This window comes from Ovis aries, chromosome 2, assembly GCF_016772045.2.
Source record: "Ovis aries strain OAR_USU_Benz2616 breed Rambouillet chromosome 2, ARS-UI_Ramb_v3.0, whole genome shotgun sequence".
Classification (NCBI taxonomy): Eukaryota; Metazoa; Chordata; class Mammalia; order Artiodactyla; family Bovidae; genus Ovis; species Ovis aries.
This window is the reverse complement of record NC_056055.1, coordinates 1,602,117-1,671,789: the sequence shown is the minus strand read 5'-3', so window position 1 is coordinate 1,671,789 and position 69,673 is coordinate 1,602,117. Positions and strand designations below refer to the sequence as shown.

At 57.7% G+C, this 69,673-nt stretch overlaps 2 long non-coding RNA genes across 2 annotated transcripts; one reads left to right on the top strand and one right to left on the bottom strand.

Moving 5' to 3' along the window:
* Positions 1–24,270: 24,270 nt before the first annotated feature.
* LOC121818570 (uncharacterized) lies at positions 24,271–41,224 on the top strand. Its single transcript, XR_006058539.2, has 4 exons — positions 24,271–24,316; positions 24,843–24,943; positions 32,052–32,158; positions 34,736–41,224. It is a non-coding gene; the product is annotated as an uncharacterized LOC121818570 (long non-coding RNA).
* A 15,750-nt stretch (positions 41,225–56,974) lies between these two features.
* Positions 56,975–60,466, bottom strand: LOC121818569 (uncharacterized). Its single transcript, XR_006058538.2, has 2 exons — positions 60,301–60,466; positions 56,975–58,688 (listed from the first exon to the last, which is right to left on the bottom strand). It is a non-coding gene; the product is annotated as an uncharacterized LOC121818569 (long non-coding RNA).
* Positions 60,467–69,673: the final 9,207 nt, after the last annotated feature.

Below are 69,673 nucleotides of genomic sequence, written 5' to 3'. Positions count from 1 at the left end.
TTGCTTTCTTCGTTTGCCTGCTGATGATAAAAGAAGGTGTAGCCCCCTGATTTAAAGAGATACTAATTTGGGCTTCACAAAAGAATAGCTGATGAGAGCAAGCTTCTCAAACACACAGCTCTGGCCTTCCAGCCAGAATAATTTATCTCAAAGTAGGTGATTAATGACTGCATTATCTTTCTCCTAATATCTCTTGAATCCACCCGTTTTCCTCCAGCGCACAGCCATCGCCCCATCTGGGGCCCCCACCCTCTCTTCCCTGGATGACCGAGACTCTGGTCTCTGATCCGCGCTCCCCCCCGAAGTGGGAGTGAGCGTTAAAAAGCGCACATTCTACCGCACTCCGGTACTGCTGGGCCTGCGATAGCCGCATCGCCTGCAGGGGGACGCCACCCCGGCCTAGCACTCAAGGCGCCTGTGCGCGAGCTCAGCCCACCTCCCCAGCTCCATGGAGCTGCTGACGGGTGTTTCCAAGGCCCCGTGGCCCCCAGCCTCCCTCCCACGTCGGCTCCCTCCGAGTCCAGAAGAGCTCAGCCCACCCGCGTCTCCTTTACCTCCTGGCCCCCAAGCCGTGCACGCATGGCGTCACCCCTCCCTCTGCCGCCCCGGCCCCCACTGCTCACGCTGCGCTCTAAGCCCCACGCTGCGCTCTAAGCCCCACGCTGCGCTTTAAGTACCCGTTTTACCTGGCTGGTCTGGACGAGAGATGCAGCTTCTCTGCTTTGAAAATTCAGGTATCTGCGTATTTTCTTTTGGAGGTGCCAGGTTTCATCACTGCCTGCAGGCTTTCTCCAGCTGCGGCCAGTGGGGGCTACTCTCTCCTGTGGTCACGGGCGTGTCATTGTGGGGGCATCTCTTGGTGTGGAGAACAGGCTTCAGCAGTCGTGGTGCCCAGGCTCAGCTGCCCCAAGACCCACGGGATCCTCCCCGACCAGCGATCGAAGCCGTGTACCCTGCCCTGGGAGGTGGATCCTTAGCCCCTGGCCGCCAGGGAAGTCCTGTTGCGTCTTAACTCCCCTGCTCAGTATACTGTTTGGTGCAAAGTAGCTTCATTGTCAGTTTGTGGATCAAGCAGCTTGTTAAGCTGTTTGTTGGACCTATTTTATGCCATCTCTTGCCGTCCTTCATCAGACGCTCACGGGGCAGCTACGGCGTGTCAGGCAACAGGTTGCTGAGATTGCAGGTGCCAGGTTACAACCACAGTGTGGATAAGACCGTGGGGGCTCCTGGGAGACGAGCAGGGAGCACCCCCAGCTTCATTCTTAAGATCTCTAACTCAGGTGCCTCTAAGGTGCGCAGGGTAGGGTGCCCAGAACTGGCCAAGTAGTGGACCGTTAACCCCGCAGCCTTGGAAGGGTCTTAGGACTGTCTGGTCTGTACTTTCAATTATTGTTTTAGCAGTAGTGTCCCACATGGAGCTTTATAAAAGAGCTAAAATACTGAGCTAACCTGGCCGGCGTTGCCCTGGCATCTTGCCACCTCCCATCTCCAGGTGCCCTGGCAGATGCTGTGGAAAATGCAGGCCCGGCCTCGCTCAGACGGCAGAGTCTGCCTGCAATGCAAGACACCCAGGCTCAATCCCTGGGTTGGGGAGATCCCCTGGAGAAGAGCATTGGGAGCCCACTCCAGTGTTCTTGCCTGGAGAATCCCATGGACAGAGGAGCCTGGCTGGCTGCAGTCCATGGGGTCGCAGAGTCTCCCATGACTGAGCGACCAACGCTTCACTCTGCCTCTTAGATGTGGGGAGGGAGCCCAGCCTCTGGGAGGGAGATGACTCGTCTGAGCCCACGCAGCGGGTGGGGCCAGGGCAGCCCCAGGATGTGAGGGTCTCTGCGCTTACCTCCATGTCCATCTGTTTGGTCCTGCATCTCACAGATCCTGACCTGTTATCTCTGGATTCTTCTTAACGACTTTGGTGGTGTCTGCCTTAAAAAAAAGAGGTGTCCTTGAAGGCTGTCTCCTCAGGGTCTGGGCTGGCCCTGCTCTGACCTCAGGTTCGATCCCTGGGTCGGAAAGATCCCCTGGAGAAGAGCATTGGGAACCCACTCCAGTGTTCTTGCCTGGAGAAGCCCACGGACCGAGGAGCCTGGCAGGCTGCAGTGCATGGGGTCGCAAAGAGTCGGGAGGGGCCTCCATCCATTCACTACGCAGTCTCTTCTGCCGGTTCCTCCTGCCCACACGGCCCCTGTTTCCTGCAGATTGCTTTGCTTCTGTCTGACGGTTCTGGTCGCTGACTTCCTTGTTAGAAGCATTCCTCAGCCGTCTGGTACTCCTTGACCGTCTGCTTGTGATAGAGGCTGGCAGGCTGATGGTTGCTGGGCAGCTGGGCGCGTGGGCAGAGCTGGTTGAGCGTGGGCCTCCCTGCAGAGTGGGGGGTGTTGGCAGACCCCTCGCTGTCAGTTTCTGCTCTTCCCAGTTTAGTGATTGGGTTCTCCAGCCGAGGTTCTCCCGCTGCCCATGTGGACAAAATCGGTCTGGTGTGTCTTGGCCACTGAGTGTCCCTGTTCCAGAGTGCTCTGTGCAGACATACAGGGACATTATGACTGCCTTTCTGGAATCCTCATCCTCTTTCCTTATTCCTCCCTCCCCAGTGCTGCAGATGTCAGCGCTTGTCTCAGACACCTCTGCAGACACAGAAGGGTAATAACTCTGCCCTGTGGCCTGGCCCCTCTGTCCCCATCGCCTCCAGGAGCAGACGCGAGACTCTGGCGCTCAGGGTGCGGCTCTGCGCTGCTCCGTGGGGACCGTGGGTGGTGGCAGGCCTGCCTGGCTCAAGCTGATTGAGGAGCCACAGTAAAGGGGCCACCTTGCCTGCCCTGAGCAGGGAGGACCCCGCTTCACCTTGCATGGGCCCAGGCTCTCCTATGCAGGCGGGGGCTTCCATCCGGGGGGCCCAGGGGCCTCATGCACCCACACAGCCGACCACTCGCGGTTGAGGGGCTGGACCCCAGTGCTGGAGAGACGCAGGCCGTGGCCTCATGGAGTGTCCCCACATCCACCGTCTGCGTTGGGGTCGCGTCCTGCCTGGCCCTTGCCCCCATGTCTCTGGTATCCTCTCAGTCTTGTGGGGATCTCCGTGCCCGTGGTGGACAGGTGGGCACTTGGAGGCCGGAGGGTTGAAGGGCCGTGCTGGGGAGCCAGGTTGCCGTGTGACCTGCCCTCTCCTGAGTTAACCCCTGCAAGTCAGGGCCCCGCGGGCTTGGCTGGGATGAAGCTGAGTGACCGGAACGCAGTCCCCGTAGCCCGCAGGTGTGAACTTGGGGCGGCTGAGCACCATCAGCAGATGTCACCTTCCACCGTGCCGCTCCCCTGGACGCCCCTGACTCTGCAGTGCCTGCGGGCAGTGGGCGCCGTGGCCTCTGAGGTGCCTGTTCTCCGGCTAGCTCGTCTGCACTGCAGGAGACTTGCTCTCACACGCCGGTGGACGTAAACGCTGGCCCAGCGCCGTGGGTGAGTGCATGGGGGTTGTGAATGCGCTGAGAGGCTTGGCCGTGGCATGTAAGGCCTGCGGGGGCCTCTGATGGGACCTCCCAGGCCGTGCTCTCGGTGTGGGGCATGGGGAGCTGGGACCGTGGGCTCCGGGAGCCTCTGGGCCTCCAGGCCGTGCCGCACTCACAGTCTGTGCAGACACGTCCCGGCTCTGCCCGCCTCGTCCATAGCGCCTGCTTTTTAGTGAAGCCGCACATTACTCTCTGGGCCACACAGACTACAGTTTTGACCGCCCCGATTAGACTATTCACCGGAGCCTCTTAGCAGCGTCTGGATGCAGCTCTTAGCATTCCGCAGGGCCATCCACGTTAATGTGTCAGAGGATGTGGGTGCCGCTCGTGTGCAGAGAGCTTGAAGAATGGCCAGACAGAGGCAAGCTCGCGCTGCGTGCTGTCAGCCGCGCCAGCAGGATAATAAATCAACCTGTCTCCTGTCAGGGGTCAGTTGGGTTGATGTGGAGCGCGTCTGGGCCAATCTAATCAGGCCGCCCAGCCGTCTGTCTGGAGCCGCCAGCGGCCCCCTCCAGGACCGGGTGGTGCTGGGCTCCCCTGGGACCTGGGCCTCCGAGCTGGGGGGTGGGGGTGCTGAGAACAGTGGTCTGGAGTCCAGAGTGGGACCCCCCTGCTGGGCCCGTGTGCGTGGCCGTCGAGGGGAGGGCTGCTGTTAGCCGAGGGTGGGGCGGTAGCGCTGAAGGGCTCGCCCTGGTGGCTCCTGGGTGGGGAGCCGGGGGCCGGCCTCGCAGTTCACAGGTTTCTCTGCAAGATGAAGCCGCGGCCATCGTTCCGAAAGCTGGACCGAGCGCACTGGAGCTTGGAAGGAGCAGATCTTCCCTTTCCTTCCGCGGTTTCTCCCGACCTGCCACGTTGCCTTTATGGATGCTTGATGCAGTAACGAGCTCACTCCTCGTGAGTATAGTGGTGAGTGTCCCCCGCCCCCCCACCGTCACGCGGGAGACGGGGGTTTGATTCCCCAGCGGGGAGGAGTGCAAAGCCTGTTGGACTTCCCTGGTGGCTCAGATGGTAAAGCATTTACCCACAATGTGGGAGAGCCGGCTTCGATCCCTGGGTCAGGAAGATCTCCCAGAGAAGGAAACGGCAACCCACTCCAGTATTCTTGTCTGGAAAATCCCATGGACGGAGGAGCCTGGTGGGCTACCGTCCATGGGGTCACAAAGAGTCCAACACAACTGAGCGACTTCACTTTCTTTTCTTTCTTTCTTTCTTTTAATGCAGTTTTAAGTAAAACAAAACAAAACAAAACAAAATTTGAATTATTAGCATGCCTTTTACCTTTCATCTCTGTGCTGTGCTATGCCAGTCTTCAGTGAAAATAGAGGGACGTGAACTCAGGTGTAGAGTCATGCAGTCCCTTGATCCATGCCTGCGGCTTGCCCCAGGTGGGTGCTGCCAGCCAGCCAGATGAGACCTGAGCAGAGGAACTCAGAACGGTTGAAAGATGACGACGGTCCCCTGAGAATGGAGCTGGTGAGGGCACTGCCCCAGGCTCGGGGCTGTTTTCAGGCCCCAACAGGTGCCCGGGGTCCACCCTGACTCCTAGACCTGGGGGAGCCAGTACCTGGAGATGTTTGGAAGGCGCTTCCCCTTCCGTGCCTACCTCTCCAAACTGCTGCAGACAGGGGTCTGGAGAAGAATCCTTAGACTTGGGGTGAGGATGCTCTGGATACTGCTCTGTGGGAACAGGCTGGGCACCCTCAGCGCGGGTGGGGGTGGTGCTGTACCTCCGGGGGTGAGGCTGTTCCCCCTCACCGTGCAGGCCCTGCAGAGGTGGGGCAGCTGTGGTTGCCAGCATGCTGGGATCAGGGGCAGCAAGGCCCAGGATGCCCAGGTGGGAAGCCAGGAGCTGTCCAGGGAAGCTGGGGGACGGTGCCAGGCGGTCTGAGCCTCCCGGTCTCCTTGTCTCTCTGATTTCACTTAAAAGACACAAGTTCAGAAGCAAGGTCAAGCATGTAAGGCTGTGACCGCAGAGCAGCCTTCTGAGCGGGCAATGGGGTGAGGTCAGCTCTGCTCAGCAGCGTCTGACCCCCAGGGAGCTGCCGTCCAGAGCTACCATGACTTCAGGTGTGTGTCAGGAGGATGGAGGGTCGCTCTATGCAGTTGGGTCTGAAGATTCACCCATGAGTCCAGGGAAACCACATGTCCAATTCAAATCCACATGCATGAATTTGAGAAGAGCTTGGCCAAGCTCAGCGAGCCTGGGCTGGGAGGTCAGCCCAGGCGGCACGTGGGTTCCTTGCCCCGAGGTGGTGAGCCCAGCACCCCCACCTGGAGGCAGGGAAGACGTCTGGTCCGCGGCAGCACCAGGCCGGTGCCAAGTCATCCGCATGTGGTGCGGTGGGGTGGGGGTCCTTCCTAACGCCGAACGTGGCCCTTGGCCCTCCCTTCACTCCCAGACGGACTCTGGGGGAGGTCTGCGGGACCCAGAGGGGGTCGCAAGAGGACAGAGAAGGGGGAGGCACAGGTGAAGAGACCAGCAGAGACGAGGAGAAGAGATGAAGCACTCCTGGAAGGGATGGAGGTCAGAACCCCAAGTGCAGCCTGCTTTCTGTTGGAGGGGTCGTCCAGGCCCTGGGAGTCGGTTCACCAAGCAGCCGGCCACCGACATGGACGCTGGCCAGCTGGAAGTCTCTTGGGTGCGGATGCGGAGTCCAGGTGGAAAGAGAGAGTATGGGGAGGCGTCTGCCTGCTGCCCTCCTGTGAGATCCAGCGGGGACTGCTGGTGAGGGAAGGAGCTGAAGGGACCCCCATCCTGGACACTTGCCGACGTCCCCAGGAGGCTTCAGAGTCTGTGCGCCCAGGACTGGAGCTCAGCATGTGGTCAGTGGGACAGAACCATGTTCCTGGCCTGTTTGCCTCTTCAGGCACGAGGAAAGGGAACTCGCTGCTGAAGGCGAGGCTGCTGGGAGGCCAAGGAGGGCAGGTCTCAGACCCAGGGGCCACTCAGTGTGGTAAGCTGCAGACTGCAAGGCAGTGCCCTCCTCCAGGGAGAGTCCAGGTCCGGCTGGAGGCCCCAGAGGAGCTTGGCGTCTCCTCCAGGTGCCATTAGCCCCCGCCGCCCTGGTGGGACGCAGCCAGCGGGAGGTCCCACAGAGAGGGACTCAGTAGAGGCGGAGGACTGGTGCTTCCGGGCCCTGAGGGCTGGGTATGTGCGGATCGGATCACATGTCCAATGCTGGAAATTTTGCTTTCTGTGAGTCAGATGGTGATTTAATGTCAGGCTCTATTATATACGATTTTTGTGTTGTTTTAGCCGATGGTTTCCTTTCCTGAATGTTCTTGTTTCCAGTGGGCCAAAGTTCAGAAATGAACTTTTAGGTTCAAGAAAATGTTTCAAAGGGTAATATTGCGTATGCTCATCTTAGTAGCGTGACGTCATCATGTTTGCGGAAGAAGGCAGGTCTGAAGGCAGGTCTGACGAAGCGCAGGGCTTAGGGCCAGAGTCAACGGCAGCTCCGCGGCGGTGGGGGTGCGGTGGCCTCGGGGCTGGGGGGTCAGGTGCCGCTGGGGGCTCATCCGGCCGTGATGCTGCCCCGACCGACGTTGCTGTTTGTGGTTTCAGCGTTCCGAACACGTGACTGCTAGAGCTGCCGTAGGGGTGAGTCACAGACACGCGGGCGCGTGGACACGCCCCCGTGTGAGAGTGCGGAACGCCGGTGCTCTGATTCGGCTGCTTCTGAGGTGGGTCTGTGTGGAGCCCTCCGCGACTGGGTTTGGGAAGGTGACCTGGAGCATGTGGACGCGGGGAAGACGGTGATCCTGTTGGGGTGATGCGGGGAGGGACTTCTCTATGGCAAATGGAGCCCCAGGCACCAGCCCCGGCTTCGCCAGGACAGGCATGAGAACCAGGTCGCACACCTTCCTCCGCGTCCCCTGCAGCAGCCACCTGCCTCTCGTTGGCACGTTGATGCCGTCTGACAACATCTGCTGATTTTCTGGGGATTGTGGTCAACCCGGGGGACCCCTGGATCACTAGGGTGCAGTTGGTGAGTCACTCCAGCCTAGCAGCCCCATGCTGGGGGCCTGGCGGTGCAGAGCACCCTGGGAACAGAGATGCTCCTCCCGGGCTGTCGACCGGCAGCCAAGGCTGAGAGCAATCGGGGCCCCTGTCCATGGACCTGGGAGTGGATTCTCTGCACTCCTGGCCCGATCACGCGTTGCTGTTTTCTCTTTCAGGTGGTGCGATGTGAGCCGGGGGAGGGTTCATACCCGTGGAAAGGATGGCAGCAACACTATCCCCCAGATCCTGCCTCACCCGTGCCCATGTCACCGTCACCACGCTTCCGCACTTGCCCCGCGCTCCGAGAGCAGCTCATCTCTGCCTCAGCTTTAAGGTCTCCATAGAAACCTCCCTGGCGACTTGGAGGCCACCATCTCGTCACACTGGGGTTTTCCTTCCGAGACAGCTGTTGGCTCTGCTTGCTTTCTTCTTGCACGGCCCCTCCAGGCCCCTTGAAATGGAGTCGTAGGCGGGAGCTCGACCTCCCGGGGCCGGGCCCTGCGTGAGATGCTCACTGATCAGCACTCAGGCAGCAGGGCCTCCCCCGCCAGGAAATGGGGCTCCTCCAGTGCTGGGTCACGCCCTCCCGACACTTGTGGGGATGGAAAGGTAGTGAGGGGAGCCCTCAGGGCTTCCTGGTGGCTCAGCCATAAAGAATCTGCCTGCACTGCAGGAGAGGCAGGAGACAGCGGTTTGACCCCTGGGTCAGGAAGACCCCCTGGAGAAGGAAATGGCACCCCGCTCCAGTATTCGTGCCTGGAAAAATCCCATGGACAGAGGAGTCTGGCAGGCTACAGTTCATGGGGTCCCAAGAGTCAGACACAACTTAGCAACGGAGGACTTGTTATGCCAGGAAAGCTTCACACCTCAGGGAGATGCAGCTTCACGTTCAATTAGAACAAAAATTGTCCAAACTGTATTTTGTGGGTACAAAGATGGATAGATTGACACTATATTTGAAAACATTTTCTTCAGTCTAAAGTGAATTTTTATCTTCTGATTTGAAAAGTGTTGTGGGCCTGTGTCTTTCATCTTATTTAGTGCTGGGGTACAGTTATTAACAATGTTGCGTCAGTCTCAGGAGTTAGCAGAGAGCTTCAGGGGCGCATGTACCTGTTCCTGCTCTGCCCCCACGTCCTGTGTTGCCTCTGTCTAGGAATGAGGCCCTGGCCAGCCAGGCCCCTGGGGAGACATGGCCACTGAGGAAATGGGCAATGAGCAAGTGACTTTTAATAACGTGTCCATTTCCCATAATGTCAGAAGAGGAGTTCTCACACACTAAGAAATAAATCGCTCTGTCTGCCAATAAGATTGATGGTATCTTTGCCAAGAAAATTTCCCCATGTTTAAAATAGAAATGGTTGGAGATGAGTTATATGGTGCCATCTGGGTATTTAACAACACGGAATGACTTCTCTTCTTTCCTGACCCAAAAAAATGCATCACAGTGGGAGAAACAGACTGCCCAATTATCTACTGGGTTCCCAAACTGGGTCATGTTGGAGGAAAAAAGTGTGAGGCTGAGGCCCACCTGGCATTCTAAGTAGTGCATTTCCTTGGATGAAGCCCAAAGTGAACCAAATTCCTCTTGCACAGAGTTAGCATGATTCACGTGACAGTCTGTGCAGTGGGAATTTGGACCCCAGAATCCTGACCTCTAGCCCCCTCATTGCTGCTCAGTGACCTTGGGCAAACCTTCACTCTCAAACCTCAGCTTCTTAGGAACCTGTAAGTTTATGACAATCCTGGTTCTCGTGCTGCGGCGCTCTGATGCTCACCTGAGATAAGGCGTGAGCAACCCATTTGTGAGGAATAGAGTACGTTGTTCAGTTGCTCAGTCACATCTGACTCTTTGTGACCCCATGGACTACAGCACGCCAGGTTTCCCTTGCCTTCAATATCTCCTGGAACTTGCTCAAACTCATGTCCATTGAGTCGGTGATGCCATCCAACCATCTCATCCTCTGTCATCCCCTTCTCTTCCTGCCTTCAATCTTTCCCAACATCAGGGTCTTTTCAAATGAGTCAGCTCTTCACATCAGGTGGCCAAAGTATTGGAGCTTCAGCTTCAGCATCAGTCCTTCCAATGAATATTCAGGACTGATTTCCTTTAGGATGGACTGGTTGGATCTCCTTGCAGTCCAAGGGACTCTCAAGAGTCTTCTCCAACACCACAGTTCAAAAGCATCAATTCCTCGGTGCTTTGCCTTCTTTATGGTCCAACTCTCACATCCACACATGACTACTGGAAAAACCATAGCTTTGACTAGACGGACCTTTGTTGGCAAAGTCATGTCTCTGCTTCTTAATACGCTGTCTAGGTTGGTCATAACTTTCCTTCCAAGGAGCAAGAATCCTTTAATTTTGTCACTGCAGTCACCATCTGCAGGGATTTTGGAGCCCAAGAAAACAAAGTCTCTCACTGTTTCCATTGTTTCCCCATCTATTTGCCATGAAGTGATGGGACTGGATGCTGTGATCTTAGTTTTTGAATGCTGAGTTTTAAGTGGGCATGTATAGAGCATGTTCAGATCTTATTATGGGATTTCCATTTAGTAGCAACCTGATAGGTAGCTTCTCTGGACCTTGGCTACACCAGGCAGGTTCACAGAGATACAGGGATGGAAGTTGGGGACTGAGTTTGGGTTCCCCCACCCAGTTTCATGATGTAACTTTTATTGTGTAGAATGGGATTCTCCAGGCCAGAATCCTGGAGTGGGTTGCCATTCCCTTCTCCAGGGGATCTTCCAACCCAGGGATCGAGCCCAGGTCTCCTGCATTGCAGGCAGATTCTTTACCAACTGAGCTATCAGGGAAGCCCCCCGGTGGCTCAGTTGGCAAAGAATCCACCTGCAATGCTGGAGACCCCAATCTGATTCCTGGGTGGGGAAGATCTGCTGGAGAGGGAACAGCTACCCACTCCAGGATTCTTGGGCTTCCTTGGTGGTTCAGCTGGTAAAGAATCCGCCTGCAATGCAGGAGACCTGGGCTCGATCCATGGGTTGGGAAGATCCCTGGAGAAGGGAAAGGCTACCCGCTCCAGTATTCTGGCCTGGAGACTTCCATGGACGGATAGTCTACGGGGTTGCAAAGAGTCAGATGTGACTGAGCGACCCTCATCCAGTTTCATACACTGAAGTCTAAACCCAGGTGATGGTGTTGGGAAGTGTGGCCTTTCGTGTGGTTGGGTCATGAGGGTGGAGCCCTCGGGGTGGGATTGGGCCCTTATATCAGAGGCCAGAGTGCTGTGCCCCCCGTCACCCCAGAGCGGGGCTGTCAGTAAACCCCACTTGGTGGCAGGCTGGCATTCCTGCTGACCAGCTTCCCTGGCTCCTCTTGGAAACACACGGCTTCCAAACAATGATTAGAAAATTTCACCAGACATCCCTTCAAAAGTTCTGCAAATGAAAGAGTGGAGTGAAGTACTTAAGGAGCTGAAAAAAGGCTCATCAACCTAAAGTTATGGTCCAATAAATTAATTATTCAAGAGCAAAAGAATTGCTCAGATAAACAAAAATTGAGGGAATTTGTCTCCAACAGATCAGCCTTATAAGAAAAAATTTTTTAAAAAGTACTTTGGAGAAAAGGAAAATAGGTCATAAACCTGCATCTACAAAGATTACAAATGCAATCCCCCAAATTGCCAGCAAGCTGGGCTCGACAGTGTTTAAAGGGAGTTACATACCATGATCAACCTGGATTTATTCCAGGTATGCTGGGCTAGTTGAACACTCAGAAATCAACTAATATAATTCATCACATTGATAAATTAAGGTAGAAAAATCACATGATCACATCAATAGATGTGAAAAGGCATTTTGACAAAAAATGCTTTTGACAAAAAGCAGAAAAAGCATTTGACAAAATTCAACACCTGCTTGTGATAAAAACTGTCAGCAAACTAGGGTCAGAGGTCACCATAATACAGTATCTCAAACTGAGGATTAGACGACAGAACGTCTCGTAATTCTGGAGGCTGCATGTCTGGGATCAGAGAGATGGCAGGGCTTGTTTCTCCCCGAAACTCTCCTTGGCTGATAGGTCTTTTCTCTGCATGTGGCTACATCCATATAACCTCTTCTTACAAGGACAGCAGTCATGTTAGACTAGGGTCCATCCTAATGACCTCATTTTAACTTAATTCCCTCTTTAAAGAGTCTGTCTTCAGATACAGTCACATCCTAAGATAGTAGGGCTTAGGACCTCAACATATAATTTAGGGAGACACATTTGGTCAGAAGCAGAGGGAACCTCCTCAGCTTGATCAAGAGCATCTACAAAAACCTGACCACTAGCATCATATTTCATAGTGAGAAACTAGACACTTTCTCCCTAAAACTGCGAACAAGGCAGGCGCTACCTTCTTCACCATTCCTGTTAGACATTGTACTCGAATTCCCAGCTAATGCTATAGGACAAAAGAGAATGAAAGCGTTCAGATTAGGAGGGAAGAAATCAAATTGTCTGTTATTTTTAGATAACATGATTGTCTTCATAGAAAATCCCAAAGAATCAGCAACAAAAAGCCCTGGAATTAGTAAGCGATTGCAACAAGGTTGTGGGGTGCAAAGTTAATACACATATGTTTATTGCTTTCAAATATATTCTCAGTGAATAATTAGAATTCAATATAAAAGACATCATTTGCATTCATACCAAAAAAGAAAGTCTTATGTATGTACAACGTCTAGATGAGAAAACCTATAAAACGCTGATGAAATAAATCAAAGAGCTTTTAATACATAAATGGAGAGAAAAGCCATGGTGTCGTGTAGGAAGATGCAACATTATTGCGATGCCTTTTCTTGATTTACAAGTGCAGTGGAGATGTCTTGTCTCTGTGGCAGATAAGGCGTGCGGCCATGGGCGGCGGGGCATGTAGGGAGGTCAGATGGGGGCAAGAGTGGATAAAAGACGTGGGGGCTCCAGATGAGGTGGGGAGGGACCAGCCCTGAGTCCATGGGATGTGGAATCCCTAATTTGGAGATTAATCAGGGGCTGCACTTTTCCAGTTGCTGAGCAAGTCTGTCTTCACTCACACTGCTCTCCTCGCGTGAGGCAGGGGCTGGAGCTAAAGCAGCGAGTGGAGCGGAGCCTGCTTCTTTTCGTTTGCTGGGCGCCTGCCATACACTTTCACGTCTTGTAATCCGCGTTGTTCACAGGAAGTGATATGCCAGACGTAAATCTTAATATTTTTACAGAATGACTTTCAGGTGTTCACTGCGTCTTCCTTTGGAGGCTGCTCTTTTCCTTGGAGCTCCTGGCAGGTACTTTTGCTTGCTTTCTTCAATTCAGCCCTGATGCTGTTGGGGCAGCGTGACCTCTATTCCAATGAGCCCACTTTGCTTAAGTCTTTAAAAGATGAGGAATTGATGATGACCTTTGAGTTAATATTTCTTGATTCTAACATGCATATTTTCACCTCTGTTTCTGAAATTGAATGTGGCCGATAATTGATAGTTGTTTTTGTTATAACAGAGCCTCTTTGTTTCCTGAAAAGCTGCTCATGAGTAGATGGTGCATCCTATAACTGATGGCATCTCAGTATCAGGAAATGTAATTCTCTGCCAGTGGCGCTATAGAATGGAGTGGTGCCATCCTGACCAGCACCAGGAATTCCACCCCTCAGAGGGTTTGGCCAAGGAAAGCTGCAACAGGAAACCTCACCAAATGTTATACAACTTCCTTGTTTTACCCCTGTATTTGGTGGTTTGAGATTACTTTCTGGTTTCTATTAAAAAGGCGTTTTCTCCTCCCATTCAGTCACAGAACTGGACGCACGAGACCAAGGCCCCCGATTCACAGCTCCTGTTGAGAGCAGGGTAGCTGCACCAGCTGCACCCCGTCGCCCTTCGACGCACCCCAACCCCCTTCCTAGTTGGGGGTTTCTTTTCTACACGAGAAATTTTAGGCTCCAAGCCTGCTACTGGACTATCCTTGGGGAAGGCGTCTATTTTACCGACAACGTAAAAGCCAATGCTTAAAATATGAGGACATTTCACCTGGCAAGAAACACTCTCCTTGCAGATAATGGCAAGATAATTGATTAAGCTTGTTATTTATGAAAGAAATAAAAAGGGCAATGCTTTCAAAAGGGGAAGGGGGAAGTTTTTAGATATTTTTCCCCCCCGAAATGGATGGCTCTTTTCTTCCTTAATGGACAGGTTAGCGATTATTTAAAAGCCACGGCAGATTTGGAGCCATAAGACGTCAGTATTGCCCTAGTCTGGCCGTCCGGACCGCCCTGCTGTGACAGGGATGGGGGTTGGCGGGCGGTCGCTGCCCTGGGTGGTGGTGGGGGCAGGGGGGGTGAGGGGGTCGGGAAGACGCTGCCCTGGGCTACAGGACAGTTGGGTGGGTGCTGGCAGGGTGCTGTGGGGCCCAAGGCAGGGGGCAGGCAGACGCTGCCCTGGGCTGCAGGGCGGTGGTGGGGGGCTGGGTGGGGGCTGAGGGGCGGGCATAGGCTGCGCTGGGCAATGGTGGGGGCTTGGGGTGCTGCGGGGGTTGGGTAGATGCTGCCCTGGGCTGCAGGGCGGTGGTGGGGGGCTGGGTAGGGGCTGGGAGGGGCGGGAGGAGGGGGGCGGGCAGACGCTGCCCTGGGCAGTGGTGGGGGCTGGGGGGGCTGCTGGGGTCGGGTAGCCGCTGCGCTTGGCTGCAGGGTGGTGACGGGGCGGGGGTGGGCTGGGGCGGGGGCTGGCGGGGTGGGAGGAGGGGGCAGGCAAACGCTGCTCTGGGCTGTAGCCGCTCCTTCTGGTTCAGAGGATGCTCAGGCCGTGCTGCCGGCGCTGAGCGCGGGGACCGGCGCTTTTGAAAAATAGATGCTCGGGAGTCCATCTGGACCCAGAAGGCTGCCAAGAGGAAGGGAGGCTGCGCTTCTCTCTTCCTTGCTCTCTTCCCCCCGGATCATGGCAGGCGGTTCCGTGGGTTTCTTATATTTTTAGAGCACTTGAAAGCAGGATTTCTTGTGCTTTAAGGACAGAAACCATGCCGTGTCAAGTCCAGCGCCGTCAGAGGGCGCTGAGCGCAGGGACCCAGGCGAAGCCTCTGGGAGCGCGCGCCCTCCCCGCCCGCCCAGGAGGAGGGGCGGCCTCAGCGCCTGGCGGCTTCTGCGGGTGCAAGGGACACCCTCGGGCGGGCGAGCGCGTGGCTCGCGCACTTCCAGCAGCAGCCTGCAGTCTGCCCACCTTGCTCTCGTCTTCCGTACCCCTCCTCGGGTTCCCGCTGGGGTCTCAGCACCAGCGCCAGCCCCGCCGGCCCCACCCAGATGAGCTGCTGTGACCAGGCGCCCGCGTGGCTCTGCTCAGAAGTCTCCCCAGAGCCCCGCGGTTCCCGCCGCCCTCCTCCCGGGCATCGCAGACCCTCCGCCGCAGGCCCCCGTGGGAGCCGAGGCCCCCCTGTCACAGCCCGCGTCCACCTCCCCTCGGGTCCTCGGCGCCCGCCGCTGTCTGATCATGAACTGTTGCTTGTTGAGAGAAAAGAGGCCTCGGAAACAGGCGGGTGGGCGCCTCGCTCACCCGGGCGTTGCCCCGCCGGCCCGTGGCTGTTGCCGCCTCTCCTTACGGTCCCGAGGCCCCGGCCCCTCGTGTCTGCGTCCGCTTCCCGCGCCCGCCTGGCGGCTCAGCACAGGGCCGGCTCCTTGCGGCTTCCTTTCCAGACCCTGCTCTCCTCCCCTCCTCCTGGCTTGGCTCCGCGGTTTGGTGTTCCCCCGCCGGGGCCACCTGAGCTGTAAGAGCCTGAGTCTCCTTATAATACGCTGTTTATAATAACGCATCAGTGGGTGCTGAGCGGGGTATTTCTTGACTTCGGGTTTCCTGCGTCTCCGTTGGCATCTGTTCCAAGACACCGATTCAGGACTCCCGCCATGCCGGCAGAGCGTAAGCCGTGCGGGCAGCCGGGCCCACCTCCCTCCGCTCATGGAAAGTGCTGGAAATAGCCATAGACACGTCCAGCAGATTGCCTCAATTTACAAGTGAGAGAACTGGGATCCTGGGAGGGAAAGCTATTTGTCCAAAGTTCCCACAGCCCAGGGCCGTGGACGCGCAGCCCTGTGTCTGCCCTTAGAAAGGAAGGTAGTTTGCGGGTGGTGGTTTCTGATACGGCCCAGTAAGAGACAGTGTCCTTAAGCTTTCAGTATTTTCATTATCCCTGTAACCACGGGGTATAAAGAAAGAGCAAGAACCAGGTTCCAGAATACCAAGGAAGAGTTCTACCATCCAATTATCCGTCAGTGTACTCTTGACTGAGTAATCTAATCCTCGCGGCACGGATGACATACAGTATTTTAGAGTATGCCTGCTTTCTATGAAAAAGAAGAAAGCATTGCCTTTTATTTAAGAGTCACGTGGGTTGTTAAGGTGAAGAAGCAAACCCTTGTCTGTAAATGTCAATGAGCGTGCTCCAAAGGTGCAGAAGGGAGGCGTGGGAGACGATGCGTCTCTGCTCAGCACCCCACGGGCAGATAAAGCACCAGCCCCCCGCGCCGCTGTGGGTCGGGGTCTCACATGGGGATGCCCCCAGCCCTACCCTGCTTTGCTGTGATCTGCAGCTGTGGGTGGCAACGGAAAGTGCAAAGAAAAAGAAATTAATACTTCCAGGCCAGACTTGGAGCAAGAAGACAAGTAAACCTCTGGAGGAGAGGCTCCGGCGGCAGAATGTGGGGAGGCAGGAGTGGGGGCTGACTTGGGGTGCCCGGGGTCCCCGGAGGCCCGAACAGGGCACCCCGCGCAGGATCTGCCGTGAGCTGAGCGGAGCTCCCGACCACGGAAGTGAGCGAATGGCTGTCGCCGTGCTTTTCGCTTCTGTTTCCTCTTCTGGTTTCTCCTTTGTGATAACAGAACCGTCACAATAAAAATACCAGCATGGTGGATCTCAGGGGCAGAGAAGACGGATGTTTATGAGACAAAGGAGGCTTTTCCCTGGCGAGGTGGGGACAAAGTTTTTTCCAGGTGTCACCTGCCGAGAGGCCCATGCGGGCTGCTCTTTGCCCTGGTCCCCGAGCTCCAGCCCCCAGTCCATGGGGAGGGAGACCCCTCGTGCCCAGGGGCTGTGTCTGCTGTGCGTTACTCAGGCGGAGGCACTCCAGGTGAGCAATAGTGTGGACGCCAACCAGTTGCCTCACTGAGTCATCAGATAAAATTCATGAGCGTCTATCAGGTAGCTTTCGTGTGTAAATCAGCATGTCAGGAACTAAGACAGACACACGTTCCCTGACCGCAAGGAGCCGAACTTTAGTAGGGGAGGTAAAATTAAACGTGGCTGAAGATTGCACGAAATTGGAACATGGCTGCACGTGACTTACACAACTAGTTACACAGACCTTCTCATGACACGGTTTTATTAATAACTGCTTATTGCCTCGTGTCCTCCCTATCGGGTTTCCCTGGTGGCTCAGTGGTAAAGAGTCCGCCTGCTAACGCAGGAGACGTGGGCTCAGTCTCTGCACGGGGAAGATCCCCTGGCGTGGAACATGGCAACCCACTCCAGTGTTCTCGCCTGGAGAATCCCGTGGACAGAGGAGCCTGGTGGGCTGTAACCCATGGCGTCTCAGAGAGTCGGACACGACTGAGCGACTGAATAACAACCACCTTCCTGTCACCACACCGTAAGCTCGGGTAGCAGAAGAGGGTCTGCTGTTAGGCTTGCCTTCCCAGGGCCAGAGAGTGGGGAGGGTTTGGGACACACTCCTTCAGAGAGGAAATAAATCAATGGACGGATGCAGCCACTGGCTCAGGGCAGGATGGTGTGGAAGAAGCACCAGCGGAAAGGTTTGCGAGCTGAGTCTTAAAGGCAGAGACCCCCCCACCCCAGGGGGCTAGCTTGTGGGACCTCAGCCTGGGGGGCCCACTAACAGACGGGACCCTGCAGCCTCCCTGGAGCCCAGGTCAGCGGGCGCCTGCACTTCCCCTGCAGACGCCTCAGGCCAGGCTTCCAGGGTCAGTCCCGAAAGGGGAGTTACAGATATAATGGGGGTATTACACGGAGAGGTGCCCGGTTAAACCCCAGCTGTCACTGGAGGTTGTGTTTGCAGGGCTTCAGGGGGAAAGGTTACAGGTCGGCTTGGTGCCAGGCGGGAAGCGGGGCCTTTGTCTTGAGCCGCTGGCTGGACGACGCCCCTCTCTGGATGCTCAGAGTGAGGAGGGCTGATCCCTGGGCCCCTGTTAGGATGGCGCCCCTCTCTGGATGCTCAGAGTGAGGAGGGCAGATCCCTGGGCCTGTGTTAGGATGGTGCCTGGCGTGCTGCCCACAGGAGCTCGGGTCAGCACCCGTGGTGGCCAGGACACAGGCCTGCACACCCGGGAGTGGCCTGAAGTCTGTCCCGTGACGTCACAGGGACCACAGCCCCGCCCGTTTGGGGGCAGAGCGCCCGCTGCCTGGTAGACGGTTGTGCCCACGGACTTCGCTCAAGCCAGGTGGGCCGACTGTCAGCCCCTCCCTTCCTGCTGTGAGATGTAGTTCTTGGAGACTCGCTTTCGCCTGTGTGTGACTGTTGGATAGTTACAGGGGTCAGAACCAGAGGAAGTGTGGCCTCCGGTTGTGCCCCGGGAGTGATGGCCTGGCCGCGGCACGTGGCTCACTCTGCACTTAGGCGTTCCGGACACCTGCCCGGGCCGAGGCCACAAAATCAGCGGAGACGGCGTTTCCAACCGCAAAGTGCTTTCTCACGTTGAGTTTAAAAATTTATAGACATGCGACTTCCGGACCTGCAGTGTCCGATTTTGCATCATCTACAACAATTCAAGACAGAGGTGTGTTTCCCAGGGTAGTTCCCCTTCCATCTAGTTCTTTAGGAGACTGCGATGAGAGCTTAGCAGAGGACCCTCTGACTTCTGCGTTGATGCCTCGCTGTGAGGAGTGTCTTTGCTGTGGCAGCCGCCCTCGGAGGCTCTTCCCCTTTTCTGACCTGTGACGTTCGGGCTGTGGCTTTTCTGCCTCCTCCAGGGGGTGGGCGATGCTCGTTGGCAGGTGACCAGGACCCTGGTGATCAGCTGGGACCCTGAGCTGTGTCCTTAGCCTTGCCCAGGCTCCGGAACTTTACATTTTTGCCCCTGGAATCTCTTCTGAGGCTCCTGATGCTTCGGCAATCCATTCTGAGTCTTGCCATGAGGACAGATCTTCCTAAGTGGTCTTGTTCATTTCACACTCTTGCAAGGACCTTCAGGAGAGAATGGTGGGCCTGCCATTCGAACAAACCGGCCCCCACCCTTTCCAGACGTGCTGCCCACTCACTTGCTCTTCCTTGGGGCCTCAGACACACAGAACCCACCCCAGCTTGCCTGTTTCGGCCTCGTCCGTGGCTTGTGGCTCCGCTCACCCCTGCTTTCTGGACTCCTGTCCAGCGGGTGCCCTTTGAACCCCTCCTGTTCTCTAAGGCCTGATTTTCCTGATGGATGGCATTTTGGTGTGTGTGTGGGTATGTGTGTGAATCATTTGGTCACGTCTGACTCTTTGTGACCCCATGGACTGCAGCATGCCAGGCTCCTCTGTCCATGGGATTCTCCAGGGAAGCACCCTGGAGTGGGCTGCCAGAGCCTTCTCCAGGGGTGTCTTGGAACATGTGGTAAATGTGAGCTTTGGAGATTTGCTCAGGGAATCCCAGTAAGAGCTGCTTCTGTGCTCTGTCAGGAGTGGCCTTCTGGCCAGCATCTCTCAGAGGCTCTGGAGTCTTCTGTGAGGGTGCTGGGAGGATCCGGCAGGAAGGCCTGGGACTCAGCCTGGCAGCCGCCCGAGGTGCTGACCGTGACCTTGTGGAGGCGATGGGCCTGGACTTTCTCTTGGGGGCAGATAGGGCAATCAGGAGGCTGCGCGTTCGGCTCCTGGAGTGGCCCTGGAGGTCATGGCTGGGGGTGCCATGGGTCTTTTCAGGCATGTTCCCAAGGCCATGGTCTCCATTTCACATGGGTCGAGGCTGCGGGTTTGAACCTGTGATTTCTCTACGTGCCCCGGTGATTGGATGAACCTGTGCCATAGACGGCTTTGCTGCTGCTGCTGCTGCTAAGTCGCTTTAGTCATGTCTGACTCTGCGACCCCATAGATGGCAGCCCACCAGGCTCCCCTGTCCCTGGGATTCTCCAGGCAAGAACACCGGAGTGGGTTGCCATTTCCTTCTCCAATGCATGAAAGTGAAAAGTGAAAGTGAAGTCGCTCAGTCGTGTCCGACTCTTAGCGACCCCATGGACTACAGCCTACCAGGCTCCTCTGTCCATGGGATTTTCCAGGCAAGAGTATTGGGGTGGGGTGCCATCGCTTTCTCCGAGAGACGGCTTTACGTTTGGCAAAACTGCAGACTCAGGTGAGACTCGCACACATGGTCACTTGGAGGGAGTTCGTTGGTGGGAAAGCACCTCTAAGCAGCCTAGGGGTCAGCGAGGCGGGCAGAGGAAGCTGCTGGGCGGCCGAGGGCTGAGTGGAGAGGGACCCGCAGGGTTTGCATGGATGAGCCCGGGGAGTGAGGCAGGGTCTAGACCAGGGGGTGCAGGCTGCAGCTGCTGGGAGGGGGCCTACAGCACTCAGTGAGACCGGGAGCGGAGGCTGGGACCGTGTGTCTACCTGTGGGCCTTCACGAGTGAACAGGGAGACACTCAAAACACTCCTCAGGATACAGTTCTTGGAACAAATCCGTTGTGAGAGTGAAGTTCCACCGTGTTATCCTGTACCTCGTATTTTTCTCACTCAGAACAGGGGTTCACACCTGTCCAGGACGTGCGGCGTTGAGGTCACGGTGTCCCCGAGGGGTTGAGGTCACGGTGTCCCCGAGGGAAGGCATGCCTCGAAGCAGTGTGGTCTGTGTGTTATGTTAGATCAGCCAGCGTGGTCTATATACTGCATTAGATCAGACACTGCCTCATAGCAGCTTGGAGCAAGGAAAGCTGGTGGAGGCGTTCAAGAAAATTCACAGGGTAAGAGCCTAAAGCTAGAAACTTGCCATTTATTATAACCTGCTGTGTTAATGATAAAGACATCATTATGAAATTCAGGATAACGCCGTAATTCAGAAGTGAGATTATGTTGTGTGCATGTGTGTGCTTAGCCATGTCCAGCTCTTTGCAACCCCGGGGACTATGGCTGCCCAGGCTCCTCTGTCCATGGGATTCTCCAGGCAGGAATTCTGGAGTGGGCTGCCATGTCCTCCTCCAGCCGACCATCCTGACCTGGGGACTGAACCCACGTCTCCTGCACTGCCAGGCAGACTCTTAACCACTGAGCCACTTGAAGTCCACTTGAAGTCCATTAAGCATCTACTTTGTTCTAGGAAACTGATAAGTGTTTCACTTCGTCATGACTGATCCTTCCCATGGCTCTGAGAGGTGATTTGTTCTCGCTTTCCAAAAGAGAAATCTGAGGCTTTGAGAGGCTGATTACCTTGCCCTGAAGTCAGAGGTGGAGCACGGACTCAAGCCCAGATCTTTCTGACTCCACACCTCTGTTCTTTCCACTTTGCGGTGGCCCAGGCCAGCCCTGGTGCCAGGGGGCACAGGTTAAGAAAACGCTCTGACGTCCAGGGATGACAGCGCCTTCCCACGCGTGGGAGAAGCATCGAGCCTTTGGCTCATCCCCTTCCTCACACGCTGCCGATGGCCTGGGGCCAGAGCTCTTCTCCAACCCCAGTGGACACGCCTTTGCCGCCTGGTCCTCACTCTAATGACAAATGGGGCACAGCCTTCAGAGGCTGGGGGATGGGGCTCCACGGCAGCAGGAGCTGGGTGGGATGCTGAGCCCAGCCGGGTCCAGCCACTGAGTAACGAAGGGCCGGGGAGCTGGAGGAGCTGCTGAGGGCGGAGGGTGGACGCTGCTGCCTTCGCCCTCTCCCCGGAAGCCCCAGATGCAGTCCACGCGATGCATTCTGGCCTGAGGGTAGCTTGCAGCGCCCACAGCTGAAGTGGCTGCTTGTTGAAGACTTGTGGGGGAGCTGAATGAGGATCTCTTCTTGCAGACGGAGGTGAACTAGGAGAAAGAGCTGAGTTTAGCTCAGAATTCCTCTGTCTGGAGGCAGCTGGTGCTTCCCCGCAAAGCCCCTCTTTCCAATCTCTTCGCCTCCGGACAAGCCTCCCACCACCGATGAGAACAGCCTTCATGGACGCTGGAGTTGTCCCGCATCTGCGAACTCTAAGGAGGCTCCTCCTCCTCCACTGGCCTCCGCTGGTCACCCCCACGGCCCCTGGGGAGAGTGGGTACCAGCCCAGTGCTGGCTTCTGCACCCTGGCCTCTGGTATCTGGACTCCATCTTCAGCCACGTGCCCGGGAGTCTTCCGACGGGGTCTTCCCCACACAGTGGTCTCTACACAGGCCAGCCTGCCCTCATTCTGAAAAAACCCAAACTCATCCGTCAAGACTTGGCTCGAGGGTCATCACCTCCACCTGGAAGCCTGCCCTGACCACCCCCGTGCCATGCCCCCTACCCCCCCCACCCCCCTTTCCCCCCCGCCACCCCTGGCCTTGCAGGGTTTCTAGTGTTTTATGTCCTGAGATGTTTCTGTCTTTCCTGCCGACTCGTCCCCTGGCCCCCCTCCCAGCCCACTGATGCTGCCGGTTTTGGAGCAGGAAAGCTTCAGGCTGCTTACTTCCACATTAGCAGATTCTTGACAGAGAGCAGGTGGATACTCAGTATACATTGGACGGATGAAGTAAGTGATCTCCTTGTGACTTTAGATAAGGGAAAGGCTTTTGTTGAGAAGATAAATTCACTGTAAAGGAATTCGCTGCGAGCATGCATTGATTTCTCAGCAAATATTTAACGAACACATTTTACGTGTTTATCATAAAGCGGCCTAGGATGCCGAGCAGGCTGTGCTTTTTGTGAAAGCTTGGAGGAAAGGGGTGTTTGTGGGGCTTTGTGAAAATTACTGTATCTGCAGTTTCTCAGTCAGAACCTGCCATGTCCTGAGCACCTGATACACATTCAGAATGAACATGAATGAATGAAGGGCTCTGGGGCTTATAATGACTTTTCACATGTGCGGTCATTTCATAATTCAGGCAAACCTCCCCAGACGAAAGGTACATTGATAATTACAACCCTAAGCTGGGAAAACTCAGACTGGGAGTCGCCAAGTGACCAGCCCAGGCTGTCTGCACCCAGGGGCATCTGGACCAACCCGGCCTGGTCTCTGACCTCTGCACCCTCTGACCCCTGGTCTGGAAGCTAGGAGCTCATGGACATGATTCCTTGTTCACTCACCAGACTCTCCCGGGCCCCTCCAGCGAGCAAGCACTGACCTGATGGCTGAATCACAGGGAAGGGAGCGGGGCAGGGAGGCTGCCCCGGGGCGTGTGTGTCTCTCACCCCGTGGGTCTGCGTGTCCTGGCTGTGCAGGCAGCCCTGGGCGCTGGGGGTGGAAGGTGCTCCTGGGGGCCAGGCTGCCTTGGGTGGGGGGTCCCCGTGCAGGGGGCAGAAGAAGCCAGTGGGGATCAGCTTGGGCTGCGGCCCTGCATGGCTGGGGCATGGGCTGTAGCCCCTGAGAGCTGATCACGCACGGCAGGCAGGCCTCGGACGAGGTCTGTTGGGGACACAGACGGAAACTGCCCCTAGAGGAGTCCCAGCTGGTGGGGAATACGGATGCAAGCTGAGAGGTGTGCAGGGTTAGGGTGGGCACAGGAGGGGGGTATCAGGCCCCAGTGCGGGACCGGGGGCAAGTTCCAGGAGGAGGGATGAGCCCAGCCGGATTCGGGGGTGGCGGGGGGGAGGACTGGGCTTTCTGTGTGAGGCCTGGGAGCACTCAGGGGGAGGACGCAGCACGCGTTCCGGGCTGGTGGGAGACGAGCTGGAGGCCGGGCAGGGGGCCCGGGGCAGCACACGGCAGCGGCTCTGGGCCCGGGAGGCCGTGGGCAGGACTGGAGCGCGGGCGGAGCCCCGGTGAGTCCGTGAAGGCTGGGCTCATCTGTGCGGAGCACGCGGGGGAGGCGGGCAGCACTGGAGCGCGGCGGACCCCGGATGAGTGCGTGAAGGCTGGGCTCGCACGTGCACGAGCACGCAGGGGAGGCCGTCAGGGGCGCTCGCAGCTCCCCGCGGGCCAGAGGCAGCTCCGCCAGCACGTGCTCCTCCCGGAGGGGCTGGCTCTGACCCCGAGACCCTGCCTGGCGCTCCTCCAGGGCCAGGCTGCACTTAGCGGCCACCCTCGAGGCACGGCGGGGCGACGAGGGCCCCGCGGGAGGAGTGTGCCTGCCTCTTTGCCCAGCCCTGGGCATGCCCGGCTCACCCGGGGAGGCAGAACCCGCCTCATCAAACTTGCCTCTCTTCCCCCGCTCCCGGTGCCCCAAGTCCTCCGAGTCGTGGTCCTGCCCCCCCCCTTCTCCTGTTTGATTGTAGTGACCTGTCGAGACAACTCAGCGTAAGTTTGGTTCTTGAATCTCTATGTGTCGAATAAACATTGAGCCCAGGCGATGCCTTTGATCTCCCATCTCTGACTTGGCCAGATGCTTCCACAGCCTTGATCTTCTGGGAACCTCCCCCACCCCCAAGGGAGGCCTGCTTCTTCCTCCTCACCGGAGGACTCCCTTGCTGTTGCTGAGTCACATCCTGGAGTCTGGCTCAGGCCTCGTCTCGGCGTCAGGACGGTGAGAACCCTCAGGAGGATGTGCAGGGTCTCTGTGCCCTGTGTGTCTCTGGCAGTTGGTGTCTCCCCACCCACCCCGAGCGCAAGGGTGTGATTGCTGCCTCTCCAGCTGCGGAGCCGACCGTGGTCTCCATGGAGACACACATCCTGAGTGAGCACCCACCAAGGCTGCTCTGGAAGTCTGACTTTCCTTTTCCCTTTCAAGGATTCTCTTTTCATAATCACTTTCAAAGCCCTTGAGGGGGAGACGTCAGGCGAAAGCTGTGAGTACAATTCCTCTTTAGCTGAGGGGACTTCCTGGAGCCACTTGACAGGCGCCCCGACTGCTGGCCCCACCCTGGAGAGTAAACCACCCTTTGCAATCCAGTCAGATTTAAAAACAAGCTCGGGGGTGCGCTTCAGTACTGGCTTCTCCGGGGTTACGACAGAGAAGGGGCGTCTTCCCCGCAGCGCAGCCAGGACGGAACCCACGTGCTTCTGGGGGAGGCGGACACGTGTCCCCGCCTCCGCCGCCCCTCTGTGGCGCTGGGATCAAGTTTGGGGTGACGTGCGGGCACTCCTGCCATCGAGTTGTGTTCAGTGATGGGCGGGGGGATAACGAGGGGTCTTCACGTTAGTAAAAGCCGCACTTCCCCGCTCTCCTTTTCAGTTACACAGGGAAGAAGTCATTTCCTGTAGAGCCGGGGTCCTGAGCTGAGTCTGGTGGTGGAGATGCTGACCCCCATTCTGTCCAGAGCTCTGAGTGGGCCTCGCGAGTCCCTTGCCTTCTCTGAGACCCTTTCTTTTCAGTTAAAGGAGCGACTTGTCCAAACGCATGCTCAGTCCGGGCCCTGTCATCGCTGTCTCCGAGGGCCCCGCTCAGCTGGGTGCAGAAGACTGACATCAAGCAGGTCAGTGGCAACAGTCACCGCCTTCCCTCACGGTGTTCTGTTTGCGTCTAGTAAGTTTAACCAGAAGGATGGCGAATTACTCACACTCATGATAGAGAATTAGGAAACAGAGGTCTAAACCCAAGCCCGGACCATCCCTTGCTTCTCCTCTGTGGCAGGCGGGGTTGTGAGGATGTGAAGGCACGGTGCTTATCTGTGGGCGCGTGTGCTTGTGAGCACTTCTGCTTGTGATGAACCTGGCCTCCGCTGCACCTCCCGCTCGCCTGCACAGACAGACCCGTCGGCCGTGTGAGCAGCGCCGGGCGCTCGTCACTGCGAGGGTCTCCCCGGACGGGCCCTGTCACTTAGCTCCTCCTGCGTTCCCAGAGGGTCTCCGCCACAGACGATGCTGGGAGGAAGGTGCTCGGAAGCAAACCTTTTTCTACTTCTGTGATCGTGTATCTTCCCAAGATAAATCCCTAAGAGTGGAATTGCTGGGTGACAAAGGGAGCCTACCGTTGCAAGCCTTTGGCTGCTTACTGACATATTCTGAGAGGTCTCACTCGCGCCCATTTCCACTGGTGTGAGATGAGACTGGACATTTCTTTACAGCGTCCCTGTTTGTGTTGTTTGGCCTCTCAGTCGTGTCCGACTCTTTCGTGACCCCATGGGCTGTGGCCCGCCGTCTCCTCTGCCCATGGGATTCTCCAGGCGAGAGCACTGGAGTGGGCTGCCATTTCACCCTCCGGGGGGTCTTGCCGACCCCGGGATCCAACCCGGGTCTCCTGCATTGACAGGTGGATTCCTTACCACCGATGCCGCCAGGGAAGCCTGCAGCCCCCTCGCTTAATTGCTATTAGAATAATTTCGGCCCATTTCAGGATGAAAGCGTTGTACTGTTGTAGTTTTGAATTCATTTCTTTAATTTCAGTTTCGAATAACAATGCAGGTGATGAAGGATGCGAATTTCCCCTGACTACAGTCCATGAGTTTTCATCTGTGGCCTTCAGTGCGGTTCAGTTCAGCCGCTCAGTCCTGTCCGACTCTTTGCGACCCCATGGACTGCAGCACGCCAGGCCTCCCTGTCCATCACCAGCTCCCAGAGTTCACTCAGACTCACGTCCATAGAGTCAGTGATGCCATCCAGCCATCTCATCCTCTGTCGTCCCCTTCTCCTCCTGCCTTCAATCTCTCCCAGCATCAGGGTCTTTTCCAATGAGTCAGTTCTTCATGTCAGGTGGCCAGAGTATTGGAATTTCAGCTTCAGCATCTGTCCTTCCAATGCATATTTAGGACTGATTTCCTTTAGGATGGACTGGTTGGATCTCCTTGCAGTCCAAGGGACTCTCAGGAGTCTTCTCCAATGCCACAGTTAGAAGCATAAATTCATCAGTGCTCAGCTTTCTTTATAGTCCAGCTCTCACATCCATACATGACTACTGGAAAAACCATAGCTTTGACTAGATAGACCTTTGTCGGCAAAGTAATGTCTCTGCTTTTGAATATGCTGCCTAGGTTGGTCATGGCTTTCCTTCCAAGGAGCAAGCGTCTTTTAATTTCATAGCTGCAATCACCATCTGCAGTGATTTTGGAGCCCTCCCCCCAAAGAAACTCACTGTTTCTAATGTAGTTTTATCACCATTAATTACTAACTTGTTTGTAGTAATAGTTTTGCTTTATTTATCTAACTTAAAAACTATTTAGATTTTTTCCCAAATTCACCTTTTCTTTTAGTTTTGTTTCCCTGAGGTAGAGATTGCAGCCTGTATCGCCCTTCTTCACCGCGCATCGCGTGTCTGATGAGAGTGTTGGGACTTCTGTGCTCCTTTTAATGCAGTTTTCTCATAGACGTCATTGTTTATGACTCCTAGTCTTATTTCCCTCTATTGTTTGTATCTTTCGATGTTTCTTGGTTGATTTTGCAATTTTGAACGGTGCCCTGTCATCTTGGTTTAGGTGGATCTCTTTGGCATTGCAGTTGTGTGTGGCTGCCTTTTAATTCTAAATGTCTTTGTCATACTTGTGATTTCTGGTTTTTTTTTTTTTAATGTTTTAATGGTTGTATTAGAGTTTTATTTTTGCAGTTTGATATACGCAATGCACTTTCATCCTGGAGAGATAACATGTTTTTTCAGAGCACATCAACATCACGAATGTCTTTTTTTTTTTTTAATTTTTACTTTTTACAGCAGAAACATTTTGTATTGGGGTCTAGCCGATTAACAATGTTGTGACAGTCTCATGCGAACAGGGAAGGGACTCGGCCACGCATACACGTGTATCCATTCTCCTCCAAACCCTCCTCCCGTTCCTAAGAGGAGACACTCAGCGTTTTCGTTCTAATTAGTCCTTCAGGCAGTGACACTGTCGTTGCAGACCTGGCTGCCGACAGTGCCGTTGGGCAGCTCGTCGCTAGTCGCTGTCTGCCCCGTTTCTGGTCCAGCCTCACGCTGCCCTCATCACGTGCCTGCTCTGTTCTAAATGCTCTGCTCAAGCATCTTCTAGTTTTAAATTCCACTCTGACTTGACTTTTCAAAAGTTCCCGTCGTAACTCCTATAATTACTTTGTTTTCTGGCCAGGCTTTTTTGTTAGCCTTGAATTTGAATAAAGCCTTTTGTAAGTAATAATCTTTGAAAGTTTTAAAATTATTCTCACGTATCGTGTTTAACAGGGACCTGATTGTTTTCATTTGTAGGGAATCTGTGACCTCATTGCTAACGTGGTCATTGCTAATGACATTGCTAATAGCTTTGAGACTACTTATATGAGATTGACATATCTCTACGATGTCTAATAACTCTTCCATGATAGTGAATGACCCTTCCTGACGTTAATGTCTGAGTCTCTCGGTTCGCCTGGGATGTCTTCAGCCTTGACCTGGTGCTTCCTGCTTGCTCGGAATTCTAAACTGGGGCTCTGAGGCCTGCCACTCGCAGGCTCTGTCTCGCAGTTCGCATCTCCTTGTCTCACCCTCCTCTGGGGCCCTGAACCGCTGGCCGGCTTTCTGAAGGTGTCTGCCGCCTCTTTCGCCTGCGTTTCGGTCTTTAGTTTAAGACGCTTGTTCTATACACTTCACACACTCTTCCTGGCTCCAGATCGCGCTTCCAGGTCCGAGGGTAACAAACTGGACAGCGTGAGCTCTGAGACCGCAGTTTGGAGACAGTCGTGTGCTTCCGGGCAGGAGGCTCGCTCTCTGCAAAGGCAGCAGGTGCCTCAGGCTGCAGCCTGGGAAGTGGGGCTTCCAGGTGAGTCAGGGCCAAAGACACCAGGGATGGGCGTGACGCGCAGGGTGGTGACAGAGGTGTGTCTGCGAGGAGTGCCCGACCTTGCGGGGGGATCTTGGCAGGCCTCTCAGGACTGATCGTGGGAGGTGTGTCTGCAAGGATGGGGAGGCGTTGACAGCACAGCGGATGGCGCTGCGGGCATCGGAGAGTGCGGGGGGAGCCCTGGCCACTGTGTCGTGTTCAGGACTTTAAGAGAACGGTCTCCGGAGGCTCAGTGTGGGGTTGGCAGGGGGACGGGGGGTCAGGCCCGGTGAGGAGAGAGCTGTACCCGGGGAGGGTGGGGTGCACGCTCCGGGAGTCGGGAGTTGGGGCTCTGGCTCGTAGGCAATGGGAAGAGGCTGAAGAAAGTGAGAGATGGAGAGGACTGCCATGCTGGCATTTTATAAAGACGCACGTGGTGCCTTGTCAGGCAGAGTGAAACTGGAGAGCAAGAGGCTGGGGTCCGCAGACTTCAAGGCAACGCTGTGTCCTGGGATTCCGAGAGGAGAGAAAGGCAGCAGCGACGTGCAAGGAGGGGCTCGCTCTTCTGTCTGCTGAGAGGCTCAGGTGTGCCTTTAGGGACCTGGGCGTCCCTACCCACACTGCTGGCTTCCAGCCCTTCTCGCATGTACACAGAAGCGGGCAGAATGCCTGACTCTTGGTAGAAGCGAGTAATTTGCATCTAGATTCTCCTGAGAAAAGAGAGCGTGGTTGGCAAACATGGAGTTTTCCGTGTGCAGAGTTTGTCTTCCTGGGGTTACACGGCAGTCTCCCTCGGAATGTGTTCACCACATGAACTAAGGGTCATGTTTCAGCCAAAAGACATCTCTTCACCATTTCTGTCAGAATGGGAATGCAGACCTTTGAAAGGCTTTCGTACATGATGGTGATGAGTCTGGGGTGAGTCCTCTGGACATGCACAGAGGGGACATGGGGGCGATGAAGCTACGATCGTCTGCAGAGGAGGCAGTCTCAGCGGCTCCCTCGTCTTCCCGGTCAGGCCATGCTTCCTGTGGCGGAGGTCAAAACCCTCGGGTGACCCTTGGCTGTCCCCTCCCTCCCCACCTGGTCCATCAGCAAATCCTGCAGGCTCTGCCCTCACACTCGTCTGGAGCGCCCTTTGCCTGCTGATCCGGCTCTCGGCAGCTCTCCCCTGGTTCAATGCCACCGCCTCCTTAGTGACCCCCTGATGCCCTTGAGCCTTTAGTGCCCAGACAGGCCTGCGGTGAGCTCAGCCAGGGGCGGGGACCTCCGCTCAACCCCCTTCTGTGGCTCCCACTCCACTCAGGGAGAAGCCTGCTGCTCTCCCGTGGTCCCCTGAGCTCAAAGTGGGACCCCCCTCCACTCACCATGGAGCCCTCCCTTTCACAGCCCACCCTGGCCCTCACCGGCCGTGTCCACAGCTCAGGGGCTTTGCAGACTTGTCTCTTGTCCCAGTGGCGCCTCTAGGCATCTTCATGGGTCCCGTGCTGTGGGGGAGCCTTCACTGGCCCCACGTCCTGAGCGTGGGGGAGCCTTCACTGGACTGTATCCTAAGAGTGGGGGAGCCTTCACTGGGCCCGTGTCCTGAGCGTGGGGGACCTTCACTGGCCCCATGTCCTGAGCGTGGGGAGCCTTCACTGACCCCGTGTCCTGAGCGTGGCCCCCCACACCCAGAGCTCTCTGTGGCCCGCCCATGTCACTGCTGTCCCTTCGTCTACCCTGTGTGCCTCAGCTGTTATTGCTTCATCTGCCGCTTCCACTCTTGGAATATTCTGAGTTTCGTGAGAGCAGAGACCTTGCTCATCTTCCTACGCTTCTGCACCTTTAGTGCTTGCAGGCGTGCCTGGGACACATGCAGGGCTCAGGGTCCATTTCAGGAGGCGCGGAGCTCCCTGAGGCTCAGGAAGGGCTTGTCGGGCGGAGGGCCTCCCTGTCTGTGTCCCTCCCCGAGAGCCGGAGGGCTTGAAGGCACTGCTGGGGGGCCAGACCCCAAGCCTGCAGGCCACGCATCTGTGCACAGGTCCCTTCTTTCTGATTCTAGATTTGTTCAGACGCGAAGCGAGGATGAACCAGCAGTTCTGCCTGAACGAGTGTGGGTTAGAGCGGAGGCACCAGCTAGAACCGCGATTCCACCTGCGTCCCCTCCACCCAGCTTCTTCCAGGAGCTGACGGCCTCACGAGCTAACTTCTGGCAAGGCGGGGGGTCTGCTGTGGACTCGTCCTCCCTATTTCCTGGGGCGTCTGCAGTTTTTCCTCCTGTGGCTGTGCCTGTGGCTGTGCCTGTGGGTGTGCCTGTGGCTGTGGCTGGTTTGTGGCCGTGGTTGTGAGCAGACGCCTTGCATCCTGGATCACCCTGGTGTTTCCGTGAAGGGCAGGCTGCACCTGGCTTCATCTGCAGGGGTTCTGAACTGTGGCAAATGCTCTGATTAAATCACAGTGTTCTTATCCACAATCAGGAAACAGGAAGTGATTTGACACAGAACATTGCATCAATTATGATCAGCTTGGGGAGATTCTCTCTGATAAGCATTTTCTGTCAGCCGGTGGGTCTAGCACTGCAGTCAATTAGCAGCAGAGGGACCTCTCCCCCCGGGCCGCCCCACCCCAGGCCTCCCGCACACCGCAATGCCCCCCAGGCCTTGCCCCTCACCCCCAGGCTCACCCCCTCACCCCCGCGCTCAGCCCCAGGCCTCCCCATCCCCGGTCTCACCCCCCAGGCCGACTCCCCCCTCCTTTGTCTATTGAACGCTCTCCTTTCTGAGCTCTGCCCTGGGCTCTCTGCAGGGTCATAAACCCCAGCTTTGGCTTCGGGAGGAGACTAGGCAGAAGCTGGTGGTTTGGCTGCAGGCAGGCCACATATACCCAATTTTAAAGCTGAGTTCTCGCTTTTGGATTGCATTTATTTTTTCGCTTTCTAAAATGTCTCCTGATCAGATGGTTTGTGAGTGAAGACCAGACTCTTGGAGACGGACGGTGGCAGATGTTCAAACAGCAGGCCCTGGGAGGGTCAGGACACTGAGCTGAAGCCGGGGTCGGGGGCCCTGAGCGGGTGCCTGAGGCTGGCTTTGAACCCTGGCTTCTCTGCAACCCTGGTCCCCAGGGTTGTCGCGGGGCTGGCCGGCGGTGCTGGGCGAGTGACCGGCGTGCCACTAGGCAACGCGGGGCCGAGGGCAGGCTCGGGGGGAGGGGCGAGTTTGCTGTGACGCTGCTTCAGTTCCTTGCTCCTCTGCACCTTCCAAACAGCAGACCCCGGGGTGGTGACACCTGGCTTTTCCTTTCCGGTGGGGTCCATTTGATGAGCAAAGGTTGCATGGCAAGCTTTCATTTCTTCTTAGATTTTATGCAATGAAAAAACCCCACATGGCCCAGCCGTCTGTCAAAAATAGAGTGGGTTACTGAAATAAAACGAAAGGCAGGTATGTTTACAGCTCCCGCACTGGATTCCCAAGCTGTCTGCCTCTGGGCTTGGCACCGACGCGGCTCAGGTGCCCGAGTGGGAGCACGTCGCCTGCATCACAGGACACACAGCCCCTGACGGCGTCTCCGGTATCTTCCAGCTGCTTATGCTGTGAACGGACTTTCGCAACTTCTACTCTGTCTGAATTCTGACTTGCAGGACTGACTTCTATCACGACTGGCCTAAACTATGAAATCAGCACAAGTTTTCCCGAAAGTTCTGTTTGGGGTGCTTTCCCTTTAGCTTCTCTTACAGACGCCTTCTCACAAAGATGTCCTATGTCCCTGGCTTGCCAGGACAGGGGGACAAAGGGGACTTTCTAGAATCTGCGGTTGGGGCACATTGCAAAGGTGGGGGGGGGGTATATCTTTTTAAACAAAAAGAGGAACTGACCTCAGTTGATTTTCTTTCCCTGTTCTCATGCAGGAAATGGAACACCTCCTGGTGCTATACGCAAAGTCGTCCAATATTTTGAGTCCTTGTGTGAAAAACACAAGGGAGTTGCTGGCCTCGGTGGCTTGTCTGGCCAACAGGTAAGCTTCCGGGGCATAAACGTTGCCTCCGTGGTGAAGTGTGTTGGGGTTACGGGCGGTGCTGACAGGGGTTAGGGTTAGGGTTGGGGTTAGGGTTAGGGTTAGGGTTAGGGTTGGGGGCGGTGCTGCCAAGGGCGCCCATGTCTCCCTGCCCACCTGTGAGCTCTGTTCGCCGTGACCCACAGCGATGTGTGGGCTGTGGCTGTGGATCGAGCTGCTCCATGGCTCTCAGGGGGCAGGTGGGGGCTCTCGCAGCCCCAGCCTCACGTCTGAGGCCACGGCGGTGACCACAGCAGGAGGTATTTAAGTTCTCGTCTCTTCAACGACGACCAAAGGACTGTAATGATTTGTGCCCATGTTGCCTGTGGCTCTGCCAGAAGGCGATTGTGTGTGTGTGCATGGGTGTGCACGCGTGTGTGGGTGTGTGCATGGGTGTGCACGCGTGTGTGCATGTGTGTGCACGTGTGTGCATGTGTGTGCGAGTGTGTGTGTGTGTGCATGGGTGGGGCGTTGCCCATGCACCTAGGGAGGCCAGGCTGGTACTGAAGGCCAGCATTTGCGGACTGACTAATGCAGGGTGAGAATTCCTGTCTGGTTCCATGACTCAGAGCTGGGAAGAGGGACACAGAGGCATGAGGATTTCAGGACTTGGGACAGGGCAGCCTTGATGTCAGGGGCCTCTCTGGGTCCGCAGGGAGGAAGGGCATGACAGGCAGAGGCCACAGGAGCTCTTGATGGGTGCCTCTGGTGGATGTGGTGGGGAGCAGCTTGTCTCAGAGTCAGGCTGACCTGGACGTAAATGGAACTCCTCAGCTTACTAACCTGCAGCCTCCAGCAGCTGCCCGGCAACCCAGGCCTCGGCTTCCACCTGCTCTGAAGGGTGATGCTGGGGCTACGTGGAGAGCAGCTGTGAGCATGAAGATGAAGTCACGTGTGTGCAGCGTCCCACGGGATTCCTGGAGAAAGCAGGCTCTAAAAGACTAGACGTCATCTTATGCAACGTTTGCTATTACTGAAAGTTTTACACATTCCTAGAATGTCTGGGAAATGGGAGCTAGTGCCCCAGAAGGAGCATCGTAGTTATCTGGACGGTTTATTGACAAGGTATCTGTGCAGGAGCCTTGGGGCTCTCATGCGCTTCCCAGGAGCCAGGGTTGGACTCTGCCTCTAGCGCCACCTTGACGTTCTAAACCCCAGTACTGAGGACGGGAGTGGATTTGGAAACAGGGCTGTGGGGTCATGCTGTGGGCGGGTGGCCTGTAGCCAGATACCTGGTGGTTAGAGGAAAAGGGAGGTTTGGACACAGACACGCAGAGAGGGTGGCCTGTGTCGGATGCGGGGAGGAGGGCCTGTGACGAAGGAGGCAGAGCCTGTTGTGGTGAACTGAAACCGGGGAGCCGTGTGGGGAGCTGATCCGGGAGCGGACACAGGGCTTGCCAGCCTCCAGCAGGAGCCCGAGACGCTGGGAGCGGGCGGTCCGTCAGAGCTGGGACAGACGCCCAGCCCGGCGACGTCCGCATTTCCGGCTCTGGACCCGAGTCGTGCTGTGGCCTCCGCTCTGGGGATACAGTGCGTCTCACTGTGCTCTGCGGTCTGAGCTTTCCCACCCGACCTCATAAAACATCAGCAGTGGGTGATATGGCACCCACTCCAATTCCTCCTTTTACCCTGTAGCTTGCTTCACGGAAAGATAGGGCTCCTGCCCCTGGACTCAGCTCAACCTCAACCAGTGCTAAGCGATCACTTTCGGTGTGCTTAGCATCCCTAGAGGCAGTGGGAGAAATCGACGTGAAGATGACCTCGGTCTTCCTGAAGCGAGGATTCAAGGTGTGTGGGCACATTTCAGGCATGTCAGCGTGCACCTGCATGGACCCTGCTTGCCTTTTTTGTTTTTGTTCCTGAACAAAGTCTCATGAATTTTCCAAGTAAATTTTCTGTTGCAGCAGCGCTGCTGGGAAGCCGCTCGCTGTGCCCAGCATGTCCTGGCGCAGCCCGGCTCCGTTCCTGTCCTCCTGTGAGCTCCCGTAGGGAGGGGCTGAAGCCTGGTCTCAACACTGGTCTGCCTGCTGGCTCATCTTCACCGAGGTCATCTTCACGTTGATTTCTCCCGCTGCCTCTAGGGGTGCTAAGCACACCGAAAGTGATCGCTTAGCGCTGGTTGAGCTGAGTCCAGGGGTAGGAGCCCTATCTTTCCGTGAAGCAAGCTACAGGGTAAAAGGAGGAATTGGAGTGGGTGTCAGATCACCCACTGCTGATGTTTTATGAGGTCGGGCGGGACGCTCAGGCCCAAGAGCACAGTGAGCCTGCGTATGCTTCCCCCACGGAGAGCAGAGGCGAGGCGAGTCTGGGAGCTGCAGGCTCCCTTGGCCCTGGCAGGGGTGGCTCTGCACTTCTGGGACCCGGGTGCCATCCCAGGGGAAAGAGGGGCTTCCTGGCGCTGGTACCACCAGCTGGTTCCCTCAGCTCTTCCAAAATGCTGGCGAACAACTCCCCTTGTTAAACCTCTTGGAGTGAACTATACAGAGTGGCCTCTCAAGGTTTCTAAACTAATTCTAATGAAATTCTCCTGTTCCCAAGGACGACTGTGCCACCTGGGGAGTCCCGTAGGGTTTGAAGCCAAATCACACCAGACACTCAGGCTCTGGGACTCAGGAAAAGGATGGAGTGTGCTGACTTTTCTCGTCTGTAAGATGAGGCCATGGGCAGATGCAGTGTGTGCGCGCAGGTCTGTAGGTGTCGTTAAGGAAGATGCCGTGCGAAGCATCACCCTGCCACACTCACAGGTACAGGCGATCAATATCTCACCATTTTCCTTCCTTTGAATCACACATTCTGTCAACATGTCTGATCTCCAGCAGGCTTCTGAAGTCAGTCCTGGGGACTTTAAGCCACAGGATCGAGACTCCTTGAGCAAACAGTTGGTTTTGTTTTCCAGAGGAACAGCTAGGTTCCTGGGTGAGTCATTTTCTTAGCGACTATTCAGAAAATCGAGCAGGGTGGGTCTTGGTCCAGCCGTCCCCCGAGGGTTCATGTGAAACAGGCTGCAGCGCCTCCTGAGGTCGTTAGGATGCGCGGGAATCTGGAATCGCTCAACACTGCACAGGGCAGACGGTAGACACCCGGCCAGGGTGTTTGAGTTCTCATTTGCTGACGATGGACAGATGCACACAAGCGAGACGGGCAAAGTGGTTCCGAACAGGAAGGGGGAAGAAGCGAACAGGGGTGTCGATGGCTGACATTGCCGCAGATGCCCGCCGCACTTCAGTTTATAAAGTGGTTTTTCCATTTCCTATTTTGCCATTGCGATAGGACTCTGGGGTAGCTAAGAAAAGGAACCTCAATGTCTTCATTTTTACTTTTCAATGAGAAAAGTGAAGCCCAAACTGACTGAGTGATTTTCCTGTGGGCACACAGCTGCTGATGCTGCAATTAGCCTGCGCTGTAGACGGACCGTATGCCGGGCACCCTGGAGGGCTTTGTGTGCCCCGGGCCCTTAGACCATCAGATCAGTCTCAGGGCCGGTTACAGTCATGTTCCCATTTGCAGAGGAGGGAACTTCTCCGGAGGGTAAGATGCTTTCTCAGGGGGACACGGGAGAAGGTGGAGAGGCTCAGGCAGCCTGGGGACACAGCCCGGGCTTGTGACTCCGGCTCTGTGCGCCGGGAGCGGGGTCATCAGCTGCTCACTGTGCCCGTGCACCGGGGCAGGCCTGTGCTGGCCACTCGTCTGTGTGGCTAAAAGCTCAATCCCAGGACCCAACCAAGGTGAAGAGTTTTCCCTTGAGTTGTGTCTCATGAGAAGCTTCTGCACGTGTGCCGACTCTATGAAAACAATTTCAGCCAGCAGTGACCGCACAGGAAACAGAGGAGAAGGTGAATGTCGTTCGCAGCAGCAGCCACGGCTACAGGCGGTCAAAGAATTAGCACGAAATGCCTAAGACCCTCGTAAAGACAAGTTACAAAATTTACTAGAAGACAGACATCACAGCAGATATGAAGAAGGCAAGACATACACCTTATTCACGGAGGAGGCAACTTGGCATTGTGAAATCTGCTCACCCCACCTCAACACGTCTACCCAAGTAATGCTTTTCCAATAAAAACTCTAGTATAGCTGTTTTAAAGAAACCATTTAAAATTTGTGAAGCAACAAATATCCAGAATAAACAAGACACCTTTGAAAAAGAAAAGAGAAAGGGGAATTAGGCTACCATGTATGAAGACACACTGGAAAAAAGTGGTCGGGAAAATCCTGCTTCTGGAGAAAACTGACTTGTGGACAAGACACAGAAAGCAGATGTCAGAAGCATGGTTAGAAATTTGGGGGCCCAGCAAGTAACAGCACTTCAGTGAGGAGAGGATGGGTGATCTGGTGCCTGGGAAGGAGGTGACACGCAGTCTACGGAGAGAAGAATCCTTGGATGCACAGCCTCCGACCAAGCTAAGGTCATTGCTGGAAGGACTGAAGACCCAGAGCGACAGAGGCAGCTGTAAAGGCCACTGAAGGAACGAGAGAGGGTCTCTATACTCTCAAGTGAGGAGGGAGTTCTTCAACCGTGTGCTTTCTTCCAAAGCTCCGCCAGTCACAAAGAGGGATGGATCTGATGACTGTGTGGTGAGGAGCTGGGGGATGGCTCAGAAGACACCGTCAAAACTTAAAGCCGACAAGGCATGGCCAGCTAGAGGAGGCGCAACACTTCTTCAAAATTAAGAAGGAGAAAAGGAGGGCAATCAAGAAAAACTTGCTGAGAAAATGAGTAGACCATTCAGAAGAGGGGGAACCTAATCCTGGAAGACACAGCACACGGGCAACCAGAGAAACGCCGAGTTAAGCCGCGTTGCCCTTCATCTCGTACTCATTGGACTTTCAAAACGGAAAAGCCCGATGAATCCAGCTGCTGGTGGAGGACAGACAAAAATGGGAATCCAGGCGCTGGGCTGGGAGTGGCCTGGGTACTGGCTCCGACAGCTGTCTGCAGGCACGGGGTGGTGTCGTAGCACACTCTGCGGCGTGAACAGGAGATGCCGGCACCCAGGGTGTGTGACCCAGAAGAGGGGGTGAAGGCGGAGGAGACGTGGGGGGCCCTGCGTCAGCCGGGGCCTCGTGCAGTCTGCAGTGGGTGCTGGACACGGAGCAGTCTGAGTGCATCGCAGGGCAAGCGGTGCGGAGGCTCAGCCCCACGACAGTCAGTCGGTTCAGACATAAACACACAAGCTCTCCTGCGTGTTCCTGTTGGGCTGCACCCCGCAGGCCTCAAGCCCGGTGCTTGCCCAGCTTTAAGACTGAAGACAGAGCCTGGAGGCAGAGACAGAGACGTCAGTGGTTTCACAGAAGCGGAGTGTGCGTGTCTGAAGAAGTTCCTGGAGCAACACCCCACTGGGTGCAGTGGGTGGTGGGCAGGACATGGTGGCAGCGTTTGCTCCTGGCAGGGAGAGGAGATTGCCAGGTGTGGCTCTTCGGTTACCAGGGAAACCCGCAGAGGGCATGCCCCTTACTACCTCTTTGATAAGAACATCAGAGCTGGGGCCTAGGGCCAGTGTGCAGGAAGGCCAGTCACGTGGCTAAGGTGTAGGGGAGGCAGGTCCTGGACAGCCGTTCTGAATGACCCGACCACACAGCTTATTCCAAGACAGAAGCAACCTCGTGCAGTGGTTTCCTGGAGGTGGGCTGGGCAGGCAAGGGACTGGAGGGCGGGCACAGGCGATGAGCTGGAAAAACATGAAGACAATAAGACATAGGCAGGGTGTCTGGCACACTTCAGTGATGATTGCTCTGCACACTGGCTAGAAAAATTCCCGGAAAGTACTTAGAACAGCAAGTGACAAGTGGTAAGAGCTGGATCACCGTGCCCGCCGCTGGGTATGGATTTGTGAGCCAGGGCGGTCCTGCTCCCTGTGGCTGATGCTGGCCAGACACGTGCAGGCTCTGAATCCAGCTCTGCTAGACGCCAGCCTTTACTGTTTTCCCACTAAACCAGACACGTTCACTTGTGACCCAGAGCAAGTGAAAGGACACAGTCTGTGGTCAGGAGACTGAGTGGTAGCCCTGAGCGAACCTGCATTGACCTGGGCTGGACCCTGATAGCCTCCGGCCACTGGGCCAGAGGGGGCTGGGGGCAACACGTTGGTGGGTGTTCAGTGTTGGAGGAGCCGGGAGCTGGGGGACAGGAACTGAGTGAGGAGGGGCGGCCGGGCATCTGATCCTGATGTTGGCTGTGCGGCGACCAGGAGCCAGGGCCGTGTCCAACACGGAACAGGAAAACAGCTTTGGTGGCACTGAGGGGTCACTTTTCGGGGTAGAGGAGGGCCAGCTGGTGGGGGGGCGGTCACACTGGGTGGGGAAGCAAGGGCTGCAGGGAGCCCACATTCTGAGAGCAGCGTGCAGCATGCGGGGTCTGTGCCCTGCAGGGCTCAGCACGCGGGGGGCCCGTATGTTGACTGCCATTATCCCACAATCAGAAGGACCTTTCTTATAAGCAGGCCCTGAATGCTGGGAGTGAGGGTGTGAACAGAACGTGCTGTGCACACATCGCGACTCATCGGAGTCGAGTCAGACCCAGATCTTCCTCACATAGGGTGTTTCTTAAACGATTAAAAATCGGTGATTTCTGATAAATCCTCCAAGGAGTCACGGGTCCCACCGTTAGCAGTGGGAGGAGGAGGGCGAGGCGGGGGTGGATGCTGGGACACCCGCAGACCCTGGACGCTGGTCAGCCACTGAGCACTCCGGCCGGCGGTCACAAGGTCACACAGAGCTTATCGTGGCGTTTGGCCTGCAAGGGGCCGTGTCGCCCCTGAGCCAGCTCCGGCCCCCGTCCGATGGTGACTCTGCTGGCCCCGGAAGGTGTCACTTGTGTGAGCATCACCTGCGTTCAGAGAAAGAGGTGAACAGCTCGGCTTTGGGGAAGACCTCGTCCACAGAACCGGCTCAGGCGGAACCCCGCCCCGGTTCACGTGGAGACAGTCCACGCCCACCCCCACAGGAAAGGCTCGTTTTGCACCGCTTTGTTTGCAGCAGCGCTCCTCCTTTGACCCAGTGCCTCGTGCGTGCTCTCTTGTAAAGAGTGCTCAGCTCCATGACCCTGTCATGACCATGGGGCAGTTGGAATTGGCAGAATGGCCGATTTCCGGGCGATAAATAAGCCCCCTTCCCTGGGCGCGGACGGTAGGTTCCCTCTGACAGCCCGTGTGCTCGGATGGGAGGGGCTGGGCCCTCGAGCTTCGGAAGGCTGTGCCTCCAGAGCGGGTGCCACGGGGCACCTGGCCTGACCCGCCAAGGAGGAGCCGTGCTTGAGCCTGTGGCATTGAGTATGCGTTTCTGGGACAGTGACCGCGTGTGAAACACGGGACAAAGCCCTCCTGCCGCCCCTGCCCTCACCTCCCCACACCTAGGTCTTTTGCTGGAGACAGAGGATGAGTGATTTTAACCCTGAACGAGCTGTCGCTTTGTGTTAAAGAAGGTGAGAAGGGATCGCGCTTGACAGATGAGTTGAAGATGAAATGGATGGTTTCTTGTTCTTCCGCAATCCCAGCCTTTCCGGCTGACGCAGCCTCGGTGAAGAGAACCTTCTGCCAAAGGAAACACTCGCTTCGGGCCGGACGTGCTGTGCAACGTCTGCCCGTCCTGGCAGGAAGCCTCGGGAGGAGGACCCCCACTGCTCCTGGACAGGCTGATGGACAGCCCGCTCCGTGGGTCCCCTGGCCCGTGCCCGGCGCAGACCCTGACGGGGGCTGGTGCGCCGCACGGGGCCATAAATCTTCGCTGACTCGAGTGAAATGACGGGCCAGACCAGAGGGCTCGGATGCTCTGGTCCAGATGGCGCGGGGGCCGCTTCCAGATAAGCTGGCGGGGCTGCAGAGTCCGTCAGGGACGGCTCTCAAAGGACGCGGGCGTCTGCTGCCTGCGAATCAACCAGCACAGAGATCTGGCCGCCCAGACCCAGGGCCTGAGGGACCCACCATGGACCTGGCTGTGGCTCGCCATGCCTTCATCCACCCCAGGGCTGCAGGCTTCGGGAGCCCAGCGATCGGAGGATTCAAGCTGGCCTGTAAGGAGCCAGGTGACGTGAATGGCGCTGAGCTCAGGCCAGCCCCTTATCCTGCTCCCGGGAAGAAATAATTCTCACCAGGCCCGGGGGCCCAGTCTCCCCATGCTGGCTGTGGACAAGATTCCCCAGGGAAGGGCTTCCAGCCAGAATGCTGCTTCCCGAGGGGACGCCCAGCTGGGCAGGGACATGCAAGGCAGGGTCCTTCCAACTCTCCAGGGCGGGGGCCTCTGGGAAGTGAGACGGGCAGCCCCGGACTTGGTCCATCTTCACACCGCCCCCGTTAGCTGAGCACCTCGAGCAAGTCACACACGGCATGGACTAGCTTTTCTCTCTGGTATTTGAAGGTTTTCGTGAGAAGCCAGTGGAAACAGTGTCCGTGAACAATGCCCTCGGAGAGATACTAAGTACAAAGGGGTCCTAGGGCCCTCCGCCAGGACCCGGCTCAGCGTGCCGCCCGCAGAGAGCCTGCTGACCCTGGGCTCTGAGAGCCTGACCTTGAGAGGAGGTCTCCATCCTGGGGAGCACGGTGTGCCCCTGGCTGGCTGCCTGGAGGTCCCGCCCTGGGGTGGGCAGCCCTGCTTGGCAGCGCCTCCAGGCCCAGCACTCAGCTGGGGGCCCCGGCTCCCCAGCGACACCAGGGTTCCCCGCAGTGGGGTCTGGCGCCCTTCTCTGCGTGTTTTAGCTCTTCTCCGCACCCTCACACCTCTGCACAGGCGTATGTTCGTGTCCCACCCAGAGGGCCCTTGAGATGGATTTGTTTGGTGGGGACTCCCTGGGTTCATTTATTCGTGCCCGAGAGCACCCGCCGTCCTGCTGGGGACGCCCCTGGCGACCTGAGGTTCCCAGCACCCTGGGCAGCCTAAGGCAAGCAGTGGACACATCTCCCACCCCCTGGTGGTGGCCCAATCGTCTCTTAACTCCGAAAACCTGGGCGAGGGCCATTTGAACGCGCCTCTTGTGCAAACAGATTCAAGGGATCATTCAAATGATTTAACACGGAAAGGGTCAGACTTCCCAGAGTCAGCTGTGTTTTTAATGTGCTGTCTGAATGATTTCATTAGGTTGCAATGTTAAAGAGAAGGGTTCTCGATGCATAACTTATACAAATGTATGCAAATGTGATGCTCGCCTGCAAAGGCAACCAGTGAGATCCCGGGAGAATTCCCTGGACCCCGGGCTGCCTGATGGCTCCAGGACCAAGGGCAGGGCAAGGTGGGGTGACCCTGGAGGTAGCGAGGGAAGGGGCGGCTAGGAACGCTCTTCTAGTTCCAGTAGTGGGGTCTCCAGCGGGGTGGGGGTGAGCCCAGGCTTCAATCGCCACCCCCACCCTCCCACCTGTGCCTCGAGCTGGTTTGCAGCAGTCCTGGTGCCTGGAATACTAATCAGCTCTCAACTTTTGAACTCCTTTTGGTAGAAAAAGAAGCAAATAACACAAAGAAACCAATCCCATGCCCAGCGGGTGGAGCAAGGTCTTTCATTCCTCTCCAGGGAGGGTGGCGGGGAGGGCGGCGGGGCGGGCGGTGGGGCCTGGGAGGCCTTGTGTCCTCAGGGATGCAACTCCCCCAACCCCGCTGACCCCCTCAGCCACACCTGCCCCTGGGACTCTGTCCCGAGATGCTGCGGCTCCAGCAGGTCAGTCCACCGCTGAGGAAAGCTGCACCTTTAATTCAGTTCCTAAGGTCATATTGCAAAGAGCTCAGGCTGTATATTTATCCAGGATTTAAGTTTGAGGAAAGCCTCCCTTGCAGGGCAGAACCCTTTTCTGATCCTCCCCCCGCTGCCACCAGAGCGAGGTGGTAAAAGGAGAGGAGGTGATGTGAGACTCTGTGTGTTAGTCGCTCAGTCGTGTCTGACTCTTTGCGACCCCATGGACTGCAGCCCACCAAGCTCCTCTGTGCATGGGATTCTCCAGGCAAGAAGACTGGAGTAGGTTGCCACACCCTCCTCCAGGGGAACTTCCCGACCCAGGGATAGAACCCAGGCCTCCTGCATTGCAGGCAGATTCTTTACTGTCTGAGCCACCAGGAAGGCTCTGAAGGAGAGAAGCAGCAGTGAAGTTCTCAGCCGTGTCCAGCTCTCTGCGATGCCATGGACGGTAGCCCACCAGACTCCTCTGTGCTTGGAATTTTCCAGGCAAGGGTACTGGAGTGGGTGTCCATTTCCTTCTCCAGGGGATCTTCCCGGACATAGGGATCGAACCTGGGTCCCCCGCATTGCAGGCAGAAGCTTTACTGTCTGAGCCACCAGGGAAGCCAAGTCTTCAGGGAAGACTCTGAAGGAAGCACACACCCCCGCCCCCCAGCCCCTGGCAGGCGGAGGCCTTGGCCCTGGAGCTCCTGCGTTAGCTGACTGAGCTCAGCAGGGTGAACAGCTGCAGGCGCCCAGCCCAGGCCTGTGCGCTCAGACTCCCTGGGGGCCCACCCGGTCTCCCCACTAAGCCCGTCACCAGTCAGGAGGTGGCTGGCGTCTCCCCTCGCCCACCGCTGTCCCCTGGTACTTGCCTGGCCCCAGGGTCAGCCCACGTGCCTGGACCCGCCTGCCTCTCCCTCTGCCCAGGGCTCACCTCTGCCCTCAAACCACCCTGCTGGCTGGGCCTGCAGTGACCCCCGCTGATAACAGCGGGCCTCAATCCCGGCCCGGCACTGGCCTCCCACCTTTGCTCACATGTCCTTTGCCCCGAGGCCCTTCTCTTGCCTCCCCTGGGCCCGAGGCTGGAATCTGGGGGTAGCCCCTGTGGGCTGGAATCTGGAAACATCCCCTGTAGGCTGGAATCGAGCTCTTCTGTGAGCAGGGCCCAGAGTCCCCGCTCGATGGAGCTGTCGCTGGGACCCTGGTGTCGAGTTTGGTTCAAACATGGATGCTTCTGGGATGAGGGTTTCCTGATTTTTCCCCTGTCTCCTCTGCTTGTAATATTGGGGCTTGTAGAGCTCATCCACTCAACAGGTGCTTACTGACGGAGACCCTTGTAGGTCCAGAGATGGTTCTAGGTGCTAAGATGGGAGGGAACACAGCACACACTCACTCATACACACACACACACACCTACTCATTCACACACACGCTCACACATTCACACACACACCTACTCATTCACACAGACACACAGACACACACACATTCAGAGACACACATTCACACACACACACTCATTCACACACACACTCACACACTCACACACACACACCCACACACACACCTACTCATTCACACAGACACACACACACACATTCAGAGACACATTCACATACACACACTCATTCACACAGACACACACTCATTCACACACACACACTCACACATTCACACACACACACACACACACACTCACATTCACACACACACTCACACTCACACACACACTCACACACACCCATACTCACACACACACCTACTCATTCACACAGACACACACATTCACACACACATATTTGCACACTCATTCACACATACACATTCACACACAGACACACACTCACACACAGACATTCACACACACATACACTCACACTCACACATTCACACAGATGCACACACACTCATTCATAGACACTCACACACACTCACTCACAGAGACACACACGCATACTCGTCACATAGGCACACTGTCACACACACACACTTCGCTGCCCGCATGGAGCCCGCCTTGCACTGGAGGAGGGCGCAGATGAATGAGGACCTGCGCACCGCAACGTTGGCGGCATGTTAAGGAGAGACTCCTCAGGGACGAGGTGGGGAGTGTGCTTACTCGGGCTTCACATCTGCACGGAGCCCTGGGAGAGCAGACAGCTGAGTCACGTGGACGGATGCCCGAGGAAAGGGCTCACGGTGAGTGCAGACGCCTGAAGTGGGGGCACGCTCGGCGTGTGTGCGAGAGCTGGAAGTCTGCAGAGCGGAGGTGAGAGGCGAGGTCGGGAGAGGGACGTGGGGGCCATAGGGTCTCCCAGGACACTTAGGACTGAGGGGAGCCTCTTCTGAGCAGAGGGGAGACTTGCTCTGGCCTTGTTTGGTCTGGCCCGTTGTCTTAGACGCTCAGTGAGAAGGGCATCTCGGGCCCCATGCCACAGCCAGATGCCAGGGCCCTGGTGGGCTTCCTGCAGAAGGGACCCAGTTTAGCGGGGCCTCTGGGCACCTGTGGTCTCAAGTGGGCAGCAGAGGGAAGAGATGAGCGTGGAGAAGGGGCACCCTGACACTCGGGCAGGGAGCCACGTCTGTGCCAGGCTGCCTGCGAGAACAGGGGCCTGTTCTCACCATGAGGCGCCAGGTGCCCCAGTCCGCCCCCGCCGCCGAGAGACAGAGGAGGACGGAGGGGTGGAGGCTGAGGAGGATGTGCCCCCACAAGAGCTGAGCCCCCCACTCAGGTGGGAGTGGCCTCTGGGTCGCTGCTCTTCCTTCTGAGCTGAACTCGAGAAGAGTCGGGTCCCTGAGCAACGTGCCCTCAGCGTCTAGGTGACTCTTGTTCCCGAGGGGCCCTGGGAGGGGTCCACGACCCTGGTTTAGCTCCCTGTCCCTGCTGGTGGTCCTATGCCGCGGGCAGGGGCCTAAGCTCTTCTTGGCTCTGCTCCCCAGCTGGGCACCTGCCTGGCTCTGGGCAGCAGTCTGCTGTGTCACCCTGCTTCCCAGCCCTCTGCTGCGGGGAGGGGAGGGTCACAGAGAGTCGTGCCAGGGAAGGGGCACCATCCTTCCCCCGCATGTGGGGCCGAGGGCATCGCAAGCCCTCGGGCAGGCGGGCTCCAGCTGGGGTCTGGGCAGACAAAATCAGAACCCAAACAGCTGATGCTGCGGAAGCGCAGCTTGTGGAAGGCGCTCACCCTGCAAACAGGCGCTGGGCCCTCACGGCGGGCGCCTGTCTCCTACCAGCTTCTCTTGCTCATCCACGTGGGCAGGCGATGGGAATGGTAACAGGGGCGGCAGCAGGGGTCTCGCACACCCCCGACTCTCCCTCTCCAGGAGGCAGCTGGCGCGCCTCTTGCTTACCGACCGTGGCCGTGCGCTGACCCGCCCCGGTGGGAGATGCAAGCTGTCCACACCGGGACTGCTTTCCTTAAGGGGTAAAGCCATGCTCTTTGGAGGGAAAGACGTAGGAACCTACAGAGAAAGGGAAGACAGGGCGAGGCCGCCTGACTGGGCTGGTGCTTCTCAGCCCTCCTCAGGCTGGCTGGAAGACCAGTGCTCACGTGCTGTTGCAGGCGTTAAATTCACCCCACTTTCTGGTCATCTAATCAGCGCACCTTCATCAGAACACTCGGTTATCCCAGAAACATTAAAAAACAGGTAAAAAACCCCAAGCATCCTTAACTGACTGCACAGGGATAAGCCCTCTTCCCGTTTCCCATAGTTTGTTCAAGTTTTCTTCAAAGGGACTTTTGTCCACTTTCAGGCTTCACACTTAAGCATAAGCTCCTCTGCAAGAAGTTAAAGACTTTAAAAAGTCACGTATTTAATGGTGGTGCTGTGTGACGTCCAGTTACACCCAGACGATGACTTAGCTTAGATCTTCCCTGTTGCTGGCCGTCTGTCTCCACCTCCAGGGGCAGACTCGGGTCTAGCATCTGCTGACACAAACGTAATCACACCAGCCCCGCCCCAGCAGACCCCAGGGTCGTCCACGCTCCCTTCTCCCTGGAGTCCCTCCCACCAGTGACGTTCAGCTTCTCAGGAGAGGCAGCTGTCCACTGGGCTGGAGCCTGCAGTCCTGATGTCGCCTCTGCTGGATTGCTGTCCTCTGAAATTGACCGCATCCCCAAGGAATGACCGGACCTGCCTGTGATCATGTTCAAGGTGGGGTTCGGCTGTCAAGGGAGCAGGCCTCTAAGAAAGTGGCGTAGAAGATGAAGTGCTTTTCTGTTTGCAAAACAGAATCCTTGTGCTTCAGAAGCGTGGTTATGCCAGACGGCGTTGCGAGGAAAGCTCTGTCTGCATCCCATGTTCTCACCTTTGATCAAAGAATGCGAATGTTTTGGAGTCTCTTGATAAGTACAAGGACATTGCTTTCCAGAAGGTTGTAAAAAAATGTATATCTTCCAGAAGTATCTAAGAGAGCGTGGGAGAAATTCTGTTTCCATGAATACTTATTAACATGCGTGCTAAGTCGCTTCAGTCGTGTCCAACTCTTTGCGACCCCAGTGACTCTAGCCCTCCAGGCTCCTCTGTCCAAGGGATTCTGCAGGCAAGAAGAGTGGAGTGGGTTGCCATGCTCTCCTCCAGGGGATCTTCCCGACCCAAGGATCGAATCTATTTCTCTTAAGTCTCCTGCACGGGCAGGCAGGCTCTCTACCACTGGCGCCACCTGGGACGATCGTCTATTGAAATGCGTATTTTTTGGACTTAGTACCGTTTAACAATGGGCTTTTCTGCGTGTCGTAATTAAGCACGTGGGTCTCCCATTCATTCATCATGGGCACATTTCCACCACCAGTGCAGAGCAGCCAGGACGCTCATCAGCAGGGCGAGGTCCTGGGGTCGGCACCACGAGCTGACACTGGGCATGGTCTTCAGGCTGGGCCCGAGGGGAGGCCGCTGCAGGCCGCGTCCCCACACCTGGTCCCTGGAGGTCCTGGCTCCACACTGTCCTGGTGACCTGGGAACACGCCCCGCAGGAGTTGAGGCCCCCAGAGGCGCCTCGGACAGCATCCCCCTGACAAAGGTGAGGGGCTGGGGAGGACCCCCCAGGGCTGTGCCCGGTGTCCCCGTGCCCACCCCTGTGCCGCCCTTACACCTAGAGTCACGGGCGTGGCAGAGCGCCAGGAAGCCTGCCCATCGGCTGACGATCCTGGAGAGCGCAGGAGAGACGCGTGAATGTGGGCAAGACACCCTCTGGGTCCCCTGCAGGCTGGGCTCTGTCCACACAGGCAGGGGTGGTGGGAACACTCGGAGGACTGGCATCAGGGGACAGACGCCCTCTGGGGTCCCAGCAGGAAGGGCTCACACACGGGGTCGTGGTGCTCACAGGCCTGTGAGCTTCTCTGGGGGGGAGGCCAGGAAGGCCCTCGAGCTCTCAGGACCCCCAGACGTATGTGAATTAATGGAGGGTTTTAGGAGATCGAGGGAAGCTTTTAGGAATCCACCTGCAATGCAGGAGACCCTGGTTAGATTGCTGGGTGGGGAAGATCCCCTGGAGAAGGGAAAGACTACCCACTCCAGTATTCTGGCCCGGAGACTTCCATGGACTGTACAGTCCATGGGGTCGCAAAGAGTCGGACATGACCAAGCGACTCTCACTTCACTTTAGGAGATCAGGAGGCTGTAGGACCCACAGGGAAGCTGCCATCGGTACCGGGTTGGCCAGGGCCCTGGGTGGTGTCCAGAAGCCACTAGAAAAACCCAACCTCTGTCAGCAGACATGGTGATACGTGCCCGTCCACCACAGCTTCTGGAGAAAATGCTGCGTCTCCTTTACCATCTTCTGAATTTCATCTGAAGCCTCTCTGGGAAGATGCGAGGGTCGTGTGCCATCAGTGGACAGTTGACAGCATGGTTCTGGGCCCGAGGACTGCTTCCGGTCTAACGTGGGTGCAAAGAGGGGCGGGTGCTCGAAGGCACCCAGCCCAGGATAGCCTGGTCCGACCCGAGTGCCCTACAGCGCCAGGGTGGCACTGCGGGGTCTGGGCTCCCAGCAGAGGTCCCTGTGGGCAGACAGGTGGAGGTCGGGCTTGGGGTTTCCCGAGGCTCTCTCTGCTCTCAGTGGGACAGCTGGCTTTACGTGGGAACCAGCAGTTCTGACAAAGGTGATGCCTTGGACGGTGGGGTGAACAGGTGCATTTGAGTCACATTCTGGGCGTGACTCGCCAGGACGCAGCCACGCTGAGTGGACTGGTGAGAGCAGGGTGAAGAAACAAGGCCGACAGAGACACCTGAGGCTGTGGCTTGGATGCGCTGGCAGCGGCACCGCCAGCTTCGAGGGTGGGGAGGAAACAGAGAGTTAGGTTTGGGCTTGGGGGTCTCCAGGTGTCCGTGGGCGTCCAGGTGACTTGGCAGGAGAGCCTGGCAGCCTGTCCCATGTTCAGGGAGCGGGCCTGACTCCAGCTCAGGTTGTCTTCTGGGTTTGCAGACGAGGAGCTGAGAACCAGGAGGCGAGGAGGTCAGTCAGCGAGAGCCTGGTGGACACACACGCCTGGCTCAGGATTCCTGGAGCAGCTGGGCTTAGAGAGGAGGTGACTTTCTCTCCACCAGAATTTTGTAGGGATTGCCAGCTCTTCCCAGCTGGACAGTTTGCCCGCATGGTGGGCGCTCCGCCCCCAACGGGCCCATGAGGACGGCTTCTGTTTTATAGATGTGGAGACAGGCGTCCAGAGACTTTGGGCCGGAAGCCAGAGAGAAATCGGGGGGCTGGGCCTCCCCTCTGCTGCCGCCTCTGCTTCTCCTCTTCCTTCCCTCACGTGCCAAAGCCGCCGCCCACAGATCGGGGTCAAAGCGGCCAAGGGCCACTGCCCCCTCCCCAGATTTCTGTGCACCTGCTTCACAAAACAGAATGACACAGGGATTGTTTTCCACTTATTTGAGTAAAGGCACCACGTGTAGAGCTTTACTGATACTCAATACGGTAGACCTTGGACGTGCCGACGGGCGACTGCAGCAGTATTAGCAATAGCGTGAACATAAGGTCCGACTCGACGCGCGTGAGTCTCAGCAGGCTCCGGGAGTTGGCGATGGACAGGGAGGCCTGGCGTGCTGCAGTCCACGGGGTCGCAAAAGTCGGACACGACTGAGGGACTGAACTGACTGAACTGAAGGTCCAAACAACTGGAAATGGGCTTTTTCATGTGAAGGTGGAGGATGTTGAGGACTGTCAAGGCTGGGTCTGCACACGGAGGGAAGCGCATGGATTTCTCAAGTTCCTGGAGTTTTCAAAGCTGTGAGGCGGCTGTGGTTTGGAGAACACGGTGATGTGTTAGAAGTAAAGCTGAGCGTCAGACAAGAGCCCGAGGGTCTCGGGGTCCAGCCCCACCTCCAGCCCCGGCGTCAGTCGTCCCCCTTTCAGCCTGTCTTCAATCGCAGCTGCTCCTTAGCTGAAATCCCATCACCCTCTTAGGAATGTTGGGCAAAACAGCATTACAGAATCTGCCGTGTGGCCAGCTCGTTGGATGGAGTCGTAAGAGTGTAACCTGCAACGCAGCCGCCGCTTCACTGGGTCCCAGATGCTGTATCTGGGGCTGGCGCCGAGAAGGAGGCGGGCGCTGTGACTGCCACTCCATGGTTCACGCAGTGCGGGGGCCAGGAAGTGTGCACCGAGCCGGCGCCCCGCCCGAGGTACCCGGAATGAGCTGGAGGGAGGTGGGCAGGAGTGTCTCTTCCTAGTCAGGAGTCTGCTCAGCTGCTGTTCCAGCGACGCTGAGGTCACTCCCGAGCCTAGGACTTGCTTGTGGCTGCAAGAGTGTCCAGCAGGGGCTCAGGACAGTCAGCCACCAAAGCCCGTCTCCTTCTATGCCTTGTTTACCTGGCGGCCTTCCCCAGGCCTCCATCCCGCCCCCTCCACCCCTGGCTGTCCACACACGAGCCCAAGGGGCCGAGGGACCACGTCCACCCCCGCCTGCCCCAGTCCTCGTGGGCAGAGCGTTTCCCTCGGGAACCCACTTATCTACTCCCTTCTGCAAAACTTGTTCCTTTGCAAACGCCTGTTCCTGCATCTCCCCTGGAGAAGGAGATGCAATCCACTCCGGGACTACTGCCTGGAAAGTCCCATGGACAGAGGAGCCTGCCCTGCATCTACTTTAAACGGCGTACTTTCCACCGTGCCTTCTCTTACAAGGGTTTCCTTTGCTTTTCATTTGTGATGGGCTCTCAGTTCACATTTAATTCTTATTTGCCCATTTAGTCATGCTTGCTTTCGTTTGTCCAGCACTTCACTGACTAAACATTTTGGCGTCCTCTTAGTTGTGACATGCAGGGAACCCCAAACGAGCGGGCCAGCCCGTGGCCTCTGGGCCACTGTGTGACTGGGAAGATGCCCAATAGCGAGAGATTGCAACGAAATAGGGCAGGTGCGGTGATGACACCTCGGAGGCTCTGGGCGTCTGGAGGGCTGGGTGGGAGCGAGCGTGGTGGAAGCTGAGGAGGCAGGGTGTCGGAACAAGAAAGAGAAGACGGGAGGCTGCCCGGTCGCCAGGCAGGACTGGAGAGCAAGTCCTCTGCGTCCAGAAAGCAGAACAGAAACCTGTGAGGCTTGTGGAACGCTCCCTCTGCTGTGCACCTGGGGCTTGTACACACGTGTCCACGTGTATGTGCATGCATGTCTGGGTGCACATGTGTCTACATGTGTCTTTCTGTGTGTGCATGTGTCTCTGTGTGTGTCCGTGTGTGTGTACATGTGTCCATGGGTGTGTGTGTCTGTGTGCATGTGTCCATATGCATGTGTGTGTCCGTGTACACGTGTCTATGTCTGTAGATGGGTGTCTGTGTATGTGTCTGTGTACATGTCTGTGCCTGTGTGTGGGTGTCTGTGTACCAGTGTGCATATGTCTGTGTGTGTCTGTGTACATGTCTGTATCTGTGTGTGTCTGTGTGTCTGTGTGTCTGTGTCTGTCTGTGGGTGTGTGTGCATCTGTGTACATGCGTCTGTGTACATACGTCTGTGTACATGCGTCTGTGTATATGTGTGTCTGTGAGTGTGTGTCTGTGTCTGTGTGCATGTGTCTGTCTGTGGGTGTGTGTGCGCATGTGTATGTGTCTGTGCGTGGGTGTGGGTGTGTGGGTGTCTGTGTGTAGGTGTCTGTGTATATGTGTGTCTGTGAGTGTGTGTGTGTGTGCATGTGTCTGTCTGTGGGTGTGTGTGTCTGTGTACATGCGTCTGTGTATATGTGTGTCAGTGCGTGGGTGTCTGTGTGTCTGTGTCTGTGTGCATGTGCCTGTCTGTGGGTGTGTGTGTCTGTGTCTGTCTGTGGGTGTGTGTGTCTGTGTCTGTGAGTGTGTGTCTGTGTCAGTGCGTGCGTGTCTGTGTGTCTGTGTGTAGGTGTCTGTGTCTGTGTAAATGTGTGTCTGTGAGTGGGTGTCTGTGTGTGTGTGTGTCTGTGTGTGTGGGTGTGTGTGTCTGTGTCTGTCTGTGTGTGTGTGTGTCTGTGTGTGTGGGTGTGTGTGTCTGTGTCTGTCTGTGGGTGTGTGTGTCTGTGTACATGCGTCTGTGTATATGTGTGTCACTGCGTGGGTGTCTGTGTGTCTGTGTCTGTCTGTGGGTATGTGTGCATCTGTGTACATATGTCTGTGTACATGCGTCTGTGTATATGTGTGTCAGTGCGTGCGTGTCTGTGTGTCTGTGTCTGTGTGTGTGTGTGCATGTGCCTGTCTGTGGGTGTGTGTGTCTGTGTCTGTGAGTGTGTGTCTGTGTCAGTGCGTGTGTGTCTGTGTGTCTGTGTCTGTGTGCATGTGCCTGTCTGTGGGTGTGTGTGCGCATGTGTATGTGTCTGTATGTGGGTGCTTGTGTGTGGGTGCCTGTGTGTGTGTGTCTGAGTGTCTGTGTCTGTGTGTGGGTGTTTGAGCAAGTGTGTCCGTGTGGCCCCTTTGAATGCCCCTGCCCCACATGCTGACGGCCGCTGGCCCTCACAGAGGCAGCATCTTGTCAGCAGCAGTGGCCTGGCTCTCTGAGCTGCTGGCCCCACAGGCAGGGCGTGCTGACAGGAGTGGCCTCCCAGGCTGCAGGGTGGCAGGGGATGCGGGGCAGGTGTGGGGTGTGGGGCCCAGGCTTGTCCTGGACGTTACAGCTGAGCCAGAGGCAGCCCGCACATCCTCCCCGAGGACACGCACTGTGCGGCCCGGGCTGCAACCAGGGTGGCGCGCCCCCACGTGGGGCCCAGACTCCAGCCCCCGGCCCCCAGCCCCCCAGGACCCCCACCCTCCTGGGTGCTCCTCCCACCCCAGGCCCCATCCAGCTCCTCCAGCCCTGGGCCCCCAGGGCCCCCACTCTCCTGGGTGCTCCCCCAACCCCAGGCCCCCCTCCAGCTCCCCGCCATCCCCCTGGCCCTCCAGGACCCCCACCTTCCTGTGTGCTCCCCCCACCCCAGGCCCCAACCAGCTCCTTCACCCCCCTGGCCCCCCAGGACCCCCACCCTCCTGGGCGCTCCCCCCACCCCAGGCTCCCCCTCCAGCTCCCCGCCGCCCTCCTCGCCTGGCTCCTGCTCAGGGCAGCAAGCATGCGGTGCTCCATCTCCACGTGCGACCACAGACCCTTTCCTCTGTCCTCCCAGCCGCCCCCACCCCCAGCCCTGTTCTGAGCCCTGGGCCCATGGGAGGCAGAAGAGAGGATGAGATGGCCTCTCCTGCAGTGGGGGAGGCGGGAGGCGGGAGGGGGGACTCCAGGTGCCAACACTTCAGAGGGGCCAGAGAACCCCAGATCCAGCTCTTCTAACCACGGGCCATGCCGGGGAGTGTGTGTGAGCACACGGCTGTGGTGAGGGGTTTGCGTGAGCACACGGGTGTGGTGAGGGGTGTGTGTGAGCTCACGGGTGTGGTGAGGGGTGTGTGTGAGCACACGGGTGTGGTGAGGGGTGTGTGTGAGCACAGGGCTGTGGTGAGGGGTTTGCGTGAGCACATGGGTGTGGTGAGGGGTGTGTGTGAGCTCACGGGTGTGGTGAGGGGTGTGTGTGAGCACACGGGTGTGGTGAGGGGTGTGTGTGAGCACAGGGCTGTGGTGAGGGGTGTGTGTGAGCTCACGGGTGTGGTGTGCAGAGGGGCACGCGTGTGTGAGCACAGGGCTGTGCCTCTGACTGCTGGGAGTGTGTGTGGTCCGTGTGGCATGCGTGTTACCCCGTGGGGCTGGTGTGGCCTGGCGTGTGTACTGGGTGTGGCTGGCGGGTGTGCCCAGGGCTCGTCCTCCAGAAGGCCCGTGTACCTGGTGGTCGAATGACCCTGTCAGACGCTTCGGGTGGTGGGGGCCCCATTGGCTCCTGAGTGGCTGGGGCCCCCAGCCCGCTCTGCTCCCGGTCCAGGGCTGGCGGGTGGCTGGAATTCCTGAACGGGCCCTGAGGGGCGGGGACACTGTCTCACCGGCTCCGCTGCAGGTCCTGGGTGCCGGGCGAGCAGTGGGCTGCTGGTGGGGTCGGGGGTCGGCCTGGAGTGTGTCTGGGGATGCTCCCTGTGTTCTCAGGATGCCCCTCAAAGCGGTCCCGGTCCTGCCGTGGAGGACGAGAAAAGCTTGGGGGGCAGCGTGCCCCGTGCCCCTGGAGGAAACGCCCTCGGGTGGAAACAGCCCAGAGCCGGCCTTCCCCGCCCGCTCTTGCCTCTTGCTCCGGTTTTATCAGCAGCCGCTGAGCCTCTGGGGTGGTGCTGTGTTCCCTCCGTGTGAACCCTTGGGGCTCACATGCCCCCGAGGACCCTGCCTCCCGCCGAGTCCCGTTTGTCACTGGGCCTGTTAGGGGATGAAGGCGCCCATTTGGCAGCGTCACCTGCCTCCTTCTAACTCGAGGTTCCTGCCGTGGGGCGCGGCGGGACATGGGAGTCACAGAGCCTCCTCTCGTGGAGGAGCCAGTCCTCAGGGCAGGACCACCCGTCTGACAGCTGTGAGAAGCTGGGCTCTCCCTATGCCTCAGCGGCCTCCTCGGGGCCTGATGATAACCTGTGAGGGGTGAGGAGTCAGTGAGGCCCTCGTGCTTTCTGTGAGCTGGCAGGACCTCATGTCTCCGGGGCAGCTGCGGGGAACACGCGTGCGTGGCTGAAGTGTGGGGGCAGGGGCAGGGGGCTGCGGGGGGGGGAAAGGGTGCTGGCCATGGGCCCCACCCTGCCCTCTGAGGGAGGCGCCAAACCCTGAACCCCGCATCCACCCCAGGGCTGGCTGGCCACCCGCCGCCCTGGTGTTTACAGGATGTGTTCTGAATCAAAACACCTTCTTTGCAGACACCTTCCTGGAAGACAAGCTTGAGAGTTTGAGATGATGAACAGGAACTTGCTAGGTCAGCTTCGGACGTGACACGTGGCTTTCAGCTTTACCGTCTGGTTCTAGCCGGCTGTGTTTTGCTTTGTAGATGGCTCAGCGTCGTCCTGGGGAATCACTCTGCGTTTTCACTCTTTCAGTCTCTCCTTGGCTTCTTCCTCTTCCTTCCTGGGTTTTGGAAGGGGCTGCGCTGAGCCCGGGGATGCCTCTGGAGGGAAGAAGGTGCCCAGGGTGTGTGCTGTGGATGGAGGACAAGGGAGCTGCTGTCCTCAGCAGGCACCCGGGGGCGTTGCCTGCCTTGGTCTTACCCGTTTCCTTGGAAGCCTCCTCCACGGTGGGCTGGGGAGGGGACAGGGCCCACGCCTCTGCTCCACTCGTGACAGCTGGTGCTTCGCCATGGGGAGGCAAGGAGGAAGCATCCACAGTCAGCTCACCACCCCTGGAGACCCAGTGCTGGGGCGGAGATGGACCCACCCCGGCCGGCTGGCCACCAGGCTAGACCCCCAGGGACATGGGGCACCCGACATCCCCCGCGCCTGGTCTGGGCACAGGAGGGCAGCATGTGCGCTGGGTTTTGGCCGCTCTGCAGCGACAAGGACGGGTGGCCGGAGAAACCTCGTGAGTTTCGGTTTCATCTCCGGCCGGTCACCTCCTGCTGCCTCGGGTCAGCTCTGCAATCGTCTTTGATCTGAGAGACACTGTGGAGATCACTGGGTCCCCTCCTCATCTTGCACTCGGGGGAGCTATGGGACTCAGGCTTGGGCGCCCGGAGGACCACAGCACCCCGGGTCAGCCGGGCACTGCAGGAAGCGCCCTCCTGTTCCCCCTTCTATTTTCATTGCTGGGGCGATCTTAGGCAGGTACTCTCTGGGCCCGTTTGATTGTCTTCAAAGTGATGGAAATAGGACTTCTCTCGTCTGCCTTTGATAATCTTTGCTGAGGATCAGGTGGGACGTGGTCGCTGTGGTAGGTTACGGGGCTTCCTGTGATGGAGAAGGGGCCGGGGCTGGTCAGCACCCCTCACCTAGTGGAGCGCTGGGCCTGAGGCTCTCCTTACTGTGCCCAGGATTCTTGATGTGAACAAGCTGGGTCCCCCACCCCGCCCTCTCCAATCACACACACACACTCACAGTGTTCCACAAGCACGCACACACACTAGCATGCACGCACACACACACACGGGACTCTCAGCGGGATAAGAGTGGGCCACACTGAGCCCAGGGCAGCCTGTCCCTGTCTGGCTCTGCGACCGTGCGTGACTCCTGTGACCTCTCGAGGATCCAGGGTCCCAGCAGTCAGCGAGCAAAGGGGTAAGTGGAGGTTTGCACGGGTCAGGGGCCCAGCAGCAAACAGAAGGCATCACACGCGGCTACCTGAGGAGGTGACACGCAGACAGAGCGTGGTTACACTCAAGAGCTGGTGGCCCTGGAGGCTGGTGTTGGTGTTTGCTGGGACCTGTGCCTTTGGCCTGAGGCTGGTGTCCGGGGCAGGTCACCACCACTGATGGGGTGACCCCTCAGGGAGAGGGCTGTTGAGGGACTGTGGCTTCCTGACTCACCCCACTATCTGGGCCCCGTGGAGCCAGAGGGTGCAGGTCACCTGAGGTGCCGAGGAAAGAGACGGGCCGAGACCTCCAGCCTGGCCCTGCGCGTGTGTGCAGGTGTGTGCGCAGGTGTGTGTGCAGGTGTGTGCAGGTGTGTGTGCAGGTGTGTGCAGGTGTGTGTGCAGGTGTGTGTGCGGGTGTGTGTGCAGGTGTGTGTGTGTGCAGGTGTGTGTGTGGTGGTGAATAAGGTCATGACTAGGTCGGCGTGATAGGAGAGCAGACCCAGGCCGGGCCCCGTCGCGGGACCTGGTGACCCTCCCGCACTAACAGGGCCCCTCAGGGTCACAGCCCTGCAGGGTCGCAGAGCCCAGGGGGTCAGCCCTGCCTCAGCCTGACTGGGAGCTGGTGCACGCACCCCCCAGACCAGGCAGACCCCAAGTTTGGCGCAGCTCCGCCCCCACCACTGGGGACACTTCCTCCAGGTCCCTCCACCTCAGGCCTCCGCTCAGGGTCTGCTAGCTCGGCGCCCACCCGCCCGGATTACTTCCTAGCTGTGGGTCTCCCATCACGGAGGGTGGGGCAGGGACTGTGGAACAGCTCGTGGTGTCGCCCCCCACTGCCAGGCAGCCTGTGGGTGGCAGAGCTGAGCTGGGTGAGAGCCTGGGCGACCCCTGGCCCCCGGCGGCCCCTGACCCTCACCGTCTGTGGTTGTGGCCCTGGCCTGTCACCCCTGCCTGTCAGTCTCCCGAGGGAACACAGAGACCTCTCTCTGCAGGCTGCTGTTCTCAGCTCATCTCGGCTCCAGAGGCTGGCTGGGCCACCACCCCCTCCCAGCAGTTCTGCAGTGAAGCCCCTGACTTGGACGGTGTCCCGGGCCAAGCGTCCACTGCAGCGGCCTCCCGGGCAGGCTCGTGGGCAGAGACACCCGTGAGCAGAGCAGGGTGGGTGGAGATGCTACCTAGGGGTCAGAGGCACTGTTAGGGCTGGAGGCAGAGAACCTGAGCCTTCTCATCACAGGGCTCCAGGTGACTGCAGAAGGGAAGGGACCAGCTGTCCCCTCACCTGGGACCCTCCTGTCCCCCCGGTGGCTCCGCAGGAGGCTCAGGTCAGGAGAACCATGGTCAGGATAGAGTCCTGTCCTGATTCACGCTGGAGCCTCGGCACCAGGCTGCAAGGAGCCAGGCCATGCTCAGCTGACATAGCCCATCCAGGGAAGGTTCTGGGTGGGGAGATGTGCCCCTGATCCACTGGGGGAGGAGGCCCTGAGGTGGATTGTGGGGGGCGGGGACGGCCCCCAGGCCCTCTGCTGGCTTCTTCACCTGGGGTCCTTCCCTTTGAATCTTGCTGCCTGGAGAGGAAAAGGAGAGATAATAAAGAAAGGGGATGATCCCCAGGGGTTTATTTGAGATGGAATCAAAGTGAGGAAAACAGATCAAAGCTGTGGGAAGACAGGTGCGTTCCCCTGCTTGGCTCTGCCAACGCGTGCACGGTGGTCACACACTTGCAGCCCCTGGGACAAACCGCACACGTGTGAGTGCACATATGTATGTGCCTGTGGTGTGTGTGAACGCGCACGTGCCAGAGAGACAGACAAAGACAGAGACGGCTCCATTTGGTGTCGCCCAGCACCCCAGGACTAAGTGAGCCCTGTGTGCGGTATGGGAGGGAGGGTTCTGGCCCAGGGCCCCGGGGACACGGCCCATGGTCTCCCCTGCCCTGGGGGCCCGCTGACGACGGAGGGATGCAGGGAGCCAACTGCTGACATCCAGCTTGCCGGCCACCTGAGGACAGTCCATCTGGAGAGACTCAGGGGTGGAGGGGACAAAGGTCTTGGCACATCAAACATAGGGTTTAACACAGTACCTTAAACCCGGGTTAAAGCACAGCACTTTCTTTGCAGCCAAGGCAGACCCCGACCGCGCCAGAATCCAGGAGGCCAGCCTTGGCACCCCACCGTGCCTGCCGGCTCCTCCTCATCCCGCCTCTGCCCCCGGGCACCTGCTTCTCTGCTGCTCGCTGAGGATGGATCCTCGGCCACTCCTGTCGTCCTGGGGAAGCGCAGGAGTTCAAGTGCGTCCCTCCTCCTTACCCCACCCCGGAGCTGAGGCCTGGCTGCGCCTGCGAGGGGAAGGGCTTTCCACCTGGAGAGATGTGTGTGCACCCAGGACCAGCGTGTGCGTGCACGCACACACACACACACACGCACGCACGCGTGCACAGCGCTCTGTATCATTCTAGCAGCAGCCTGTGCGTGCACACACACTCGCACGCTTGCACAGCTCTGAACCGCTCGGTGCTGATGCCCCGGTTTCATCTCCAGCCCTGACTAGTCCTGGCCTCCAGCGCCGTCTGGGAGCCACGGGTGAGAGGCTGAAGACAGAGCCCAGGTGCATCTGACCCCGAGACCGGGAGCACGCCCAGGAGAGGCAGCCGCACAGGCCTTGGGTGCCGGGGACTCAGGCCTCAGGGACAGGCAGGCAGGACGCAGAGGCAGGCTGTTCCGACCCTGGCAGATGCCCGAGAGGGCCCCCCTCCTGGAGTTACACGCTCCCCCAGTCCTGGTCCCCAGTGCCTGGAGAGCTGCCATGCCCTGGGGGACACGGGCAGCTCAGCGGTAACGACGTCCTGCACCCTCAGGCAGACGGCCACAGCCATTCCTGCAGGGGTCTGATTTGGTTTTTTTCTTGATACTTATTGAAACAAAAAGAAAATGACCAGGGAGTGACTGAACCCGCTTCCTGGAGTGCAGATGGTGTGCATGTGACCTCAGAGCCCAGTAACAACAGGGCCCAGCCCCCGCTGACATCGTCACCAGGGCCCAGGGCGGCCTCCAAGCACGACGGGCAGGAAGGAGTGTTCTCAGGAGCTGCTCTTCTGCCCATCCGAGTTTCTTCTCTGGTTATAAGTGGCCATACGGGCACCAGCCATCGACTCATCAAGGGCCAGCACTCAGGGACGCCCATGGAACCTGTCCAAGCAGCCCCGGCCGTGGACCAGTCTCTCTCGAGCAGTGATGCAGACAGGAGGTCAGCGCCTCCCAGGCTGCCTGTGACTCTGGCCTCTGGCTCTCCTGTGCCGAAATGAGCTGGAATGAGCCAGAATGACCCAGAATGAGCTGGAATGCCTCTCGAGATGCTCCAAGGTCGGCTGCCACCCACCTCCTCCAGAGCCACAGCCTCCTCCCACCGCGATGGGTCCCGGGCCCTCCCCGTGAGTCCGTGCTCTCCTCCCATGCCATCTGCCCGCTCTGGCGCCCCGTCAGCCTCCTGACTGCAGCTGTGAGCCCTGCAGAGCGCACGCGTGATGAGTGGGAAAACGAATCTGAAATCTTCCCTCCGGGCTTTCCTCTTGCCTCCTCCGCCTCGCCCCCCTCCAGGATCAGTTTATCTGCCAGTCCGGCCTCCAAGCGGAGCCAAGGCCAAGTTGGCGACCTGCCCTTGCTTGTCAGCTTCTCTGACTGGCTGACAGGGAGCGAGTCTGAGCCAGGAAGAGCTGTGCGTCCCCACAGCCTGGGAGGCAGCCGGCGGCCAGGAGGCTCTGCTGGGCTGTGAGGAGCTGCGTGTTTGTGTGGGGGATGTCCCTGGGCCTGGGGACACTAAGCCATGGCATGTGCGGAAGCAAGTGTGCACGTGTGTTCATGTGTGTATGGGTGTTCATGCGTGTGCACAGGCATGTGTTCACGTGTGTTCATGTGTGTTCATGCGTGTGCACAGGCATGTGTTCACGTGTGTGCATGTGTGGTACTTGGTGTGGCATCTGAACATGCCCAGGCTTCTTGCAGCCCCTGCAGGTGACTCGGGGCACCTACACCTGCCTTGGCCTTGACATTGGACTCTGCTCCAGGCCCCTCCCCATGCTGTGTCCCTAGGGGACCTGTGCCTGGGACCTGGATTCTGGACACTGCTGGGTCTGTGCGCAGCGGGAGCCCGGGGCCTGGCTACGGGGCTCCCTTGGGAGGAAACGATGTGCAGAGGCACCACCTGCTCTGTGACCGTCCTCTAGGTGGGTGGTCCCGGGCGTGCAGACCCCCGCACTGTGGGGGCGCTAGAGAAGGTGTGGAGACGGGCTGGGGCCACTGGAAGAGGGTGGAGGAGGACAGGAGTTTGGGAGGAGCCTCAGACGCCTCCCAGTGCCATCGGGCACTCGATCAAAGTGCCCTTCTCCTTCTGTAGAGTCGGACACTAGTCCACTGCGTCCTTGTGGAAAACCCCTTGGCTTTTCGGGGCCACGCCCGCCTCATTCATGCGTCCCTTCCTGCCCCCCTCTCTGCTCCTGGGCTTCCATGATTGGCCTGTTGCACCCTGGGCAGTCTGGGGTCTCAGCTTCATGCCAGCTGCAGTCACACCCACACAAAGACCCCACCTCTGTTTCTATCCCAAAGTCTCTCCAGAGCTCCGGAACGGCACTTCCAGCTGCCCCTACCCCCCTCCACTGGGAAGACCCGCAGGTCCTCAGAAGCAGCAACAGGGGGCCGGGCTTGCCTGGCTTCGCGCCTCACCCGCCCACCCCTCTCTTCTGTCCTGGGGAAGCCCCGCACCCCCGTTCTGGAATCAGGAAGCCCAGCCCCGCGCTTTCTCTCCTTTCCCTCTCCTGGCTCCAGCTCTCAACACCCCGGGTCTTGACTACTTCTGAAGTCCCTGGACGGGCTTCCGCCTCCGGTCTGGCCCAGCGCTCCCCGCTAACCCTTGTGTTCTCACCGGGCGCCACATCCCGCCGTGGAGCGCCTTCTCCTGCGTGCTCGGGGCCCCTCTGCTCGGAACCCGTCCAGGCCTGTCCAAGACCCTCAGACACAACCACAGGCTCTGCGGGCCCTCCGATCTGCCATGCCCCCTCCTGGCCTCCTGCGCACCCACCGTGCTGTCTGGGAGAAGGTGTCTGGGCGCTGAACCCTGCCCTCCGCAGGCTCCGCGCCCTCCTGACCCTGCGCTGTAATTGGGTGAAGCGGGCACGCCCACCCGAATCCCTGCCCTGTGATTGGAGGACAGGCAGGACCGCTCCCTCCCAGTGTCCTGCCATGGGTGAGGCTCTGGTGTGGGAGGAGGGGGAGGGGAGGGGAGGGGAGGGGAGGGGTGGTTGGGTCTGGGGAGGGGGGCTTCCTCCTCCGTGGCCCTGACTGCTGGGGCACCCCCCTCACAGACGGGTCTGCGTACCTGTCCTTCCCCCGGGGCTCGCAGTGTCCCCTCCTTTCCTGCTGGACAGCCCTGCGGTGTCCCCCACTGTCCTCGAAGCCGAGCTGCCTGGCACTCGGGGGAGACGCAAGCGGAACTCATGCCCTGCTGGGTGGCTGGGATCAATCCTTCCCCTCCTGCAGGCCCCAGGGCACACCGCCATCCTCTGACTCGGAGCTGGCCTGGGTCTGCACTCCTCACAGCTTGAGGTGGACGCCCAGCAGCTGGTCACCTAGAGCTGAGGGGGCTTGGGCTGGGCAGCCTCAGCCCCCAAGCCAGGAAGACAGTCCTCTTTCCCATGAAGTGCACACGACCCCGCCCCCCCAACCCGGCCCCCCCCGCCGCTGTGTGCCTCCAAGGTGTCTAAGTACCGAGTCACCAAGTTACCGATCTGGGGCATCGCGAACACCCCCACATGCAGACCACCAGCTCTCCGCTCCTTCCTCTCCCCACCAGAGCCGAGAATGTTCTGAGAGAGAAATGAGGTGCTCATCAGAACTGTGTCTAAATTTAGCAGATAATTTCAGAGCTTTAAATTACTGTTTTAAGGATGACCTCTGCAGTTTTGGCAAGCGCTTATGGATTCCCCCAAGCAATGGTGGCTCGAAGGAAGAGGATGGATTCTGGCAAACCAGGGCGAATTTGCTCCTTAGGGAGAGGGCGGCAGAGCGGGTGGGTGACCAGGCCTCACAGAGGCTCCCCTGCCTGTGTTGCAAGCAGCTCCCCGGCCACGGAGCACTGCCTGAGTCGCCGCCAGCCTGGGCTGGGGGCTTGTGACCCACGCCCTGCGCTGGGCCTGGTGGGCATGCGCTACCCGTCCAGCCCCGCCAGTCCTCCGAGCACCACCGAGACCATCCCCCAGGGCAGCGGCTCTCAGACGCGGACGTGCGGACCTGCCAGGCGCTCACGGTCCTAAAAGGAGGCAGCTGGGCTGTGGTGTGTCTTTTAGAGGAGCCCTCATTTTAAGATGCTGGGATGAATATCTTTTAAAAATTCAGTGCTCACAGGCCAGGGATCTTTCCAGGGTGTCCTGCTGACTTAATGGCCCATCTTTTCACGTGCAGCTTTGGGGAACCAGATGAGCACAAGGCAGTTCGCCTGCCAGTGGGTCCCAGCAAGCCAGGGCCCTAGGTCCGGAAACCCGCATCCCAATCCTGTCGCTTCTCTGATAGTTGCGGCCAGCGTGGAGTCCATGTCACTGTTCCCGCCCTGAAGGTGTCTGGCTACAGGTCCCCTGCCTGGGAAATCCCGTGGACAGAGGATCCTGTAGTCCATGGGGGTCGCTCAGAGTTGGACACAACTGAGTGATTAACCCATGCTGGGAAGCGTGGGTGGAGTGTGGGTTCTGACCCCAGTGCAGCGCTGCTGGTGGGAGGCTGCCCTGCCTCGTGGGACGCTCAGCTTCCAGTGGGCGGGGAGCAGCTCCCGTCACTGTGAGCCCTGGAGTCAGCCGACGTTTCCCACTCCCGGCATCTTCCCACCTTTCCGCGCCGCGCAAGTCAGGGCACAGGGCCCACAGGTGCTGCCACCGCTGCCCCCAGGCAGGCACCCGAGCCCCCGTCTCTGTGCACTGTGGTCCTGGTTTAAAAGGACGGCCACAGCTCTTCATCCCTCTGCCAGGGGTGGGCCCTGTGACCTTTGGTCTCCCATCCCGGTGGGTGCATGTCTGCTCTGACGACAGAGGAAGGGGAGTGAGGTGACCTTCTGAGCTGGGTGTTCTGCCTGGGTGTGGGGATGTTTGTGCGGACACGGCCCCTGGGACCCAGCAAGCTGTGTGGGAGCCTGGGCTGCAGAGGCCACGTGTTGACACTGGTCAGCTGGCTGGCCGAGGCCCCCACTTGAGTCATCCCAGCTCCAGTGCCAGATGTGAGTCAAGAATCTTCTAGAACATCCCAACTCCTGGCCATTCTGGCCACTCACAGCTGTTTGAGTCTTCAGGGAGCAGAGGCTGGCACCCCAGGCTGTGCCCGCTCCAAATGGCCGACCCGCAGAATCCATCCTGAGCTTTGGAATACAGCTGGCTTGTCCTGGAGCAGAGGGGCACTGACCCACCATGGTGGGCCTCCCTGTTCACACGTGTAGCAGGTTTTGTTGAGAAAATCGTATCTGCCAGATCTGCCCTGGGGCCGGCTTTGTCAAGCTGAGTGAATGCTGTGCCCTGAACACAGGGAGTGGGGTCATCTGCTCGAGGTCTCCGGCCGCGTGCCCACCCCTCCCAGCACAGACCTGGGAGGAGCGTGTAGAGCCTTGCCCTCCTGGGGTCCTCGCGCTCTGCCCTCTGCCCACTAGGGTCTAGTGGGCAGTCAATGCCTCCGCCTCTAACCAGGCGGGCAGATGGCCTCACCCTGCATCCCCTGTCATCCCCCCGAGGTGTCCCAGGGACCAGGGCCCACGACTCGGGCATACACCCTCCCTCATGGCTTTATTAGCCACGAGGGCCTCGCCTTCTCATGGCGAGCAGAGTATCAAGGAAGAGGAGGTGTTTGGGGCCCTGACTGTGAGGAGAGGGTGTCGAGGAGCTGACAGTGGTACCAACGGTGAGGAATTTGAGTGTCGTTCTGAATGCAGAGGGTGGGCGCCCGCCCAGAGCTCTGCTTCAGGGTGCCCTTGCAGCTGCCAGGAGGAGGAGTGGGCGCGTCTAGCGGTGTCCTGGGGCGGCTTGCAGAGGGCGTGGCTGCACAAAGGTGGGGGTGGGAGTGATGGGGTCACTGCGGTTTGTTCCCAGGATGGCTGCTGGGCATGGAGAAAGTGGAGTGAGCCCCCCTTCCCCGCTGTCTGGAAAATGCAGAAAACGGGGGTTCTGAAGTGGGCGTGGGAGAAGCAGGCCTCCCTCTGGACAGGTCACACGCGGCATGGCCGTGGCGCAGCTCAGTGGGAACCCTGCACTGGCTTGGGCTGTTTGCACCTGGAGCTCAGGGACGTTCCAAACTGGACTAAGGTGTGGGGCTGCTCGACTGAGGGTTGTGTGAGGGTGCAGGCCGGCCGCTGAGATGGTGCAGGCTGGTGCCACTTCTCAGAGTCCACGTCTTTACTCTCCAGTGACTGCCTTGTGGCAGCTGCAACAAAGGGCTGCAAATGGGCGGCCTTAGTACAAGACAAACGCATTCACTTATGGCTGCGGAGGCCAGAGGGTCACAGCAAGGTGCCGGCGGCCCGCGCGCCCTTGATCACCTTTCTCTGTTATTTGAGTCTGCAAACCTGCACTTCTCTTCTCTAAGCATGCTTGTGACTGGACCGAGGCCCCACCCTGATGATCTGGGGTAGTCTCTCCACGTCAAGGCCCTTCACCACATCTCCAAAGACCTTCCTCCTTGTGAGGTCAATCGCAGGTTCTCACAGTTTTCTCCACACACGGGTTCTGGGGAGACAGTATGGAGAACAGAGAGCTCGAGTTTGCAGTCAGAGCTGCACTTGGAATTGAGTGCCTGGGCTGACGGAACTGGTCTGGGAGTCCTGGTTATGTGCCTGAGGCCCATCTCCGGGCTACTGGGGCCTCAGTTTACTCATCGCGTGGGTGATGACCTTGCCTGTGTCTGTCTCCTCAGCTTGCTGATGGAGTTTTATGAGCACACACATGTCAGGTGTATGGTCGGGAGGTCGACACACACAGGCCTGGACAGATCTGAGCCCTGGGCACTCAAGGCCAGCCCCTTAGAGGTGCCCTGGCTGGTTTAGCTGTGTCTCAGGCCGGGGGCTCTTCTGGGAGGGACCTGCATGGAGAAGGGGAGCCGTGGTGTCTGGGTGACCTCCAGCACTGCGGCAGGGCTGCGCTGGGGGAGGGAGGAGGCGGGGGCCAGGCCAGGCTGGGCTGGAGGCTGCGGGGGAAGAGGGCCCGCGGGCTCCAGCACTAATGAGCCTTCGCTGCCCGTAGCTGACAGGGGGCCTCCTAGGGGAGGAGAGCCTCAGAGGCTCTGCTGAGCCTGGTTCTCCCCACACAGCTCTCTCCATGGCAACGGGGCGGGCGGGGGGCAGGATGTGCCAGCTTGCTGGGAAGCGTGGGCGCTGCTGTCTGCAGGCAGCTGGTGAGAAGGACAAAACCAGGGCCAGCAGCCCTGATTCCAGCCTGGAGCTTGACATGTACCCACCACGGCTTCACAGGGAAGCTCAGGGGCAGTGGCCTCTGTCCCACGTCCCAGAAGAGGCAAGAGAAACAGGGGGAGGAACTTTCCCACAGACGCAGCTAGGAAACAGACTTGGGGCCGGAGCAGAGGGCTTCTGGCTGGTGGGTGACCTGACCCCAGGGGGACTCTGCAGGGCCCCTCCAGGACCCTGGAGCCTTATTAGACCACAGGGCAGAGCCAAGCATGTCTGATGCTGGGAAGGGATGTCTGTGGGGGGAGGATCCTGAGAGCGTCTGCACCCCGAGTTCATTTTGGGGCCGGCTAGTGTATCTTCCCTTTCATGCACTGGAGAAGGAAATGGCAGCCCACTCCAGTGTTCTTTCCTGGAGAATCCCAGGGATGGGGGAGCCTGGTGGGCTGCTGTCTGTGGGGTCGCACAGAGTCGGACACGACTGAAGCGACTCAGCAGCAGCAGCTCTGTATGTTCCCTTGGAGGCAGGCATGGCGACCACTCCAGCATTCTTGCCTGGAGAATCCCAGGGACAGAGGAACCCGGTTGGCTACAGCCCATGGGGTCACAAAGAGTCGGACACAACTGAAGCAACTTAGCACGCACGCATGCACACAGTATGTCTGTTGGCATGTGCACGTGTCCTGTTCAGAGGCATTAAGAATCCTTTCAGAACAGGGGACCACTGTTCAGAGACCACTGGAAGATGGAGGTCACGGGGCCGGGCAGTGGGGTCAGCTTCTCGGCCTGGGGTCACTCAGTGCAGGTTAACCCAGCTGGGAGGCAGCCCCCTCTCCACCACCTGCCCGAGCCTGAGCAGCATCCACGCTCACACAGGCTTCATCGATTCCAAATAACCCTTCCTGCACCTTCCACCCACACTCCTGCCCTGAGGATTCTTGTTCTCTCTGGTGATGGCACTCCGGTGTTTGAAGATGCCACTCACTCTCCTGTGGCCTCCCCGCCCGGGGGTCTGACGACAGGGGTCTCCCCTGGGACCTGGGTGCCATGGCTGACCCCAAGGTCTGGGGGCTCTCAGGGGAGCCAGACTCAGCCCTGGGCTCGAGGCAACACAGAAACTTGTCACTGGGAGGCAGGCAACTGTCCCCCAGGCAGGATGTAGCCTCCTGCCTCCCCCCCTTCCTGGGGGGGAAGAAAAGCCCGGATGTGAGATACTGAGTCCAGAGCAGAACCCTGGCGATCAGGGGATGCAGAAGCTGTGGTCACACTGCAGGAAAGGACGGGGTCCTCTACCCCTGCCCACCCAGCTCAGGAGTCAACGGCCGTCTCACCTCTGCCAACTGTCCTTGAGGATGGAGGCAGATCAGCAGAGAGGTGACACCTTCGCTGGTGGCAGGTTTCTCTTTAGAGTGAGCTGTGTTTTTTCCAGGAGTCATGTATGGATGTGAGAGTTGGACTATAAAGAAAGCTGAGCGCTGAAGATTTGATGCTTTTGAGCTGTGGTGTTGGAGAAGAATCTTGAGAGTCCCTTGGACTGCAAGGATATCCAACCAGTCCATCCTAAGGGAAATCAGTCCTGAATGTTCATTGGAAGGACTGATGCTGAAGCTGAAACTCTAGTACTTTGGCTACCTGATGAGAAGAGCTGACTCATTGGAAAAGATGCTGATGCTGGGAAAGATTGTAAGTGGGAGGAGAAGGGGATGACAGAGGATGAGATGGTTGGGTGACATCACTGACTCGATGGACTCTGGGTAAATACCGGAAGGTGGGGATGGACAGGCAGGCCTGGCATGCTGCAGTCCATGGAGTCAGAGAGTTGGACACAACTGAGCAAATGAACTGAACTGAACAACGTGGAGCTGGGTCTCCTGTCCTGGGAACTTCGTCCCAGTCACTGAGGAGGGCTGCACTGGCCCCGCCCTCCTCACCAGGCCCCGCCCTCACCAGGCCCCGCCCTCCTCACGGCCCCGCCTTCGTCACCAGAGCCCCGCCCTCCTCATGACCCCACCCTCATCACCAGCCCCGCCCCACCCCGCCCCACCCTCCTCGGGCCCCGCCTTCCCAGGCCCCGCCCCGGCCTCATCAGGCCCCGCCCCCCAAGCCCCCGCCCTCCTAGCCGCCCTGTGGAGCCTGGCCGCGCTGCCTTGGGAGCCGTGCTTCTCCCGAGGGGCAGCTCAGGGTGTGGGGTGGAGGGTGACCGTCCGCCAAGGACAAGGAGACCACATGCACCAAGCGTGCACTCAGGCTAGGCCCGTGCGAGGTGCCCGCCCCTCCTCACGGTGAAGAAGGCTCTGTCCTGCGCGCGCTGGATTGTCTCTGTCTTAAGAACGCACCGAGTTTGAGTTTATGACAACATGAAGCCTGCAGCCTGGGTAGGTTTTTCTTAAAGCTCCATCTGCCTTTAGGTTAGCGACGGTTCCTCCACGATTTTCACATCAATGCTCATCACTCTGAGTTTCGGGGCTGCGCGTGATTGTTCCCGAGGGTGCCCTTCCGCCCGCTGACGGGCCTCACTGGGGGAGGGGGCAGGGGCCGGGGCCGCCAGCTGAGGGAGTCATTTCAGACCCCCTTGAACCGTAGGAGATGCGTTCAGCTCACGATTTTACATCGTTGGGGACGTTTGCCAAGTTCCAAATCCACCTTCCCCACGACGCAGAAGGTCACCGTCAAAACCATCAGAGTGGCCCAGACAAGGAAACTGAGGAAGCCGGTCTGGAGCGGGACAGTTCTGGCCCCTCCCCTGCCCGCAGGATGTCACCTCCTGTGGGAGGATCCCAGACCTTCCAAGGAGCCCCACGCCCCTGGATACTCAGGGAAGACCACTGATGAAGGGACAGGAGATGGTCTTATTCTCTTCATGTTCATCATTTTTAAACTATTATTTATTTAAAGAAAAGTAATCCAATACGCATGGGCTTCCCAGGTGGTGCCAGCAGTAAAGAACCCGCCTGCCACTGTAGGAGATGTAAGATCTGTTCAGCTCAGTTCATTTAAATTGCTCAGTTGTGTCCAACTCTGCGACCCCATGGACTGCAGCATGCCAGGCCTCCCTGTCCATCACCAACTCCCGGAGTTCACTCAAACTCATGTCCATTGTGTTGGTGACACCATCCAACCATCTCATCCTCTGTCATTCCCTTCTCCTCCCACCTTCAATCTTTCCCAGCATCAGGGTCTTTTCCAATGAGTCAGTTCTTCACATTAGGTGGCCAAAGTACTAGAGTTTCCGCTTCAGCATCAGTCCTTTCAATGAATATTCAGGACTGATTTCCTTTAGGATGGATTGGTTGGATCTCCTTGCAGTCCAAAGGGACTCTCAAAAGTCTTCTCCAACACCATAGTTCAAAAGCATCCAATCTTCGGCGCTCAGCTTTCTTTATAGTCCAGCTCTTGCATCCATACATGACTACTGGAAAAACCATAGGTTTGACTAGAAGGACCTTTGTTGGCAAAGTAACATCTCTGCTTTTTAATATGCTGTCTAGGTTGGTCATAGCTTTTCTTCCAAGGAGCAAGTGTCTTTTAATTTCATGGCTGCAGTCACCATCTGCAGTGATTTTGGAGCCCTGAAAATAAAGTCTGTCACTGTTTCCTTTGTTTCCCCATCTATTTGCCATGAAGTGATGGGACTGGATGCTTAGTTTTCTGAATGTTGGGTTTTAAGCCAACTTTTTCACTCTCCTCTTTCAGTTTCATCAAGAGACTCTTTAGTTCTTCTTTGCTTTCTGCCCTAAGGGTGGTGTCATCTGCATATCTGAGGTTATTGTTACTTCTCCTGGCAATCTTGATTTCAGCTTGCTCTTCATCCAGCCCCGCATTTCGCATGATGTACTCTGCATATAAGTTAAATAAGCAGGGTAACAGTATACAGCCTTGATGTAAACTCCTTTCCTGATTGGAACCAGTCTGTTGTTCCATATCTTGACCTGCATACAGACTACATGGGTTCAATCCCTGGGATGGAACGATCCCCCGGAGGAAAGCATGGTAACCCATTCTGGTATTCTTGCCTGGAGAATCCCATGGAAAGAGAAGCCTGGTTCATGGGGTCGCACAGAGTCAGATATGACTGAAATGACTGGGTGTGTGCAGAGTCCATACATATAGATGAGAAAGTCACATTGTCCCACTCCGGCTACCAGCTGGGGGACAGTCCTGGAGAGGCCTTTCCCACACTTGTCCTCTCCCTGAAGGGACAGAAGCCCAACCAGCTGGCGACTCTGCCCTGGGCTTCCTTCTTGGGACCAGCCTCTGCAGGGGGCATGTACGTACTGCTGGGTTGCTTTCGGATATGCTTATGGTGTCTATTTCGGTTCTAACAGCTGCTCTTAACGTCACTTGAATCTTCTACTTGGAGTGGTTGTTGTTCAGTTGCTCAGTCGTGTCTGGCTCTTCGTGACCCCACGGACTGCAGCACACCAGGCTCCCTGGTCCTTCACTGTCTCCGGGAGTTTGCCCAAACTCTTGCCTTTTCAGTCAGCGATGCTATCTAACCGTCTCATCTTCTGTCGCCCCCTTCTTGCCCTCAATCTTTCCCAGCATCAGGGTTTTTTTCTAGTGAGTCAGCTCTTCACATCAGGTGGCCAAAGTACTGGAGCTTCACATCCATCCTTCCAATGAATGTTCAGGGTTGATTTCCTTTAGGATTGACTGGGTTGATTTCCTTGCAGTCCAAGAGGCTTCTCCAGCACCATGATTAAAAAGCACTGGAGGAGGGAATGCAAACCACTCCAGTATTCTTACCAGAAGAACTCCATGAACAGTATGAAAAAGCAAAAATCTACTGTGATCGAATCTATTGATTTCCTACTATAAGCAATGAAATGATTACAGTATGTTTTCAAAGTATTTTTTCTCTCTTTTTTCT